Source organism: Schistocerca piceifrons, unplaced genomic scaffold, assembly GCF_021461385.2.
Source record: "Schistocerca piceifrons isolate TAMUIC-IGC-003096 unplaced genomic scaffold, iqSchPice1.1 HiC_scaffold_1872, whole genome shotgun sequence".
Classification (NCBI taxonomy): Eukaryota; Metazoa; Arthropoda; class Insecta; order Orthoptera; family Acrididae; genus Schistocerca; species Schistocerca piceifrons.
This window is the reverse complement of record NW_025727759.1, coordinates 3,154,364-3,226,452: the sequence shown is the minus strand read 5'-3', so window position 1 is coordinate 3,226,452 and position 72,089 is coordinate 3,154,364. Positions and strand designations below refer to the sequence as shown.

Below are 72,089 nucleotides of genomic sequence, written 5' to 3'. Positions count from 1 at the left end.
ATCTGGCAAAATTCATTAATTTTTTCTTTTATTTAAGAATATTAATGAATTTTTGGCTTTGTTTATGTATATCTCTTAGCTACTGCACTGCAGCATCGAAAAAGTGTTTCATTGTCTATTTATACGCCATATTATTACATTAAAACAATGTTCTTAATGATATTCAGATATCTGAAAACTGTATTAGAGTATTTGGCAGTTACAGTGGAAACGAGGTTACACAGTTCATTATCATGTTGTATACGCCAATTACTCATTCGATTATCGATCTACTAATCTCCACATAAAACGAGACGAAGTAAATGCAGCCGGCCGGAGTTGCCGCGCGGTTCTAGGCGCTACAGTCTGGAACCGCGAGATCGCTACGGTCGCAGGTTCGAATCCTGCCTCGGGCATGGATGTGTGTGTTGTCCTTAGGTTATTTAGGTTTAAGTAGTTCTAGGGGACTGATGGCCTCAGAGGTTGAGTCCCATAGTGCTCAGAGCCATTTTTGAAGTAAATGCTTCAAAGTTTTCACCTAACTCAATTTTACTATTTCACAAGGACAAAGATTTTCTCTATACGTGTAGTGACTGACACCTTCAGAATGAGTAGGGCAGACTGTTCTGTGTACATAATTGTAATTATAGTTGATTAATTCAGAAACAGATTATGTGCACTAGGTTTGGCGACTGTTTTGATTTATTATTTGATTTTCCATTGGAATAAGAATAATAGTCAACCTTACTTTCGGCTAATGAATAGTTATGAACCATTATCCCAGGTAACCAATCAAAGGTGAACTTAGTAATTACAGTTATTTTACCTAAGTCTCGACAAAGACAGTACAATAAATTACCATTTTGGCCATTAGTTGCGTACTTTCTGAAATCGTTTTGTTCCAAATAACTTGCAACTGCTGCCATACCGAATTATTATGTGTACATAATAACAGCGAAACTTAAGTAAGCCTAAGTGGTCGGGCTACAGCCAGGCTCCTGTCAGGTCTGTTCACGTGCTGGGGACTCAGCTTCCAGTTCGGCGTGCAGCAGAGCCTCAGCTGGAACGCCCACGCGGCCAGAGCTCTGCTGGAGAGGGAGGCCACGCTGCTGGGCCCCTCCCCCCTCCCCCTGCCCGTATTGTCTTCTGCCGTACGAGGCTTGAAAAACGGGGGCGCAGAAACTGCTTACAAGCAGCACCTGTTAACTTGTGCGGCGACGTGTCTGGCCCGGGGCGTCTTTGTAATAGAGCGCACTTGCTGCTCTGCTCCCATTGGCACTCGAGGATTTACACCTGCCCAAACTCGGCTATTGTGGTTATTTATTGTCTCACCTGTACGTAAACCTCTCCTCATGCGGAAATAAAATGCAAGTTGTGAACTTTCGATCTTCAGTGCACGGTCTTAGCATCGAGTGGGAGAACTCCAATCTAGCACACTGGTCTCATGAGTCGAGAGCTCGCACATGCTGTAAGTGATACGGATCAAGTAGCTCTCTACACAGAACTGACCATCCAAGTGCGTGCATAGCTCCCTCAACAACTCCAGTTATTCACACACATTTTGCAGGACCATCTTCTGGTCGTCGCAACCTTCACCACCCCCACGACCCCCCTCCCCCACTATATGTGACACGTGACCTGTGCGAGGTCTACCACGATCTGTTGTCCTTGCTGCGAGTGATCTAATGTCCCAAAGTCGCCAGAACAACCTGCTCAAAGCTGATGCAATGCGGTGTTAAAAGATGTCGCTCTGCATACGTGACGACTGCCTGTCGGCTAATGCCACAGCACAGCGTCACGTCTGACATTTGCCGGGTGGGATAACAGAATCTAATTTCACTGTTTACACCGATCACACAGCATAGAATCAGCAGTCCTGTCCTGAGGTCAGCACCATCTCAAAACGGTACGTGGGGAACGACTCGTGGACGAGACACTTGTAAGTGTTGTGTCTGAGACGATGGCAGCACAGTGAGAGGGAATAAGCGCACAGGCAAGCAGCAGCAACAGGAGGCGGGCGACGGACGTCTACAGGGAGTCTGCCCGGACTACTGAATACTGCGTCTAAACTATGAGAAGAGGTGGGTAGTATACAGTATGTGTGAGGACCAAGAGGGAGAGAATGAGACCATACACGAAGTGCTCCAATTATAAAGGTGATAAGAAAGATGGATCTGAGCACTATGGGACTCAACACCTTAGGTCACAAGTCCCCTAGAACTTAGAACTACTTAAACCTAACTAACCTAAGGACATCACACACACCCATGCCCGAGGTAGGATTCGAACCTGCGATCGTAGCAGCCCCGCGGTTCCGGACTGCAGCGCCAGAACCGCACGGCCACCGCGGCCGGCAAAGGTGATAGGACAGGGATGTATTGTGTAGTCTTATTGTTCAGGGTACACATAATGGCAGCAGTGAAAGAGAGATTCAGGACTGTGATTAAAATTCAGGATGAAATGATGCCTATAACAAGATTCGCAAATGACATTGCTATCCTCAGCGATAGAAAGAATCGCAAGACATCTCATTCTGGAAACATCCCCCAGGTTGTGGCTAAGCCATGTCTCCGCAGTATCCTTTCTTTCAGGAGTGCTAGTTCTGCAAGGTTCGCAGCAGAGCTTCTGTAAAGTTTGGAAGGTAGGAGACGAGATACTGGCAGAAGTAAAGCTGTGAGTACCGGGCGTGAGTCGTGCTTCGGTAGCTCAGATGGTAGAGCACTTGCTCGCGAAAGGCAAAGGTCCCGAGTTCGAGTCTCGGTCGGGCACACAGTTTTAATCTGCCAGGAAGTCTCAGTTGCAAGACATGTTAAATGGAATGAACGCTCTGCTAACCACACAGTGTGGGTTGAAAGGAAAACAGAAAAAATACGAAAGAAATAAGGTGTATCAGTTGTGAGATTGGCGATAAAGTTAATATGAAAACTGGGAGGAGTGAGATGGGACAGGCAACAAAGTAGACAAAGTAAATCAGTTTCGCTACATTAGAAGCAAACTGACAGACGGCGGAAGCAGACTCACACGAAGAAAGAAGTCTACTGCTATCCAACACTGACCTTCATTTGAAGAGGAGATTTCTGAGGAAGTGAATCATGCAGTGTGGAATAAATCGGAAAAAAGAGAATGTACGCGTTTCTGGTGGGGTGCCGTAAACAAGTTCTGAAAATCGAGTGGACTTGTAAGATAAATGAAGGTTTAGAGTAGGAATGCTGAGAAATGCAACAGGTCGCAAATATTGGCAAAATGTTTGGACAGGATGAGGGGACATTTCTTAAGACATCGACGAATAAAGGCCGTGACACTTGAAGGAGCTGTAGAGGGTAAAAACTGTAGAGGAAGACCGAGATTGGAATATATCCAACGAATAACTGAGGATGTTGATCGCAAGTGCTACTCCGAGATAAAGAAGTTCCCGCAGGAGAGCATTTCGTGGAGACGCACATCGAACCAGCCGCAAGTCTCACGGCCAAAAAAAACGTACAGCTACACGAAAGTAAAGAATTATATTATGGATGTGCCGGCCGGGGTGGCCGAGCGGTTCTAGGCGCAACAGTCCGGAACCGCGCGACCGCTACGGTTCCTGCCTCGGGCGTGGATGTGTGTGATGTCTTTATGTTAGTTGTATGGGACTGATGACCTGAGAAGTTAAGTCTCATAGTGGTCAGAGCCATTTGAACCAACCATATTATGCATGTACTAATTTGCAAGCGTCGGTATTTGGTGCGTCACAGATTCATTTGGGCTTGTTTCAGCTGATGTGCTTTTTTTTTTTTTTTTTGTCATCAGTCTACTGACTGGTTTGATGCGGCCCGCCACGAATTCCTCTCCTGTGCTAACCTCTTCATCTCAGAGTATCACTTGCAACCTACGTCCTCAATTATTTGCTTGACGTATTCCAATCTCTGTCTTCCTCTACAGTTTTTGCCCTCTACAGCTCCCTCTAGTACCATGGAAGTCATTCCCTCATGTCTTAGCAGATGTCCTATCATCCTGTCCCTTCTCCTTATCAGTGTTTTCCACATATTCCTTTCCTCTCCGATTCTGCGTAGAACCTCCTCATTCCTTACCTTATCAGTCCACCTAATTTTCAACATTCGTCTATAGCACCACATCTCAAATGTTTCGATTCTCTTCTGTTCCGGTTTTCCCACAGTCCATGTTTCACTACCATACAATGCTGTACTCCAGACGTACATCCTCAGAAATTTCTTCCTCAAACTAAGGCCGGTATTTGATATTAGTAGATTTCTCTTGGCCAGAAATGTCTTTTTTGCCATAGCGAGTCTGCTTTTGATGTCCTCCTTGCTCCGTTCGTCATTGGTTATGTTACTGCCTAGGTAGCAGAATTCCTTAACTTCATTGACTTCGTGACCATCAATCCTGATGTTAAGTTTCTCGTTGTTCTCATTTCTACTACTTCTCATTACCTTCGTCTTTCTCCGATTTACTCTCGAACCATACTGTGTACTCATTAGACTGTTCATTACTTTCAGCAGATCGTTTAATTCTTCTTCACTTTCACTGAGGATAGCAATGTCATCAGCGAATCGTATCATTGATATCCTTTCCCCTTGTATTTTAATTCCACTCCTGAACCTTTCTTTTATTTCCATCATTGCTTCCTCGATGTACAGATTGGAGAGTAGGGGCGAAAGGCTACAGCCTTGTCTTACACCCTTCTTAATACGAGCACTTCGTTCTTGATCGTCCACTCTTATTATTCCCTCTTGGTTGTTGTACATATTGTATATGACCCGTCTCTCCCTATAGCTTACCCCTACATTTTTCAGAATCTCGAACAGCTTGCACCATTTTATATTGTCGAACGCTTTTTCCAGGTCGACAAATCCTTTGAAAGTGTCTTGATTTTTCTTTAGCCTTGCTTCCATTATTAGCCGTAACGTCAGAATTGCCTCTCTCGTCCCTTTACTTTTCCTAAAGCCAAACTGATCGTCGCCTAGCGCTATCCCGCCGTTAATTTCGTGACTGCTGTGACTTGTTACTGTTATTGTTCGCTACGTTGCAGCACGGTTTATTTCGGTGTGCAGCACGTCCAACACATCCCAGTGCGACGTGGTCCAGAGACGTGTCGTCACCTCGGCGTTCACTGCGTGTGGCAGCGGCCGCCCCTCCCCCCCTCCTCAGGAGCGCAGGCAGGCGTGCGCGCCGCACCCCTGTCAGGACAGGTGTTGTCGCGCGTCCCCTCACAAGGCGTGGTGCGCTAGACTCGAGCGAATGTCAGCCGGGTTCTCAGCCGCGATACTTGTCACTGCTCCAGTCTCGTACACCACGGCATTTGCTGTGAAAAAATTGTAAATTATTCAGGGAAAGGGGTGACCCATTTTCTCTGATTGATATCAGTCTGTACTGTCGCGTTAAAACGCGTTTATCTAGAAATGTGAGTGAGCTGACAACAAGCGATAAGCTAAAATGCGAGGCCACCTCATCGGAATTCCCGACACCTGTGAACGCCAGTCCGGCGACGTGTCGTCGTGCACGTTCTGAGGCGCGTGAAGGTCGCTTCGCACGGCGTGGGGAACTGCCGTCTACGGTAGGGTCGTCAGAGACGGAACACGGGCTACGGTCAGAGGAGTGTGGGGAAGGAAATAACACGTGCTCTTTTAAAAGGAGCTGTAGTGGCATTCCCGATAATTGGTGCCATATTTCCGGATGAGCGTGTCAGAATCCGTGGCAGTATACCAGCAGGAGTCGTCAACTTGACGCGATCTGCGAGAAACCGAGGGAAGCCTGAACATGGGAACCCGACAGGGAGTCGAACCACTGTCCTCCCGAATGTGAGTCCAGAGTGTCTCCCCGCTGCGCCCTTCATATGCGGTCCAATACCTGCACGTCACACACGTTTCTCACTCGGTTATACGGCGCAGGTGCGTAGGAAGATTGCCTCTCCCAAATGCGCTAAAGGTATTCGAGACCATAGCTCGCTGTCGACGATCGCGCTCAGTGTCTTGGGAGATTTGCCACTAGCTCGAGAAACGTTTGAGTGATCTAGTACGTTACACCGCGAAAGCTCAATGTAAACAACAGGCACATTCCGAGCCTGATCTATAAAAGGCAGTACATAAAAGATTTGTAAGATACAAAAAGCGGTTTCCTAGACGAGGAATGTGTCGTTGCTAGAAGACTATATCGAAGTGTGAACAGCAATGGAGCTTTTTTCACTTCGTTTACTGACATGCAGTACCACTTAGATGTAGGCAAATACGGTAACAATACCTGTAAACAACAGCAAAAAGTCGTTTGTTGTGCGATTAGAACGCCAGTCTCCAAAGTTTAAAGCCAACAGCATTGAGTGAATACTTGGAGTGGGGAGGCGAAAAAACCACAAAGCGATATAAAATGGAAACAAGTGTACAATTAACTAACGAGAGGTGGGGAAGGAAGACTTGGGTTGGTCGGGTGGCTTCCAGAAGCCTGCAGTGTACGTGCTGGCCTGCGACCCTGCGCTGACCTCCGGCGCTACGCTCTGTTCAGCACTGCCTCGGCGTCTCCATCCACGTCGAGCGGGCGCGGCAGAAGCCTTCGGACGAATTCTTAGGCACTCTGCTGGCACCGTAACGGTCCGGCAGACGTCTTACGCTGGCGGAATGGAGATGCTAAGTCGGCAGGTTTCGAAAAAAGTGGAGGCCGTGCTCGTGAAACCCACTTGTCTGAATCTAGGAAACCAGTTTACACTGTAGGGTGTGGAACTACTTCACTGACTCCGTCGTTTGCCCCTCATACGACCAGGAGAGTCAAGAGTGATGTCGGAGGTATGGCAGATCTTGCTTTGGTTCAGCCATGACGTACATGTCATCTAATAAGTATCGGAACGTTCTATGGGGCAAAGATACAATATAAACACGCCCACGCCGAAAGGAGATATGTACGAAAAGAAATATGACCGCGCATCCGTATTCTAATATTTCCCCTAAACCCGATATCAATTTTTCACTCTTTTTCAACACTTTCTCTGTTTCCATCTGTGATTCTTGGCTGATGTATGTGCAGAAGTTCCACAATACATCTTCTGCAAAGGGACGCACTGTCATTGATTTCTAAACTGCTCAGCCTGGAAATGATACCTGGGTACACCACAACCTTCAACTTTCGGATAAGACGGCGACATTATTCATGATTGTATTATACAGCATTATTTACCACGGAGTTGGACGCTGCATCTTTTTTTTTAGAAATAAGACGCAAATGTCAGTCTGTTCAAGGGAGAGATTCTCATCTCCTTACGGCGCCAGTACTGAAATACCTTTATAGAGGTCAGGCCGAGGCGTGCAGACAGACATCTGTCCCTCGATAGCCGCGCCACAGGAATAAGACAGGAAGTGGATAAGATTGGTAGAGTGCTCACACCTTGCTCCGCCAAACACCAGTCTCTGCCTTGAGGATTCTATAGGCTGTTTGAAACAGTGTTCTATAATCTTAAAAGGTTCCCTTAGAAACCCATGGAAACGAACTTATAATATAAACTGCTCATTCCTAAATTAATGCTATTCAGCATTCGCATGCAAAACAACACTTCTTAGCGCGAGAGACATTTGAATGATGACCCGCTCGAGTTCTAAGTCAAGACTGACAACACGAAGGAACAAATTATCGACATAACAGCATCAAGGACACACACACTTGAATGTCGTGACGTATTGCTGTACTCCCCCCTGCTTAAAATAACTACAGCAACTTTTTCAGCTGACCAGAAAGAGTTGCAGAGCCGTTGACAGTTGGAAGTACGGGAGTTGGGATTTCAGTGCTGAACCGTAGTGGAGTAGAACAATTTTGAGATTACGATTTTGTAGTCAGAAATACGATTTTAGTTTCCCTTCACTCATAAAATAACAAGTCCTGTCAACATGCGGTATATATCTTTGACCTAAGGGTATCCAACGTTTTTTAAATACTTCCCTTTAAGACAACCATCTGTTACTCTGACAAAAGTCAGTGGCATATGACCAGTCAATTTACGCAGAATATACGTTGTATATTTATTGTTAAAAAGTACCTTTTTAGAAAGTATTGAATTTTAACTGAGCTCATAATTTTAACTAAGTTCATACTCAGTGGCTCAAACAAAGGAAGAAAAAGTAAGCATTGCGAAATTATTTCAAACGCAATCAATCATAAACAGTTTGAGATGGATTAAGAAAAACATTTCCATAGTACAATATTCCTTTCATTATACACTTCATCACTTCGTGCCTTTGACTGTGTAGCCAGTGCAGAATGATATCCCTTCGCCAGCCAAGACTTTACATGACGCCCACGTTCGTATCTAGCTGCAGGTGGTCGCAGAAGTCTGATGCGTGATGAACTACAAACAGTGCTGATGTAGAGTGAAGATCTCAGTGGTGTCATAATTAAGTTCACTGCAGAAAAGCCATGCTAACACTCCGCACTCGACACTGCAATGCTGTTCATTACTGATAATAACGTTTTGAACATTGGTGGCTGTACAAGAATAGTTGGCGTTTCTCCGCTTAGTACTAGTTTCATGCGCTGTTTGTACTCCCTGAAGTCCTTTATTATTTCACGAGGACTATTAATCTTAAATATTTCACACGTTCGCAAAATCTCATTTTCTCCGTAAGTGATCGATATGTTATGAGGCCATAATTTGGAATGAATGACCTTCATGTCATTCATAACAACATCGTAGCTTTCAGATGCATTCACTGTTGATAACAGCCTGTATGACAAATTATTTGCCAAGCTGCGACAAAACTGTTTATCAGAAATCTTAGAAATATTTTTTCTTTCACGAAGTTCGACACATTGAAAGTTCATATTTTCCATTACAATGTTAGCTACATTTGCATGTTATCCCATTGCATCAACCCGACTTTCAAACACTTTTATGAAAAGTGTAATGTCGTAGTGAGCTTGAACAAGGTTTGCACTTGATCTTTGCAGCTGTAGGGATAGATCGGCGAACTCTTCAAAGACATTATACATTACAGCTAGGTTGGAGACTAAAGATGTCGATGACAATGTGTTACAAAGCCCTTTGTAAGTAGGCCGTTGTTTTGAGTCCCGTCGCGTGTCCTCTGATGCTTCTAAAAAATGATTGTACAGAGCCATGGCAATAAACGGGAGGCCACCCAACGAGTCTCAAGCACACGATCGATTTTCAAAATTTCTTGCTGAAAACCTTTAGCAACAACTGCCAGCTCCCTGCTGTTTTTCGGAGAGCAGCTGAACATATTTCTTACTTTATCGATGAATATTTTAAAGTGATTAATTCCCGCCACTTCTTCTATCGTGTCGTCCACGGCGAGTTCTATACGACGATTCAAACAATGCCAGGTGAATAAGTTTGGAAACATTTCCAACACCTGCTTTGCGAAGCCAGACTTTTTTCCTAACATGATACAAGCTCCACTGCAAGTCAAATCGATTATATGGTCTTTCAAAAAGTCATAGCCTAGACCTAGGGATTCCAACTACTTTAAAAGTTCTTTCAAGATACCAGATGCTGTTTTGTCATGTAGCTCAAAAATCGTCAAAAAATTGTCATGGGGTTTCCCATTCCTTTTAACAAGGTTTTAAGGTATACAAAGTGTTCTTGACTTCATCCAAAAGAAGTGAAAATTCGGAGTCACTCTTTATTAATTTATTTATTAGATCTGATGTCATCTGATCAGAAATATGAAGCACTATATTAGAGCAAGCAACATTTTAATGTGGTATTCGTCCCATATCCAAACCATTTTTAATTTGCAGATCAATTTCTGTCTCAAACTCATAAAACGGTCTGTTTAACTCTGCTTGCTTATAAGCTGTGCGAAATACACGCTTAGTAACTACTTGTTGCTCCTGTACCATTGAAGCAACTGGGTTCTGAATGTGACGTTTTTCTGCGTTAGTCTGCATTTTGTTCGCTAAACCGCGAGCCTGAGATGTGGGGTTATCAAATAGTTTTTTCCTAAGAGACGTTAGTCGATCTTTTTTGTTTGTTCCATATGAACTTACAGTTCCTAAAATCCATTGCTCACCCAGTTTTAACCCTTTCGTTTTTTCAGCACCTGGTGCATATACACTTCTACAAACTAGCTTTTTTAATAATTAACCACGGGTTTTTAGCTTTATAATCTGTACATTGTTCGATAGACCAACAATCTGGCTTTTCATCATCATTACAATTTTCATTACTGTCTATAGATGTTTTGCCCATATCCATATCCACCAACTTAGAGAAATTATCATTTAGCTTTGCTGTTTGCATCTTCTTCTCCAGCCGCAGTTGAAGACGTGGCTGCCGTTTTCGTTGCTCTCACTAACTTTTTGTCTTTTAGGTTTGAAGAAGCCACTTATTTTTTGTAGAGGTACACGTAACTATTAAACTCTCGTGTTCACTCACATTCACAATGTGTGAATAAACACTACGAACAGACCGAAACAATGCTGTCGCTTCTGAGCAGATCAGCAACTGAGCTGCAAGCGACTGACGTACATAGAGTGAGTGAGTAATATTGTTGAATGTGAATTCCGAAGGCAGCTGTTGGATTGTTTGCTGGCTTCTCTGTGAGGCAGCGATGACTTACAAGGCAAACTGATTCAAACAGAAAAAGCCGTGGTCACGACCCGTCTGAATCGTGGACTACAAAGACTGAATTCACAAACAGACACACAGATAGGCAATTATAACTCGAGAACCACTTATGCGATTTACATGTTTCTTTATTTAACTGACAGATATATTATTTTACTATGTATTAGTATATATTTAGCTACTTTAGCCAGCACAAGAAATAAGCTGTGGGTATAATTGCAAGTGAAGTCGCAAGAAAGTGGGGTGCCGTAGCGCTCTCTTGCAGTACGCTGCTTGAACTATTAGAGGAAAAGCATTTGATTTAGTAATGAATTGTAGACCTCAGAAAGAAGCACAAAATTCGACGAGAGCATATGTTTGTCTTTCACAGTTGAGTCACAATCACACTTTTTCTGCTTTGTAGGTGCGGAAACAGGCGACTTCAGAAGACAAAAATCATCATTATCGTTCAACCGTAATCTTTTATTTAGGTACATCTTTTTGAGATCTACAACCTGGTACTACATAACGTGGTGCAGTTCTTATGGACTTCGTAAGGTATTTCAAGAGAGCACGCTGGCGGAAAACATTTTTACTTCATGTAGCTGATGAAATTTAAACGGCTGAACAGACTTTCAGAACTATAGGTAAGAACCGTCCAGATTAAACCAGCTTTCAAATAAAAAAATCTGCTTTAAAATTGGAACTTTAATTTGAGAACTATGTAGGGGTAGACAGACAGACAGATAGACTTACGGGTCAGACATATACACCTCCGTTCTGCATTGGGAGTTCAAATTTGCCCACTGTGGGAGCTTAAAGGCCAAGAGTTCTGTGGAAAAATGGACGTATCGGCTGGAAAGGCTGCCAACGTTTAGTCATGCGTGCTCCATACGCACATTTGATTAGTAGCTATGACATAAATTACGTCACGGAATAAAATGATGTCGTGAAAGCACATTGTACAGACGTTGACATTCAAAAACGGCTTACATTATTTATTTGTCATTGACACACATAACATGAGACGTCGCCTTGCTACTACACCGCTGAGGTTGTAGGCAGTCGTAAATAAAAGGCGCTATGTACCGATCACAACAACAAGATACTCAACGTATCTTGGGTGTACTGTACGTGCGTACACACACACACACACACACACACACACACACACACGCAGTACCTCCTGCCCGTCACATCACGTTGGTGTCCCATTGTCACGTTCACTTGTAACTTGTAACTTATCGTTACGTTGTGATTTAATACACGCGTACTATTTCAAATCTCCGGTGCTGAACTGTAAAAGGAAAAAAAAAGGTCTCTGGGAGGTGTCGGAACGCGTTCGGCTGAAATTGAGCCCTGCACCAGTGTGAAGATCCGAAAACACTACGTGTATTATTTGTGGAGAATATGCCTACTGTGTGGATTTCACTTCCGACTATTCATTCGAGTCAAAGAGAACTGACTTGCAACCATCAGAAGTACAACCGCAGCCGTCCTGCAGACAATGCGAAAATAAACTGTTTGAGTGTGTTCAGATACAGACTGTGTGGAAAGTTATCTCTTAGGAAGTCCCAAGTTTCAATCGGACAAAGAACCCGTGTCCAAATTTTCGATTTCCCAGGGTCAGGGGCGTAACTCGGCAACAGGAGGCTGGCTGTACAATATAAGCCCGACGGCTCGGCGCACTTTAGATTAGGGATCGCCTGATACGGGCCATCACCAGCCGTCGGTGACGCGTGCAGCAGCAGGCAGGCAGTGACGTCACCCGCCGCCGGCCATATAAGCGGCGGGCAGACTGTCCGCCCCACACTGCTGCACCAGCGTTCTGCCTGCTGAGCCCACTCCGTGACGTCACTTCTCCCCGAGTCCGAGGTGAGTAGACGCTGTGTTACACGACTTTTCTCTTCGACAATGTCTTTCTCCTTTAAAAATTGCAAAAAACGATTTTGCTGCCGCTGGAAGACGTGACAGTAACAAAGTGCTGCAACCATAGAGTTATCAACATGGACAGATGCTTGAAATAAAGCATAAATCGTATAGCTTTCAATCGAAAGATGTCCTTCACTTAAGTAGCAGACCCATTTGCAGTGTCTGCCCCGAGCAGGATAAGCTCAGAGGACGTTGCTGTCACTGTTACTCAGAGATCAAATAATTGCTTTCTTGTTGTTTACTGCGTTCCGTGTAGATTGCTCAAACTGCATCGCAGGACAGCTCACGCGACACAACTGTGAAAAAACCTAACAGATATTCGGTAATTCAGTTTCTCAGCTTTGCCTATGCTAACCTACCAGCGCTTCAAAAGTAGGAGTAATATATGTTGGTGTTGTTACACTGAAGACCCAGAGAAACTGGTACAGCCGCCTAATATTGTGTGCCGCCTCCACAAGCACGCAGGAGTGCTGCAACACGGTGAGGCATGGACTCGACTAATGTCTGAGGTAGTGCTGGAGAGAACTGGCACCAAGAATCCTGCAGGGCTGTCCTTAAATCTGTAAGAGTACGAGGAAGTGGAGATCTCTTCCGAACAGCACGTTGCAAGGCATCCCGGATAAGCTCTATAATGTTAATGTCTGGGGAGTTTGGAGACCAGTGGAAGTGTCTAAACTCAGAATAGCGTTCCTGGACCCACTCTGTAGCAATTCTGGACGTGTGGGATTCGCACCGCCTTATTGGAATTGCCAAAGTCAGTCGGAATGCGGAATGGACGCGAATGGATGCAGGAGATCAGAGAGGATGGTTACGTACGTGTCATGCCTCGAAAGTCGCATCTAGACGTATAAGGGGTCCCATATCACTCCAACTGCACTCACCCCACAACATTACAGACCTTCCGCCAGCTTGAACAGTATACCGATTGACGAGGTTGTCTTCATACACATACCCGACCAACTGCGCGATACAAATTCAAACGACGCTCGTCCGACCAGACAACGTGTTTCCAGTCATCAACAGTCCACTGTCGGTGCTGACGGGCTCAAGCGAGGCCTGGGGCTCTGTGTCGTGCAGTCACAAAAGTTTTCCGAAAGCCCGTATGGGTGATGTTTCACTGAACGTTTCACACGCTGATACTTGTCAATGCCCCAGCAATGATATCTGCTGCAATTTGCCGAAGGCTTGCACTTCTGTCACATTCAACGATTCTCTTCGGTCGTCGTTCGTCCCGTTCCTGCAGGATCTTTTTCCGGTGCAACGATGTCGGAGATCTGATGTTTTACTGGATTCCTAATATTCGACGTACACTCGTGAAATGGACGTACGGCAATATCCCTACTTCACCGCCACCTCGGAGATGCTGTATGCCATTGCTCGTGCGCCGACTATAACACCACGCTCAAACACACTTAAATGTTCGTAACCTGCCGTTGTAGCATCAGTAACCGATCCAACAACTGCGCCACACACTTGTGTTACATACAAGTTGCCGACCGCAGCGCCGTTTTCTGACTGCGTATCTCTGTATTTCAATACGCAAGTCTATACCAGGTTCTTTGGCGCTTCAGTGTATGATCCTAGATGGAAACATAAACCGTGAAAGATAAACCTGTCCGTCTCGTCAGCGTTCCTAGTTTTCCCCTTTTAAGGGAATAGTACCTGATTACAGCAGCAGCTACTAACGGGGCATTCTATTGTGTGAAATGTTTTTGAGACGAATTTACATGGAAATCTGTACAGCAGTCAATAAAACATTAAAGTTCCGTGGAATAGGAGAGGCATCTGGGTTTCACGTTTAATCAAAAATGGTTCAAATGGCTCTGAGCACTATGGGACTTGACATCGGAGGTCATCAGTCCAATAGAACCTAGAACTACTTAAACCTAACTAACCTAAGGACATCACACACACCCATGCCGGAGGCAGGATTCGAACCTGCGACCGTAGCACGTGCGCAGTTCCGGATTGAAGCGCCTAGAACCACTCGGCCACGGTGGCCGGTCAAGTTTAATCGTGCCTAGCCTGAGACTTTCACCGAGGAAACTGATTTCTGCATTAGATGTACATTGCTTCTGATCAGGTGTCACGGATCTGAGGAACTTGGGATAAGGAGGAAGAAAATTTTTCCTAGTTAGAGGTGCCACCAACTTGGATTTAAATATAAGTCGTGTAACTTTATGGCTGAAACAAGTTTGTTGCTCTGCTAATTTTTTTGCTGAGACATAAATAAACCATCTTTTGACTGAGAACGATAACATTTTTAGAAGGTGAAAGCAGTCTATCACAGCACCGCAGTGGTAGTTACAAACCTTAGGTGATCGCGAAGCAGTACGGGCCCTTGTCATTTTAAGGAAACTGGTGATGTTGCAATTGATTTAGGGTGGACAACACTTTCACAGCTGCTGTTTCATACAGGTATGCATGCGCCTCGTACAAGTGTTGAGGGTGCAGTGTGAGGGCTGCTCAGTGGCACTGTGTTTCAGGACCACCCACCATGTCGGCAGTTACGGAGGTTCAGAACAACACAACCGAGGCCCTGGCCGCCCTGGTAGATGGGGGTGAAGACGCCCTGGTGACGCTGGTGGCGGGCGAGACGAGGGTGGCGGCTCACAGGGCCGTGTTGGCGGCCGCGAGCCCCGTGTTCGCAGCGATGTTCGCGCACGACATGCTGGAGGCCAGCTGCGGCCAGGTGAGCATCGACGACGTGGAGGGCCCGGTGCTGAGGCTCCTGGTGGCCTACACGTATACCCTGCAGGCCCCCCAGCTGCCCGACACGGCCGCCCAGCTGCTCTCGGCGGCCGACAAATACGGCTTGTCGGCCCTGAAGGCTGCCTGCGAGCGGCAGCTGATCTCGCAGTTGGCCGTCGAGACCGCAGCGGCGACGGCCGTCAGGGCAGTGAGGCACTCGTGCCCGGACGCCACCAGGGCTGCCGTCGCCTTCATAAAGGACCACCTGCAGGTGATGGCCACGCGGGGCTGGGCGGACGCTGTGCTCGAGTACCCGCAAGAAGTCATTGAAGTCTGCAGTATGCTCGGTGAGCCACCGGCAGAAGCCAGGTAAGCACGATTCCCTTTTTGGCAGTGCTAGTGTGAATTTGACGTCGTCCTTGCTTTGTTCGTCCTTGCTTTGTTCGTCCTTGCTTTGTTCGTCCTTGCTTTGTTCGTCCCTGCTTTGTTCGTCCCTGCTTTGTTCGTCCCTGCTTTGTTCGTCCCTGCTTTGTTCGTCCCTGCTATGTTCGTCCCTGCTTTGTTCGCCCTGGGTTTCTTTGCTGCCTACATAGCATAAGACCTTAATGTCATCTACTTACTGATCGTCGTTCACGATGCTAAGTCTCTCGCTGTTTTCACTTCTTCTGCTTCTTATCAATTTCGCCTTTCTCTGATTTACTCTGATTCCATATTCCGTACTAATTAGACTGTTCATTCCATTCAGCAAACCCTGTAATTCTTCTTCACTGTCACTGAGGGAATCAGTCATCAGCAAATCTTATATCATTTCACCCTGAATTTTATTAATTCCACTCTACAATCTTTCCATTATTTCCATCATCGCTTCTTCGATGTATAGATTGAACAGTAGGGGCAAAGAATTACATCCCTGTCTGACACCCTTTTTAATCCGAATACTTCATTCTTGGTCTTCCACTCTTATTTTACCTTCTTGCCTCTTGTACATATTGCAAATTACTCGTCTTCTCCTATAGCTTACATGTATTTTTGTCAGAATTTCTAACATTTTGAACCACTTGATATTGCAGAACGCTTTCTCCAGGACCACAAATCCTATGAACGTCACGGAACTTCAATTTTCTTTTCATTCTCCTGTGTATTATCCTTCTTGGCAACTGGGATGCTTGAGCTGTTAAGCTGATTGTGCGATAATTCTCACGCTTCTCTGCTCTTGCAGTCTCCCAAATCGTGATGATTATATTTCTCTCAAAGTCAGATTGTATATTGCCAGACTCATACATTCTACACACCAGTGAGAATAGACCTTTTGCCACCTCTCCCAATGATTTTAGAACTTCTGATTGAATGTTGTCTATACCTTATGCCTTCTTTGATCTTAAATTTTCCAAAGCGCTTTTAAATTCTGATTCTAATCACCACTGTTTTCCATACCGACTCCTGCTTGTTCTTCTGTCACGCCATCCGACAAGTTGTTCCAATCAGAGAGGCCTTCAGTGTACTCCTTCCAACTTTCCGATCTCGCCTCTGTGTTTAACACTGGAATTCCCATTGTGCTCTTAATGTTACCACGCTTGCTTTTAATTCCGTGGAAGATTGCTTTGACTTTTCTATATGCTGCGTCAGTCGTCCCAAGACTCATTTCTTCTTTGATTTCTTCACATTTTTCGTGCAGCCATTTCGCCTTAGCTTCTCTGCACTTCTTATTCATTTAATTCCTAAGTAACATATTTCTCTATTACTGAATTTTCCTGAATATTTTTGAACTTTTTTCTTTGATTGATCAACTGAAGGATTTCTTATATTTTCCATGGTTTCTTCGCAGTTAGCTTCCTTGTACCTACGTTTTTCTTTCCAACTTCTGTTACTGTCGTTGTTAGAGAAATCCATTCCTATTCTACTGAACTACCTATTGAGCTGCTTATTATTGCAGTATCTGTAGCCTCAGAGAACATAAATCTCATCTCTTCTTTCCTTAGTACTACTGTATTCCACCTCTTTGTACATCGATTGCTCCTGACGAGTCTCGTAAAATTCAGCCTACTCTTAATCACTGCTAAATTCTTATGTCTCTATATCTACTCCTGGGTATGCTTTACAGCCCAGTATCTGATTTCAAAATGTCTGCCTGACAATAATATGGTGTGAGTTTAAACCTCCCATATTTTGATTCTTTTCCAAGTATACCCCCTCGTCTAGTGATTTTTGAACAGACTATACCAGCTATTACGAGGATAAATTTACTGTAGAACTTAACTAGCCTTTGTTCTCTCCTATTCCTATTATCAAGTACATATTCTCGTGTAACCCTTTCTTCTACTCCTTCCCCTACAATCGCGTTTCAGTCCCTCCATGACTATTACATAGTACTGAATTACCTGTTCAATATCCTCACTTTTTCTCTCTCTTCACCTTCAACTTGCGACGCCATCATGTATACCTGAACTATGCATGTTGTTGGTTTGCTTTTGATTCTCACGATAACATAACTATACTCACTTTCCTCCCTGCCTTTCTATTGACACTGAATCCTACTGCTGTTGCTACTATCCTATTCTCATGTGACCAGAAATACGTTTCTTATTTTCTGGCTTCCAACCACATTCGAACTCCTCACTTTCCAGCTCCCGAATCATAGAATGTTATCCTTTCGTTGGTTACTCAACCTTTTTCTCGTGGTCACCTCCCTCTTGGGCCACCTCGCCTGGAGGTTTGAATGGGGGACTAGTCTTTTGCTAATGGAGAGACCGTTATGGCTCTTATTGAATCACATGCCACATGTCATGTTGATGCACGTTATGTATCTTTAAGCAGTTGTTTACATTGCCTTCTGTATCCTCACGGTGTTGATCATTGCCAATTTTTCCTCATTTAGGAGCAGTTTCAGACCTCAAAGGAAAGAGAGTGCCCTGAACCTCTGTCGGCCCCTCCGCCCTCTTTGGAAAAGCTGTTGGCTGAAAGAGGGTGACACCTGATGCTGGAAGTCTTCAGACACCAATGCTGATTATTCTTATTCAAAATTCAAGTGATGGTGAGGTTCAAACCTGGGACTCTGGACTTTCCTGATTACTAAAAAAGACGCTACCCCTAGGTGACTGGCCCCAAAGAGTAGGGTATGACTCCCTGAGATATCCAGTAAAGCAGGAGCCATGAGCACTGGGGCTAGTCGTGCACACTGGGGTCAAACAAGAAGAGAATAATGCAGCCAGCACAGTAATATTGTCACACTCAAGGCTGTGCCTTACAATCACATTTCCTTCTCGTCTCTGTTCAACTATCGCCCTGAATATTTTCCGTGCATTCCCTTTCACTAAACAGACAGGCAATCTCTGCCCCCCCCCCCCCCTGTCTTGTTTGAAGTTCCCCATGGCGTTACCAGAGATCGTCCACGGAATCCTATGAGGTTTTCCGCTACTGGGATACAGCAGATTATATTCGCTGTCCACCTACAGGTGTACGACATATCTCCCACAACGTCAGTATTGATGTGACGTTTTCATCCAGCTATCATTTGTTGCCTCTGTCTCTCGGATACATATGCTCCATACAAGTCTATTTTGTTTCCTTTTCAATTTAAAAAAAAATCCATATTCAATAGACTACAGGTTACTTCACAAGTTGTAAACGTTGTCCATCAGATAAAATTGCATACACTGCGTAACCCATTTTTTTCTTTTAATGTTGGCCTCTACTGCAAACTGCTCAATTCGAAAATTGTTGTTTAAGAAGCACATCACCACTGCTGTCTTTTCAATGAATCGAAATGTGGAGACATTACATGCATATATACAGTTCTATTTGCTTTACTCAAATGCAGATTTTGAATATACTCTTGATAACTTTTATAGCATAGCTCTTGTAATTCTTGTCCATCTTCTTCATTCCCTTGGGCTTCACATCAAACAGCGCCTGCATATCCATGACCATATAGTTTCAACAGTAAGTTGATACCCCAACTTATCAGTTTGTTTCTCTATCGCTGGATCTCTCTCTCTCTCTCTCTCTCTCTTCCTCCAGTGATATAATTCAGCATCCATATATCAGTTTTCAAATTACTTCACAACCAAAAGTAGCAGCCAGTTGACTTTAACTGCTTCTAAATTCTGTCTGAAAGTTGTTTTGTCAGGGCAGCAAAATTGTTGGCCCTTATGTTTGGAATTTGGTTTGTGCTTCATTTTGAACAATTTGTTGTTTTGCATCTTAAGCTACGCCAGTGGGGAATATAGCAGAAGTAGTGCAGAAAAAGACCAGTTAATTGGTGGCACAGTCAGGTTAAGTGAGGGGCTGGTGTTGTTGGCACTGAGTGTTCTGTTGCCCCGGTGGACAGTCCCTCAGCTGTACCGCCTGCAATGAGCCCCTGTGTGAACACGCCCGCCCACACAGTGTTTCTCTGTGCAGCTCGCCGACCGCCACAGGGGGCGGGTCCACCCCCAACTCTGACCGTCAACCCCACAGCGGCCACAGCCGGACTCCTGCTGCAGCTGCGCCTCCCACGTCTGCCCAACACACCCCTCCACCTGATGACGCAGCCGTCTCTCGCTTCCGGTGAGTTGTGTTGCCACACGTGCCCAAGTCTTACCCCCACAGTACTGCTTACTTTGGCATTAACCAGCCGATACAGTAAATAAAATAAAATACAGATTCCTTCAGTTTTTGGATAGAGGTTACAGTTGCCATTAAACATTACTCCTTTCTCACTTTTTTGGCTATGATATTTTGAAGATTGAGCACATATGCAGAAGATTTCTCGTTCTCTGTATTTGCCGTGAGAATTACGTTCAGTTCAGAGTCACTCAACTGTAGTTACGTAGGAAGTGTCCCATACAAATCATACCCACTCCCAAAGATTCTTTATATATTGATGCGTTGAATCTAGATTTTGTTTTGAGTGATGATTGTGTGTCTTACAAATTGATTCTGAATTAAATGGGCGTGGAAACGGGATTTTTCACACAATTCCACTCAACAAAACTTATGTGAATGGTTGTAGATATAAGTTATTGAAGACACTCAGGAAGAAATGGAGAAAGAAACGTAAACAGAAATACAAGTAATAATGACAAAAAGTTAATATTTAGTACAGTAATGAGGATACAGCTTGTTTTGGGTATGTCTTAAAATGTAATTCGAATATTCCTTAAATGGTTCCCTGGTCAGTTACATCTGTAGTGACTACTGAAAATCTGTGCCGCACTGGAACAGGAACCCAGATTTGCTGCTTATTGCAGGCAGTCTCCTTGAGCAGTAGGCTTCCTGAGTACACCTCCTCTTCCGACTCAGCTTCTCATCGAAACTTGCACTAGAGTTTATCCCGGAGGACTTCTGGGAAGAGTATCAAAAGGGAAATCTAATCGGTGAATGTTATCCTACTTCAGAGGATGTACATGAGAACCTCTGGTGGTGGTGCTTGCAAACCATGGGTAAAAAACATCATCCACAATGGCATTTCCAGTTACGCCAGCAAACGCACTCAGCTGGTCTAATGGTTGAGGTATCTGCTCTCGAGAAGTAAGAAATGCAGTGGGTGTGGCTGAGTGGAGATGCGTAGAGCACTGTATGGCTCGTCACTCGTAAACAAACTCCTGTATTCGATGGATGATGGAGGTCACCAGGTGTGATGAGTAGTGGATTTGATTCACCGAGGAGAAGTTTTGTATAATTCCATGGTATAGTTAACTTTTATTTTTATATATAACCAACAGCAGAGTTTCCACAATGATGATGGTGCCACTACAGCTGAGTTACTAAATACAGTTTTCCTTAATTCCTTCACGAAAAAAGACAAAGTAACTATTCAAGAATTCGAAACCAGAACAGCTGTTGGCGTGAGTGACATAAAAGTATATACTTTAGGTGTTGCGATACAACTCGAATCACTTAAGAAAGGCAAGTCTTCTGGTCCAGATGGAATACGAATCAGGTTCCTTTCAGAGTATGCAGACACAATAGTGCCTTTCTTAGCAATCATATACAACCGTTCACTTGGCGAAAGGTCTGTTCCTAAAGCCTGGAAAGTAGCACAGGTCACACCAATACTCAAGAAAGGAAATAGGAGTAACCTATTGAATTACAGACACATATTACTGACCTCAATTTGCTGTAGGATTTTGGAGAATACACTGTACTCGAACATTATGACTCACCTCGAAGAAAATGATTTCCAGAAGGGTTTTGATACCATTCCTAACAAGAGACTATTACGTGGTGTATACGGCCCGGAAGATCCGGGAAAGCCCCAGGAATTTTTTCATCTGCAGGAAAACCAGGAAAAACAGGGGAATTTTCTAGAGTCCCGGGAGTTTTCCATTGATTTAGTTTTCATTTAATTTTTTGTCATTTTGACTGGTAATAACCGATACTCTAACAAAGGACATTACTGTATTCCGCTACTGCAGAATAATACTGCAGCAACAAAATATGAACGAGGGAATGAAATATAAATTCCAAAGGAAATGCTTCATATATAAACAAAAAACACACAGCGCTCATACAAGCGTCTGCCAACAGCAAAATGTGTGAAAGGCTGTAAGAAGACAATGCAGTGCTTAGTAACAACAAATTACCTCCGATGAGCGTTAAGTCTCAACTGTTCACATCAGATTCATTTAAGCAGTTACAAGCGGAACCACGCGCATGCGCAGTTGAGTCGCGTCAGAGTAGTACCTTCTCCCGCTTCTGGAAACAGGAATGTCGCTGTTGGTTCTGTACGCAGCAAACCGGAGTATCTGAACCGGGCGGCAATTTCGGTGGCGAGGGGGGCAAATTCGTATTGTTGAGGAAAAATAACCTTGTTTCACAAAGCGCCTAGCATCTAGAGCACATTGGTCTATCGATTATTCAAAAGAGTTTGAAGCTCATCCCTGTTGCTTTTTGAACATTTTTGATCACATTCTAAGTTGAATTCTGAATGAATCATAAGTTGATTTTTGAATGCGTGCATAGTGTACGTGACGTACCTGCCAGGGGAATCCTCGTCGCATCTGGAAATAAACTTTCCTGCAGACAAAAGGGGACGGGGCTACACGAGCTGAGCGGAATAAAGCCGCACGGGTGAATGTAATATGTGTGTGTGACTGACTGGTATGCAGATGATGAGCGAATAGCTACGTCCATAGATTCAGACTACCAGAGTGGAAATGAATGACTAACAGGAATAACAGATACGACATATTAACGTATTATCTTGTCGCTGTATCAAAGAAAATGAAAGTTTGACAGAAAATTTTTGACCAGGTCGCTACACTAGAGAGGGCAAGTTGTACATTTCCTGGTTAGCAGCCGCTTAAATTCCATTCTGGGAGTAGCGCAGAAAACGCATTGTACGAACACGTAATAACGCCTAACCGGAGAATAATCGCTGAATAATTACTAAACCGGTGATCCTGGCAGAGTTAGTAGAGTTAACTGGAGAATTGAGCTTTGACAATGATAGGAATAGTTACAGATTTAGGGATGAGAAGCTTTTGTTAGAACGAGGAAGGAGAAGAAACGGGGCGGTTCCAGATTTATACAAAAATTTCGTACTACTACTTTTCTACTTTTCGATCTCATGCTTAAGAAACTGGAGCTTATGAATGAAACATGAAACTATTTCCTAACACAAAGCCTTTTGCTTGCAGTAGGCCATACAGGCATTTCATATTATTACTTGGCAGAGTTATATTCTGCCGTATTATAAAAATAACCATTATTAGCAAAACAATCTCGCTTGTTTCGTGTGTGTTACAGCTGCTGCAATATTAGAAAGGCCTATTTTCTTTCGTCCTGCAAACAGTGAAAATAGACGTAATGAGATCGAGAAACACCAGTCATTGGTACTATTTGTATTAAAAGCTTTTTGAGTATTAGACAACGACATCTCGATTTTTCACGTAGCAAAACATTTGACGAATTTTGATTAGGTAACAGATTCTTTCGCAGAAAGGAAAGCACGGCAAGTAAAGCTGGAGCAAGATTAGTGAGAAAAGAACGCAAGGATTGAAGAAATATGTACTGTCTTGCTTGTCTCTTGTCTTATCTGGTTTTGTCTATCCTATACTTGATTCTATGTCACACAGAACAGAAAGTTATCAGCTATTAGGCAGTAAAGAATCCAGATTTTCTGAAGAGTTCTTCTTCTTCCGGTTACAAATAATTCCATCCAGTATTAATTGCGAGGTTATTTTGTTTAAAATCAAAGGACATTTTAATTTTCGCTGTCCTGAATGTACTTCGATGGCATCCGTTACAAAATACACATCTGAGTCCCACAGTGCGAAGTGCAGTGATGTGCAGTGCAGTAAGAGAACGCTGTGTGAAGAGGCGTGGCACTGCACTTCAGCACACTTAAGACCAAATAACGCGTCTTAAATTTCTTCGTTCGAAGTTATATGTTTTATGCATAGGACTCTTCAGGAAGAAGTGCTCTACAAAATGAACATTTTTTGAAAAGTTTTTTTTGACGCCCTATCTCAAGCGCTCGAGGAACGGGGGGGGGGGGGGGGTGATCTGTGTTCACATTTAGTGACTTTGCTGTTTCCTCTTTGTTCACTGCTGTCATGTCAAATGAAAGAGAGTGGTTTCTGTGGCTGGGATATATCAAGTGAATTAAAATACGTTCACACAATTATGGAAGATTAAAATATGTCATTAGTTCCAGATTTTAATACAATTTCCACCTCTCTGACAGTCAAGCATTAATTATCTTGCAGAACAATGAAGTAATTTTTGTCGCTTTGCTGAAGTAATTCGGCTTTTATTAACCTTTTCCGCAGAGGCATCCAATGTATTTGAAACGAAATTTTTAATTCCACAGTACTGGCTAGTTTCAACTAGTCGCTGTATTTCAAGTGCAAGTTTTCATCTTCTAGCACGTATGGCATTATGCCATAATAAAGAACCAAACATTAGATAATGCAGCACTGGTACTCCAAGAAAATTTACATGTGAATCTGGACATACGAATGTGCGCTTTAAGTACCAGTTTAAATGTGCACATTTTAGTATGGTTCACGAAGTTCTGATCTCTTGGAGTACCCTGTGACGTCTTACTGCTTTTACAACGTAATGTAAGATCTTTCAATGTTTTACACGTACGTACATACGGGCTTCCTACGTCATGTTAGCTGCGCAAGCGCGGGGCGCCTCTTACCTGGCGCTCTCCGGCAGCTGCTGGAACCAACCTGTTTCCAGCAGGTCGTGGAAAAATATTGCGAATGCTGGTTTGAAAAGCGTTAATTTCAAAGTAAATATCCTTTAACGTAAGTTGGACTATGCGCGAGGATGTACCATGAAATTCTTAAATCACAGTGTGTTTCACTCCATTTAAAAATCAACTCTTTGATGACAAGCCATTTACAAGAATTTCCAACCCTGGAGATCAGACATTTGTCATTATTAAAAATTTTAGTGCCACATTTGTGTGATGTATCTGAAAGTGTAACACGCGCAAAAAATCGACATCATTTCGAAAGATAAGCTTCTCTTGCAGCTTATTAACCTTAGTGACCAATATTATATGTGGAAGCTTTGCTTTTCTTGTAGCAACACTATGTATATTAATGTAAGCCATTAACTTGTGTGTTACCGCTGCTTAACAGGGATGTTGCTATTGGCTGACTACATCACGCATCCTATGCCCTGAGTACTCGCTGTCATGAGCTGGCGAGATCACGTGACATGGGCTGTGACTGGCTTACAAAAGCGCATCGCAATCTCGATTTCAGTGATTCGGAAAGTAACATGTGGTGTTTGGTGGAATTTCAATGTGTGCTGTCGTAATACGAAAATACGCAACGTACATGTTGCTGCACGTCAAAGATATTTCCAAAACGTGTCTTTTTCCCTGAGTTTCGTTTTCTAAAGTGCCAGGAAATTCTACGCCCATGTCCATAACCATTCAAAGAATTGATAAGTTTTGCACTTCCGAGGGATAATATACCGTCACTTAAGACGGAAAAAGTGTTTTCATGTGGGAGAGTGTATTTTTAAGCGGGAAATCTGGGAATTTTTCCTTGTCCACGTATACATCCAGTATTAATCAAATTTGATACGTATGAAGTATCGTCTCTGTTGTGTGACTGGATTCTTGATTTCCTCGCAGAGATGTCACAGTTCATACTGATAGACGGCAAATCATCGAGTAGAATAGAAGTCATATACGGCGTTCCGCAAGGTAGTGTCATAGGCCCTCTGCCGTTCCTGATTTACATAAAGGGTCTAGGTGATAATCTGAGCTGCCCCTTAGACTGTTTGCAGAAGATGCTGTAATTTCCAGTAAAATCATCAGACGATCAATTCCAATTACAAAATGATCTAGAGAGAATTTCTGTATGATGCGGGAAGTGTCAGTTGGCACCAAACAAAGAAAAGTGCGAGGTCATCGACATGGGTACTAAGAGGAATCTGCTTAATTTTGGATATACGATAAATTGCAGAAATTTAAGGGCTGTCAATTCGACTAAATACCTAGGAATTACAATTATGAGCAACTTAAATTGGAATGACCACATCGATAATATTGTGGGAAAGACGAAACAAAGACTGCGCTTTGTTGGCAGAAACTTGGAAGATGCGACAAACCTACCAAAGAGAGACTACATTACACTTGTACGTCCTCTGCTGGAATATTGCTGGGCGGTGTGGGATCCTTACCAGGTACGATTGGCGGAGGACAGCGAAAAAGTGCAAAGAAGGGCAGTTCATTTCGTGTTATGGCGCAATATGGGTGAGTGTCACTGACATGATTCGCGAGTTGGTGTGGCAGTCACTGAAACAAAGGCGGTTTTCTTTGCGACGAGATCTGTTTACGAAATTTCAATTGCCAGGCAACAAACATAAATTTTTCAATTTTCGTGCATACAAATCATGTGGGTAATAATGCGTAATTTGGCACAGGAAGTACATAGCTACAAGTAAAAAAAATTTAAAAACGCTAAATATAAGATGACACACACCTACATGTATTACATGCACACTGAAAACATCATTGATAGTGTCGAATTGTATACTTAGTGTCCAGGATGATAGTAATAATTATGCGGCACATGCTGATATCAAAATCAGTATGCTCCGTAGAGAATGTGAAACAAAGCAGAAAAAAATTGAACACCAGGATGAGATGCAAGACTTGGAAAGGTAAGAAGTGGGGAAATGTTTAGGATGCAAACACAACAGGTTATGTTACAATGAAAAAAGTGAGAAACTTAATGTTAGAGAAGGAAGCAATGGACTTACAGCACACACAATAACAAACTAGGACAATGAAAAACAAAGAATAAAGTTGTTGGGGATGAATTGGTAGCTTTCAGAGAAGGTAGAAAAAGATCAAATAGGTAAATAACAGGGCCAAATAGAAATCCTTGGTTAATGCAGGAGATACTGAGTTCAACTGTAAAAAGAAGAAACTATAAAAATTCAGCAAATAAAGTAGGCAAAAGGAAATATGAATGTTTAACAAATTATTGACGAGAAGTGGAAAATGGCTAAGGAGGACTGTGTAGAAATTGTGTGTGTGTGTGTGTGTGTGTGTGTGTGTGTGTGTGTGTGTGTGTGTGGTGTTCTCAGAGCTACTGACAGTTTTGGGAGAGTAAGGCATGGCAAAACTCTCCCATATGGTATGACACAAATCTCCCATCTAGTGTGCAAGATGTATGAGGGAGGCGAAATACCCTCACATTTCAAAAATAATATGAGATTTCAGTTCCAAAGAAAGCAGTTGGTGACAGGTGTGAGCACTAATGAGATACCAGTTAAGTCATTGGGTTGCAAAGTATGAACATCAGCTCCTTGCAGAATAATGGAAAAACTCGTAGAAGCTGATGTCGGGGAATATCAGTTTGGGTTTTGTTGATGTCTAGGAATATGAGGCAATACTGACCCTACGATTTCCGTTGGAAGATACACTACTGACCATTAAAATTGCTACACCAAGAAGAAAAGCAGATAATAAATGGGTATTGATTGGACAAATATATTATACTAGAACTGACATGTGATTACATTTTCACTCAATTTGGGTGCATAGTTCCTGAGAAATCAGTACCCAGAACAACCACCTCTGGCCGTAATAACGGCCGTGATACGCTTGGGCATTGAGTCAGAGCTTGGATGGCGTGTACAGGTACAGCTGCTCGTGCAGCTTCAACACGATGCCACAGTTCATCAAGAGTAGTGACTGGTGTATTGTGAAGACCCAGTTGCTCGGCCACCATTGACCAGACGTTTTCAATTGGTGAGAGATCTGGAGAATGTGCTGGCCAGGGCAGCAGTCAAACATTTTCTGTATCCAGAAAGGCCCGTACAAGACCTGCAACATGCGGTCGTGCATTATCCTGCTGAAATGTAGGGATCAGCAGGGATCGAATAAAGGGTTGAGCCACGGGTCGCAACACATCTGAAATGTAACGTCCACTGTTCAAAGTGCCGTCAGTGCGAAAAAGAGGTGACCGAGGCGTGTAACCGATGGGACCCCATACCATCACGCCAGGTGATAGGCTAGTATGGCGATGACGAATACACGCTTCCAATGTGCGTTCACCGCGATGTCGCCAAACACGGATGCGACCATCATGATGCTGTAAACAGAACCTGGATTCATCCGAAAACATAACGTTTTGCCATTCGTGCACCCAGTTTCGTCGTAGAGTACACCATCGCAGGCGCTCCTCTCTGTGATTCAGCGTCAACGGTAACCGCACCCACGGTCTCCGAGCTGATAGTCCGTGCTGCTGGAAACGTCGTCGAACTGTTCGTGCAGATGGTTGTTGTCTTGCAAACGTCCCCATCTGCTGACGCAGGGATCGAGACGTGGCTGCACGATCCCTTACAGCCATGCGGATAAGATGGCTGTCACCTTGACTGCTAGTGATAAGAGGCCGTTGGGATCCAGCACGGCGTTCCGTATTACCCTCCTGAACCCACCGATTCCATATTCTGCTAACAGTCAATGGATCTCGACCAACGCAAGCAGCAATGTCGCGATACGATAAACCGCAATCGCGATAGGCTGCAATCCGACCTTTATCAAAGTCGGAAACGTGATGGTACGCATTTCTCCTCCTTAGACGAGGCATCACAACAACGTTTCACCAGGCAACGCCAGTCTACTGCTGTTTGTGTATGAGGAATCGGTTGGAAACTTTCCTGATGTCAGCACGTTGTAGGTGTCGCCACCGGCGTCAACCTTATGTCAATGCTCTGAAAAGCTAATCATTTGCATGTCACAGCATCTTCTTCCTGTCGGTTAAATGTCGCGTCTGTAGCACTTCATCTTCGTGGTTTAGCAATTTTAATGGCCAGTGGTGTATTATTTAGACAACATTCTGCATCACTAGAAATAAGTCTTCTCGCCACGGCAACTAAAGACAGTCTCTCTAATTTAGATTTTTTTCACAGTTTCCGGAAAATATTGACGTTGCTTTTTTGAATTTGTACTGAGGCACAATTTTACTTTCACTGTGTAAAGGAGTGTTGTCGCTTTTTGAACTTTCATCAGGTCCAGTGTGTAATTTTGATTATGTGAGGCAAGTATATGTGACACCCATTGCCCCGGGGGGAGGGGCGGTTTGAATGGAATAAGACGATTTCAAATGTGAAGAAACAGGACACCAGTTGCGTTACACAATTTTTATCGGAACTAGTGTGCTCTTTCTTCACATCGACATTCTTCAAAAACAGACGTTGAAAATGAACAAAAATTTAAACGACAAAACTGGTCGCTGCAGTGGACTCGGGGAACTGCTGGCGTAATCGGCACCCAGCGCTACCAACAGAAACGGCAAACTTTCAGATTCACCTCACAGTTTTGGCGCTACAGCTGCAGGGTCGCTGGCGTTTGCAGAAATGAAAAAGCAGGGAAGTCGACTTGAAGTGTTGCGGACAAATCCGATACGTGACGAAACCGAACGATGGACCCACGAGACACCTTTCAGCGTGCCACTTACATGCAGTTACCGCAGCTTGCACGGTGGTTGTCGGGAGGCGTGAACATCCGTCGTTTTCCTTTCAGTTCTTGCTCTGAGGGGGATAGCTTGTTGATGTACAGAGTATCCAATAATAAATCAATACTCCAACGGACAGCTCTAAAACCGGGAGTGTACTTACAACGTGCAGCCCATATTTTTATAGGCAGGCACGTTGATGATTTGGCGCTGATATATCCATACTTTCCTCGATACATGGGGAGCAGATAACGGTATTTTACTAAATATCGATACATTGGATACTGTACATTTTAAAAATATCAAGTCATAGGCAAGCTCTATCATTCCGCAATCGACGTCTGTTAAAACCCGTCGTGCGGCCATCAAGACGTCGGTAAGCCTTTCCCAGGAGCCACCTCAGTAGAGGTGACAGCGCGGCCAACTCGCCGCCCTTTTATACCTTGTATACGCGATACTGCTGCCATCTGTATGTGTAGATATCGCTATCCCATGACCTTCTGTCAGCTCAGCCTGTCTCTGCCTGGAAGCACCCGGGTGGTTCTACAGCGCAAAAGGCCTGCTGTCAATTAGAAATCAGAAACTACTCGAAATTGTACGTAGACGGAATAGATTTTAAATAAGCTAAACATTTATTCAAAACAACTGATGCCTTGTCATCCACAAACTAAATACTTTCCTTAGTGAAGTGTGGTTTCACATTTTAATGAACAATATGATGAAATAGCACACCATCGACTGCTAGACACATTTGGAATCGCTGTTTGAGCGAGAGAGATGTACTGGACAAGCTACATTGGATGATACGTTGTCGTGTGGTCTGGCTCGTATCATCTGACATACCTGGGGTTCATGACAGACTCTATCTTTCAGTGCTCCCCGTAGAAAGAAATCCATTTGAGTCATATCAGGGCACCTGGCTGGCCTTTGTACTGCAGCATTCCGTCCCATACAACGGCCAGGAAACTTTCCATTCATTGGTCGCTTTGGAGCAGGCGAAGAGTCTGGGCAGTGGTCGTGTTCGATCCACATACACTGTCGGTTGTCCACGGAACTACCTCCAGAAGAATAGGCTCGATGTTAGTAAGAATATGTGCATACGTATTTCCATCTAAGCGCCCCGTGGAAGAAGTAAGGTCCCACAGTATAATTTCATATCGTGCCAAATCATACATTGGTAATTCAATACCGCTAGTATTCTACCTGATGAAGCGAGCGCACATTTTCAGAATCGTTTGCCATGCACTGCAGCGCAGAAAGACAAAATTTTGAGCCACGTTCAAAATCACGTCCTCAGGAGTTCCCAGTGGAGTGTCAGATGGTAAGGGTGGCATCAATGTAAATGCGGGGTGCGAGAGACACTCGTCTGCCTGACCCCTCATTCAATGAACACAGGATATCTTAAAGAATACCCGCTCTGCATTTAAATTCCTTCGTCCGTTTCTGAAGGGTTGCACTGCAAGGCAAAGGAATTTCTCGCTTTCGCAAATAAGTGTATGCTTTAGGTGACAGAGCTCTTAAAGTTAATGGATGGGCAAGTCCTCCGAATTCCACTTTGCCCTTTTATTTTCACTTAATAGACATCTTATTTGTGCCGGTGTAAAACACTTTGACAATACACTATTTACACTTTTGTGCAATACGACTTTTGCTTTCACGCCAGATGACTCTTCTGCCCGCTTCGACGAAAGAACACGTCGGAGATCTTTCGTTTTACTTCGTAAGGCTGCATCACATTTTTTAGTGCCGCTTCTTTCTGTGCATTCAATCTCGGCCCTCAGTTCCTTAATTTCCAAATTCTTATTCAATAGTTCAGTGGGTGCATGAACGCAATCTGTACGTGTGGTTCGGTCGACTTTCTTTTTTTTTTTTCGGTGACACAGTTTCTAAAGCCGTCAAAGCTCGCTTTTGCAAACTTGTTGCTCCACAGCGTTGTGGACGACTTCCGGATCCCTAAGGAATGAATCTAATTTTAATTTTATTATTCCTCAAATTATTTACCGAGTAGGCCTACTATTCCTAAAATTTTTGACCAAGTACTATGCAACTGCATTAATTTCTCACTAAAAATCAGATCAATTGACAAAAGCGATTAAATATCACCGGCATAAGCGGCTGCAATAGACTAGTTTGATAAAATGTAAAAATACAGTGTAAGAGGTAATACAGGTATACGAACCCATAACCTCGAACATGGGAGTCAGAAACCATACCACTACGCTGCAAAGTCAACTGGTCAGCATCAGCTATTGTTACAGAAGTAAATGTAAACAAATTACGCGAAATATGATTTTGTCATTTTAACTATATACTAGCTTTAAAATACTCAACATATCGAGAATACTTAAAGAAACGGCTATTTCTAAGACAAATGTAGCTATTATATCCAGGAGGAAAAGCAAATACACTTGAGCAACATTATTTATTGCCTGTACAATATAGCGAGTCATTCACTCCCGTAAAGCAATATAGTAATGCGTCAAAAGGCATCGCATTTATGTGAATTCGTTTGTATTACGGTAATTTTTCAGTTTCAATTATTGAAAGTGTTATGTATGTGCAGACGTCTTACCCTTTCGTTTGCATCACCGCTTTCCACAATTTCTTGTCCACGCCAGTTCGGAATGTTTATGCAGGGGATTGCTGCTGGTAATAACTTCTTTCTTGAAGATAACCCTAGAAGCTCATTTCTCAGATCCCGTTCACAATCTTCTGGCCGATAGTGACCTGACCACACACGTGCAGTTTCCGCATTCACTTTGTCCTTGCATTTGCATCGAACCATCCATTGACGTCGCAAGTGCTCATCCTTGGGAAAAACGTGATACGTAACGTCCGTCGTCGTCCGAGCACTGTTAATGCAATGTGCCACGGCACACTTACAGCGAGCCTTGCTCGTGGCTGTCTCAAAGCTGAATGCTCGGCGCTGCAGCCTCCTCTCCTCTCCGTGATGTCAAGGCGCGCGAGGGCGTCTGCGAGTTTTTTTACTCGCTTGGGGCTGGTATGGCCTGCCTGCTTTTCCTATATGCCTCGGTTCCGAAATGCCGTGCCGGCGATTCCGCGGCGCGCGCTTTAAATCGATGGCGACGCACTGTGCAGACCCATCCGGACAGCGTTCATTTTTAGGTAAATGAGTTGGCACCACTGCGAGACAGCAGACGATAGCCACCTCCCGAAACACAACATTGTGGAGTAAATTACATCAACACAGGAACAGAAATCAAAAGCCAAGGTTGCTACATAAATTACGAATGTACATCAGTACCGAATAGCTGTTCATCTAAAGGCATTTTCATCTACAATTCCCTCCTAAATGGATGGATATATTCCAAAGCGATTATAAACGAAATGTGGTGCAATTATACCGGACAATTAAAGACTTGGTCTTCCATTGTGTTTCCTCTAAGAGGTAAAAGTTCCCCTTGATTGGGTGGATTGAAGCGCAACCATTCTTGTGATACGAGTAATTTTTTTTTTGTTTTTACGGCAACAACTAATTTGTGTAATGTCGGCACTAGTTTTTAGCCATACAAAAGTCTCTATGGTTGATCAAATTACCTATTTTGATAAACTGCTTGCAATGATGGATTTATACTCCAAATTTCGTAGTGCACTTTCTTGGCGGCTCTGGCAAACCGCGTGGTTTATTTTCGGTCGCCTTTCTGATGCGTCCAATAGCGGCAAGGCTGACTTGTGTGTAAACTACAATCCTTTCTTTTTGAGACTGGCAACATTAGCCCCCAGTTCTCTCTGTGCCGACTCTTTAATACAATCCGTGATTGCAACAGAGGTGACTGAGCCATTTTTACCCCAAAGATCGCAATTCTTTGCATTGTGCAGATTTTCCTGTGATGTGGTGCGCTTGTCGATCATCTCTGAATAACATATTCGTACATGTCCACAGAGCATTTCACACGGTGGATTACTGTCGACTGTTGAAGAAGATGGAAACGTGTGGAATAGGTTCCCATGTATGTGAGTGGACCTCAGCTCTTAAGTGACAGAACCCAGTATGTTGTCCTCAGTGGCGAGTGTTCGCCAGAGGCAGGAGTGCTCCAGAAAAGGGTGGTGGGACCGCTGTTGCTGTCTGTATACATAAATGGTCTGGTGGTCAGGTATCTGCAGCTGTTTGCTGATTGTCCCCTAGTGTACAGTAAGATGTCGTCGTGAGTGAGTGTAGGAGGACACAAGGCGAGTTGGTCAAAATTTCTAGTTTGTGTGACGAATGGCAGCCATCTGTAAGTTGATGCAGGTGAGTAAGAAAAACAGACACGTAGTGTTGAGGTGTTCCGCTAGACACAGAGGCTTCGCTTAAATGTCTGAGCGAGAGTTCGCAAAGTGATACGAAATGGAACGAGGTTGAGAGGACTGCGGTAGGGAAGGCGGGAGGTAGACTTTAGTTTGTTGGGAGAATTTCAACAAAGAGTCGTTGGCCTGTAGATGAGGCTGCATGTAGGCCGCTGGTGCGACCTATTCTCGAGTACTGCTCGAGTGTTTGGTATTGGCAACAGGTAGAATTAAAGGAAGACAGCTATAGGATTGACAGCTGAGCTGCTAGATTTGCTACTGGTAGTTTAGAGTGACGCAGAGGTATTGCGCAGAATCTTCAGGAACTCAAATCGGAATCACTGGAGGGGAGCCGACGTTCTTTTCGAGGAACTCTGTTGAGAAAATTTAGAGAACCGTCTTTCGAGGCTGACTGCAGAACAGTTCTAGTTCCGGCAGTGTACACTTGAGACAAGGCGTGTGAAGATAGGGTGAGAGGCATTGTCGCTCGTACAGAGGCATACAGGCAGTCGTTTCTCTCTCGCTCTACTTGGGAGCGGAACGGAAAAAGCAGTTGAGAACTTTTTATATGTACCAGTTACTACTATTGTTTCATATGGTTGCTGCTCCACCTACATTGATTATTTTGCACTGAATGCAGCAGTTTTATTAGGTCTGTAGTTTCTAGTTGGTATTTCAATTGTCTTTGGAGCTTCTTACTGGCTCTCTCGCTTGGGATTAGCCTTCAACTGTGGGGAGAGGTTCCCGCGACATTGGTTAAAGTTCAGCAATGCCAGATCTATACAAGTATTTTGATATTTGTAAGTGAACATGCGATAATGAATCAACACTCTGTTTGTATTTCTTACAGGCACCTGATTTCTTTCTGGCATGATCTAATTTATGCATTGCATTAGATACAGGAAATACAGTACTTTTTTGAGACTGGTCTAAAGTTACGGCTTAAGTGTTTGTACTACTACTGAAAGAGAAATTTTACTCGGAAGCAGCGTAGCTGGTGTACACGTCAAGTTTACTTCGACCTTTTTAAGTATAAATGTAAAGTTTTACGCCTTCTGTAGTGGTGTGTAACTTATTTTGTGTCCAGAATTTTCAGAAAATGCAAAAAGTTGCACAAAGTTAACATGACTGAATATAGTAGTTGTGCAGGATGCCGCCTGCCACAGACCATATGGTGGGTTGCAAAGTGTGTAAGCAGATGGAAATGAATGTTCCAGTGGATGTATCTCTTGTTGCATGCATGATTATATGAGCACATGTGACGGTTATTATGCAGCGGGTAGTGTGTGTGTGTGTGTGTGTGTGTGTGTGTGTGTGTGTGTGTGTCTCAGGGAGAGCCGATCCGGTGCCCTTGTTGTATTTGAAATATGTCGACCGACTTATTGTGTACGAAGCAGTGACTTTTATATTTTTTGTCGGTACGTCAGGAAATTTCCATGTTACTGGTCTGAATCACTTAGCTGTCTGGTGAGGAAATTGTATTTCAGTACTTACAGATACGTTTAGTTTCTAGTGTTTTCTTCCTAAGTGACTGAAGGAATTGGTACCCAGAGAAGGTAGTTTTAGGGGTCTATTTGAATGTAGATGAAGGATTGGGTAGCAACTGCATGCCGAGGTGAAAGGAGGCGGATCTGTGGAGTGAACTATGAGGGAATGTGCCAAATGTATTTGTTACGGGATGGAGTGCACCTATTTTTAATGGGAGATGGCTGAAGTTTTTGATTATGGGCTAGTGCTGTGGATCTGTCTGTAATACGCTGGTTAACCCGTATCGCAGAAGCGAGGTTTCTAGATTTGTGACTTGTCGCTCGGAAGAAGTGTATTCAGAATTGTTGGCAGTTTTGCGGCTGTGACAGTTTCTTTCATTTGGTGTGTGTGTCTCGACAGTAGACAGTAAGTGTTTCGATGTTTTGTGCAGGAGCCTTTCTGAGGAGGAGCGAGGCAGGAGGCTGAGAGAGGCGGCTGTGGAGGGGGCGGTGGAGGAGGTGCGGGCGTTGCTCGCGGGTGGGGCGGACGTGGGGGCGATGGACGGGGTGTTCGGGCGGACCGCCCTGCACTACGCTGCAGGGAGAGGCCACGCGGCTGTGGTGCGGCTGCTGCTCTCTGCGGCGTCCGACCCCAACGCCAGGGATCACTGCGGGCAGACGCCGCTGCACGTGGCGGCATGGAATGGCCACGCAGAAGCGGCGGCTGCGTTGCTGCAGGCCGGAGCCGACAGGGGGGTGAGGGCTACTGACGGGGACACCCCCCTGGACTACGCCAGGCAGCGCAACCATCACGAGATCGTCAGGATGCTAACACAGAGTTAATACACGCCACTAGAGGAAATGGCATCCTGCACTTCATTCTACATGATATTAAAATAAAAAATTGAAAAAAAAAAAAGATCGCTTTCTCTATTCATTTCTACCTTTTGAAGTCCACACAATTTCTCCAGTAACACCACAACTACTGCAACAACACGAGACATCTGTAAACCAACGTGACAAACCTTCCTTTTCAGAATTCACTCTGTAAAACATTTCACAAGCAATTTCTGCAAAAGCTCGGCAACAATTGCAAAATACTCCATCATTCATAAACTCCACTTCTCTCTCCCTCTCTCTTGTGTTTCTCGTCCCATATACAGTATTCAAACAGCTTACAAGAATATAGCCGACGTCTCTCACAACCGCCTGTATTTCGAAATGTAAACACCCAATCTCTTCCAAGACACAAATGCGAGAATACCGGTTGTTGTGCGTTAATGTTAGTTCTTTTCACCAGTCTCCTACATTACCTAATTACTGCAAACTATTTGCTAGCAGTGTCTTATGTTGCTACATTACATCACTGCGAACTGCACCATTCTCATATTACTGCCATATAAGCTGTTCACTTAGAATGTATCTTCACTTGCGACCTCACACTGAATTCACTTACGTGCGTGCATTGCACAAGTACTTTTCGTGTTTAATTGTAATGTCACATTGGTAGCAGTGCTCACACCACATCATGCTCACACCATCTGCAGCCTTCTTGCCAGCTCACCTTCAAATAAAGAGAATTGAAGAACCACCTAAAATCATTCGACTCCCAAACACCTCCCTTGCTGCTCTTACAGAACAACCTACCATCTCTCAAGGAATTACACTCAATCACGTGGGACATGCAGCCATCACTGGAAGTATACGGCAGTTTCCCCAAATTACACTTTTGCGTCTCTGTAGACGCTTTGGAAGCAGACCACACTTCGAACACTCATTCCCCTGTCTGCTGTGACACAATTAGACTTGGCATCCCCGTGCGTGCATGTGTGACCAAAGCGGCAGACTGCATTCTGAACAAGAGCTTCTGTGGCCGTCATGTGGCGGCGTTACACACGGAAGCTCCTCAACATTCTCTGTGAGGAAGCAGCGACGCCAGAAGACAGTATTGACTTGGTGAGTGACCTCCACGGCACTGATGAATACTTCAGGCTCTGCCAGTTGATCCTCAACATAAATAAATGTAATACACTCTGCATACACAGGAAAAGAAATCCACTACTCTACAATTACACTGCTGATCACAAATTGCTGGAAACAGTAAGTCACCTACCGTAAAATATCTAGCAGTAACTATCCAGAGCCACCTTGCGTGCAATGACCAAAAATACCAATTGCTAAGAAACTGCGGCAGATCTTTCCTCAGCGATTCCATAATCACATGTTTTGGGCTCCTAAATCCAAATTTCGTGCTTCCTGCCCTGTAGTATGTCGACTTCACAACGAAAGCCTCAAAATTTTCCGACTTTTCTCAGATTTTCATTTATTTCACAAAGACTACGTGTTTCTCAAAGTTGAAAACCCAACACAAAATTAAATTGGACAAACTCTTCTACAACATGCAGCAATCAGCAGTGATTTTCTGACGGCGAGTGGTGACCGCGCTAGAGCGTCCTAAAAAAACGGTGACTCCCCAAAATTCGGATCGCGCCTAACGCCATTCACCTGTTGCACTCTGCTATTACGGCACTTTCGAACGGTATGGCACGCGTCAGCAGACGGAAAACAGCCCAGAACTCCATCTGTGTTCTTCGCATCGTCAAACACAATAGCACTCACGGCAGACATCTGCTGTCCAAACAGACGTCATATATTTTGAAACGTGTTAGCATTTATTTAAACTAGTGCTTGTAAGTGTGTGGTTGGTATCTGAGAAATGGCTAAAATTTCTTTTGATATCGAAATACGTAAATCTCAGTCCAGTGCGACAGAAATGTGTAAAAATTAAATTTTGAACGGAAGTATGCGAAGCACATGCTACACGATGCGAAATCCAGGCTAGCCCGTACAGTGACCAATTCGCCTGCGAGAGCGCAGGTGGTTTTCAATGTAATTTATACATACCATTTGTAAGCAAAACAGATAACTGAAATTAAAATATTGGTCCTGAATACTGTGAATCCTTATCTTTAAACTTGTAAACAATAACTGCACCAGATCTGAAGTCGTGTCTATTGTGCAAATGAAGATAAAATGTAACGCATCCCGCATTGTGTCAAAACTGCTCCAAAATTCACAAGATAACGCCTTTCTGAGATAATTTACCGATTTGGAAAGTCTGAAATGATAATTTCACAGATACATTCTGGTGTGAGGCGGAGGACAGTTTGAGTACCACAGCTGTTCCGGCCTTTTCCTGTTGCAGCCGCGATGCTAGAAATATCTTTGAACTACTCGTCTATTAAGAGCTCTGAATGGAAAGTAAGAAACCCGGAGAACATCTGGCGTGCATTTCCTCGCCATGTTACAGTTTTAGGTGGAACCTTTAACCTGCCACCTCTGCAGTGGGCGACATAGGTGGCTGAGACTGAAGGCAGGGCCAGGGAATCGTGAGAAACTGATCCAAGTGCTTCACTCAAAAACTACCTCGGGCCATTAATCTGAGAAACGAGTCGTGAAGACAGCATCTTAGACTTGCAAGTGACAAATAGAACCGAACTTTTCGAATCTGTTAGGGTAGAACGGGGAATCAGCTATGCCAAGACCGTTACAGTGTTACCGAATACGACCGTAACCATAAATAGAAAATAAGTTGGGAATATTATTGTCCTTAGCAAGAGCGACGAGAAACAGGCTTCAGGTTACCTTTCCTTTACTCTGCAGCACCAACAGCGCGGGTATCAGTGGAAGAAGTTGAAGAGCATTGTGAAATACGCTTCAGACAGGTGTGTACCGACCAAATGCGTTTCAAGCCCGGTTTCACAGCGATGAGTTTACAGCACTTTGTTTCATTTAAGTATGCGTCTGCGCACGCCAGATGACGAGATAACAAAGAAATTTCCGAGATCCGAATTTCATCGATAAAAATGACGCCAAAGAAACAGTTATTTCCGGAAAGAGCAACATATCTGTAACATGTTGCATTACTCTCTACGTAACGAAAGCCTGTGTAAACATTCGGTCTTGTCTGTAAGGCAGAAACGCTTACGACACTGTTATTCACGTGCAAACAGCAACAGGTGGCGTCAGACAGCCCGCGCAAACGGCCGGCGCAGTCGCCGAGGGGAAACTCGCAGGTGGGGGAGCGACGCAGAATGCGGGCAGCGAATCCGGCAGAGGGCCGCGCATGCGCAGAAGCAGCGGCGGGGCGGGAGCAGGCGGTAGGGGCGGTCCGACCACGGCGGCGGAGAAAAGACCGGCCACACGACAGGGGGGGCCGAAACTAAATCAGGACGATCACTTCCGACATAAAATCTGTAATACTGTTTAGCGATTACTGCTCCAGTTGTACTCAACAATTTCAAAGTCGGTGATGATCGCAGACACCGGTGTCCGGCTGCCATTTAGTGTCCCAGTATTACAAAGATATTTTCTCTCGCCCTCCCAGCAGTTTCGCAGTTACGTCACAGCACGCTACATCTGTCTAATGGCAATCCACTATGTACTAACACTAAACATTATTTCGATAACAACCTCTGTTAAAATTAGTGCTCTGGATGATTTAATACATGTAATGTTTTATTTTTGCAGCAAGTCTCAATGACAGGTATAGGTACATCAGCTGACTTTCAAGTTGTCATTACTATCCATGCAGAAGTAAACAACGCTACGGCAGTTCTTTTAAGGGATGGGTTTACACCTGAAAACGTCCAACTTTATCCCAGCAGACGTGCAATTGCATGTTCTGTCGCTGAGACATTCCGCTTAAATATTTACGCGCCATCCGGGACTGAAGTTACATATGCACGATCGGACTATTTTTTTTTTTAATCGGGATTTCCCACATCTTTTGGTAAATATGTATAGGGGAAGCACACGCTACATGATGCGAATTAGAGGCTAGTCAGTACGTCAAACAATTCGCCTGCGAGAGAGCAGGCCGATTTCAATCTAATTTGTATATGTCATTTGTCTCCAAAACAAATGACTCTGATTAAAATGTTGGCCCTGAATATTGTTCATCTTCATGTTTAGACTTCATTTACGTATTTGGAACCTCTGAAATGATATATTTTCACAGATACATTGTGACAGTCACTGTACCATGCGGTGGACATGAACATTGATGGTAATTAAATTTGTGGGCCTAGCTGTGTGAACGGAACGCTCCTCTGTTCTGGAACCAGTTACTATTAAGAGAGTGACGGAACTGTCAAAAACGTACGGTACAGGTCCAGCGCGACAGCCGTCTGGAGGCAGAAAGGGTGCCAGCATCACAGATTCAGCAGAGGGATTCGATACGCCCGCGCATGCGCAGAAGTACGCCTTCTGCTTCTCGCTCGGGTGGCCACCGGCCAAGTGGAGAGTTTCGTAATGCAGATTTTGCGCCTTTTGCGGTGAGTAACTCTTCACGAACACAGTAACTAAAGGATGTAGAAAAAGAGCCGGGAGGACGCATTGTGACAGGAGTTGCGAATGTGGTCACCTCTCTAAACCTCTGCACTCCCTCCGCATCAAACAAGAGAGCTCCAAGGGTGAGATTTTTCAGCGATCGAGTCCCGTATTTTCTGAGACAGGCAAAAGGCGACTTCATCAGCGCAGGACATTTTAATTGTATTTTAAGGGAGACTGACTCAGAAGGCGCGACACCCTTCTGTGGCGCCCTGCAAAATCTGACTGCAGGTCTGGACACGGAAGCCGCAACTGAGCGGCGCGCCGCCACACGTACTCACTGCACGCACGCCTCGCCAGTGTCGGCTTCGAGGCCTGACAGACTCCACACCACAGCGGGCTGTGAGCAACTGTGCAGGATTACGAAGCAGCCCCTGTCAGCTTCTCTGACCGTGACACTGTAATTGAGAAAGTAAAAGGTCTACCTCGTCCCAAAATAATTCGCAGAGGATAATGGAAATTAAATTGTAACCTCCTCCACATAACATCGGTGAACATACATTTCATTGCTCGGTACAAACGCTTCTTCCGTAACGCGAGTGAGTCGCGGCTGAATCTTGCAAAATCCGGTGATCGGAAATTAGTTACAAATGTCGCCTACAGGATTGAAGTAAAGCGTGAATTTCATTTTGAATTATTTGAAACTTGTAAGAATAATTAGTAATTCTCACTACATCATCCAAAAACATAATTCGTTCACGTGACATATCAGACTGTAAATAATACAAAACGTGTTGGCAAGTCCTAGATACGACTTACTTATCTACAGAATTTTCATTTGGGGAATAGTAAACAGTTATGTATAAAATGCTACACAGGCAACCACGTCCTCCAGATAAACTCATGTGTGTTAACTGGAGAAACACTGGCCACGGTGGCTGGAAAGGAACAAGTAGTGGCGAAGCCTTCGACTGCAGGCGACAGACTAATTGGGCGACATTTTGGAAGAAATTTTGCTCCAACTGTCAGCAAAGCGAGGCCGTGGAGATGGTGTAAAGCGTGTGGTGACAAAGTTAAAAAAGAAACTGGAGAGTCGAAACGGAAAGAAACAACATACTGATGTTCAGTGTGTGATGTTGCGCTGTGCAAGGCAGAATGCTTTGAATCGTTTCACGCTCTAACAATATACCAGCACTTGCAAAGTAAGTTAGAAATCAGATTAATAATGTTGCTCACGCAGCATATGTTATCTTTATCGGGCAACATCAAAGTTATTCACTTTGGATGGTATCGTCAGAATGGAAATAATGAGGTCACTGCAAAAAGAGTCATTAATTTGGCACTTACGTTGAATGGATTCCCACGTAGATTTCGTCCAAGTCGTTATGGCTCATCTTGTTGATTCTAGGGTGATTCCACTTTGACTGCTAGAAGGTCCAGATCTGTGTTTTAGCAATATTTGAAGACGTAACAAATGCGTTTTTGCGGAAATTCTTAATGACCAAACAATCCCAGATCAGAATAATGGTACGGTAGAAGTAATTTTTGACTTGGTGTTCACGATCCACATTCTTATTAAACTTCTTGTAAATTCACATATACTTCTTCTTAATTGTCAAATCAAGAAAACGGTTTTGTATCAATCTTCGTATACTTGATTTCCACTTTAACGAAATACAAGACTTGACTGTTCTTTTATAAAGCGAAATAACAACTTCTGCCAAAGCGAAACAAAGACTGCTCTGTGCGCATTCGCGCCAAAGTGGTTACAATTAAGTCAAAGATTATGACAGTCTCACAGAAAAGAATACACACAAGAACCATATCACTGTAATATATCGATACATCAGAGTAGCTATACATTAATAAAAAAAATGTGAATATTGTCACAAAAATATGTCTGTTACTTGGCAGAAAAGTAGTAAGATATTACTGGTATCGACAAGTGGAGTTGGAGTGCCGTAATGGTCAGTTAAATAAAGAACCATTACAACACGAAAGCCATTTACGTATACAAATTATTTATAAAAAATTGTAATTAGTTGTGTATTGCGATATTTTTTAATAAACGCGTTTCAGTTTGTTTTTATAAAACATAATCAAGTCCAATATTCATTCTACCTATAATAAACCCTACTGTAAAAACTTTATTTTCTTTGTTTCAGCTATAAACTTGCGATAACAGTGTAAATTTAAGAGGAGTTTTTTACTATAACGCGTTACTTCATTTTAAAGTTTAATGTACAGGGGTGAAACGGACAAAGTGCAACGATTTATCTGTAACCGTTCGTAAATTGTGATTTTTTTTTAAAAAACAACAGAAGACCCCAGTCTGGCGTGCTAGTGTGTCATACTGAGTCCCAGACTTCAAAGTGTTCACTTGTTGTTCCGGTGAGAGGCAACAAGGCCAGGCTCACTCGATTACGGGGCCAGCGTGTGTGGGCGGTGGTGTTGTGACGTCACCACAGTGTGTCGGCAAGAGGCGCCTGCCGCGGCCTTCAGTTGATGACAGACTGAAGCAGAGAAACTGCAGGGACACTCACTAAGGTCTTGGTGACGCGACACAAAATTACAACGTTTTTCTTTTCCATTATCGTTACGACAATTGTAACATTTTCAATATGTGGAACGTAATATTGAAAGTCTAAACCAGATGTAGTCACTTACCAAATGAAAGGAGGAGGTACTGGTGTCTGTACGTTTCAAAGTGTGCTTTTGGGCAGGGCGTCTTCACTTAGCAAATAAAACACAGTTGTTGGCAGAGGAAATGGTGGCAGCCAAAAGACATTCATAACGTGCTGGAAAAGGACAGTGCTATTACTACAATTCATGTGGGGCTCTGTAGAAAACATTTGAGGCAGCAGAATGTAATGTTTAAAACGTTAATCAGATGTAATTTGTTATAAAATGAAAGTAACGAGTACTCATGATCCCTACTTCTCAAAAAGATTGTTCGAGTAGGGCATCTTCCATTTGCAGATAAAATGCAGTCATCGCCAGAGTAGACTAAAAGACGTCCGTTAAATGCTGATAAAGAACAGCAGAATACCCCCCGTTACTTCAAAATAGGAAACTGTAGACAATAGCCTTTGACGTTGCAGAGAGTAATATTAAAAAATGTTAACCACATGTAATTACTTACCCAGTGCTGGAAGGAAGTACTTATTTCTCTTCATTTAAAAGCCTCCTTCCGAGCAGGGCAGGGGATCTTTCCTTGGCAAAAAATAAATAAAAAAATGCAGTCTATATCAGAATAAATGGTGGCAGCGACGTGGCGCTCATTAACCTGCTGGTAAGGAACAGGAGACAGCATTTGAGGCAGCAGGGTCCCATATGAACAGTCTAACCAGGTGTGTTTACCTACCAAGCGGAAGAAGGGAGGAGCAGCTGCGTCGCTGGAGGGTGTCCACGTGTTTGTCATCGCTGCCGGGGAGAGAGAGGGGCGCTGGAGTTCCAGCGCCAGGAGGGTAGTTGTGAGTTGAGACGCCGAGCAGGGGACTCTGGGCAGTGCAGGCGTAAAGTTAAGAGCACCTGCGTTTAAGTAAAGTGCTCTGTGTTTGAATGCTGTGAAACAGAGGAGAGAGATACGATTAACGGTTCAGAATGAAATGAGGTGTAAGGACTTCAGAAAAGAGTAATTAAGGTAACATTTTTTTATTTAGTGGCACTGCAGTCGCGCTAGTTACATTAGTTTCATTGTTGAATTAGACAGCAACATCAAGGAAATTGAGATTTTTCATTAAAGATTGTTTAATTTTCACTGTGAGGGTTTTTTCATGTCTGTCAATTATTTCACTGACGTTTGTGAGAGTAAGATTTTGGTATCGGTGTCTTCCTTTGACAGTGTTAATGTTGTAATATGAAGTGCATACAGGTATTAATATATCTGATAATGTAAAAACATTTTGCTAAAGGCATATTTCACCACATCCTCGGTCCAAGCCATTTTTATTCAAAGTAGTGTCTCTCTCAGTGGTGTGTATAAAACTGTTTGCTCGCTGTCTGGAGCATTCCATTAGGCTCTCAGCAACTGGAGTCAGAAATTTGCAACTGGAGCGCAGACAGCAGCCAAGCACTGTGTTTTCACGAATTTACATTACGAGGTGAGATATTTTCATTTCAGGATCTGTTTGCTACGAAAATTATCAACGGACAGGGAACATTTCACGAACAGCATTACTTGCAGACCATTAACACACGGGGACCACTTTGCTTTTATTAATGAGATTAATAGTAAAGTTCAGGATTTAATCAGTTTACAGTTTTTACGGTATCAATACAGTAAGACAACACATCATCACGTTGGAACACATAAGAGACATGTTATTGCAGGGAAAAGGACAGCCACAAAAGAATGTGAATCATGCGATTAGAAGCATACCAACTGACTTACATAATTTCACCGCACTGACTGACTATGGATCTCCAGTTACATCGATTAGTGATGCAGCAGGCAATAAACACAATGCGAATAATTCTTGCTGTACAATCCCATTACAAAAGACTAAAGTTGGAGTAGCAGTTACACGAAAAAGAGTAGATGTAAAAACCACACACACACACACACACGCACACACTTAAAGTTTCTTGTTCACAGCCACACAATTTATGCAGATTTTTGGATCGTCCCACTTTTAACAACTGAAGTTAAGCTGCGTATGGATTTGTTAATAGAACGTGATGCGATTTCGGACTATGAAGGTGCATTACACTTTTAGCAGAGCATTTCAATACACGAATAGGAAATTAACGGATTAGACCTTTTTTCATACACAAAAAATAACCAATGGTATACGTCATTGTTTACTGACACGTCTTTTGCCACCGACAATGCAGATGAAGAATTAAATTTCGACGTTTCGCAGTCAATCAAAGCCAAGGAAGACAGTCGTGAAGCAGCAACAGATGAACCAAACAACACACTCCATTGGACAGATTTTTCAGATCACCACTAATTGTGCCCCTACTGATGCAACTTCGCTCTCGCAACATTTAATTTTGAAGGATAAAAATCAGCCAGACAAAGTAAAAGAACTTGTTTCTTTCCCCAAGTCACAGCGTCTATGTCATCGTAAACTGACAGACACTGCAAAGTTAATACAAAAGAGGCAGCTGAGAAGAGGAAAACCCTACAACAGAAGGTAAGTCACATTAGAAAATTCGAATTTGACAAAAACTTTTATTTCAAACATGCCCATTGTCTTGTAAAGCAAAGAACAGGTGTCAGAAATTTGCATTGCTTTATAACGGACCATTCCGGAATCGACGAATCTCACTTCGGAACGTAGAACATCTTGAAACACTCACAAGGGAACCTCGCCATCGCACCCCCCTCAGATTTAGTTACAATTTGGCACAGTGGATAGGCCTTGAAAAACTGAACACAGATCAATCGAGAAAACAGGAAGAAGTTGTGTGGAACTATGAAAAAATAAGCAAAATATACAAACTGAGTAGTCCATGGGCCACATAGGGAACATAAAGGACAATGTTAGCTGATGAGCGCCGTGGTCTCGTGGTTAGAGTGAGCAACTGCGAAAGGTCCTTGGTTCGAGTCCTCCCTCCAGTAAAAATTTTACTTTCTACATCTACATCTACATCTATACTCCGCGAGCCACCTTACGGTGTGTGGCGGAGGGTACTTATTGTACCACTATCTGATCCCCCCTTCCCTGTTCCATTCACGAATTGTGCGTGGAAAGAACGACTGCTTGTAAGTCTCCGTATTTGCTCTAATTTCTCGGATCTTTTCGTTGTGATCATTACGCGAGATATATGTGGGCGGTAGTAATATGTTGCCCATCTCTTCCCGGAATGTGCTCTCTCGTAATTTCGATAATAAACCTCTCCGTATTGCGTAACGCCTTTCTTGAAGTGTCCGCCACTGGAGCTTGTTCAGCATCTCCGTAACGCTCTCGCGCTGACTAAATGTCCCTATGACGAATCGCGCTGCTTTTCGCTGGATCATGTCTATCTCTTCTATTAATCCAACCTGGTAAGGGTCCCATACTGATGAGCAATACTCAAGAATCGGACGAACAAGCGTTTTGTAAGCTACTTCTTTCGTCGATGAGTCACATTTTCTTAGAATTCTTCCTATGAATCTCAACCTGGCGCCTGCTTTTCCCACTATTTGTTTTATGTGATCATTCCACTTCAGATCGCTCCGGATAGTAACTCCTAAGTATTTTACGGTCGTTACCGCTTCCAATGATTTACCACCTATGGCATAATCGTACTGGAATGGATTTCTGCCCCTATGTATGCGCATTATATTACATTTATCTACGTTTAGGGAAAGCTGCCAGCTGTCGCACCATGCATTAATCCTCTGCAGGTCCTCCTGGAGTACGTACGAGTCTTCTGATGTTGCTACTTTCTTGTAGACAACCGTGTCATCTGCAAATAGCCTCACGGAGCTACCGATGTTGTCAACTAAGTCATTTATGTATATTGTAAACAATAAAGGTCCTATCACGCTTCCCTGCGGTACTCCCGAAATTACCTCTACATCTGCAGATTTTGAACCGTTAAGAATGACATGTTGTGTTCTTTCTTCTAGGAAATCCTGAATCCAGTCACAAACCTGGTCCGATATTCCGTAGGCTCGTATTTTTTTCACTAAACGTAAGTGCGGAACCGTATCAAATGCCTTCCTGAAGTCCAGGAATACGGCATCAATCTGCTCGCCAGTGTCTACGGCACTGTGAATTTCTTGGGCAAATAGGGCGAGCTGAGTTTCACATGATCTCTGTTTGCGGAATCCATGTTGGTTATGATGAAGGAGATTTGTATTATCTAAGAACGTCATAATACGAGAACACAAAACATGTTCCATTATTCTACAACAGATTGACGTAAGCGAAATAGGCCTATAATTATTCGCATCTGATTTATGACCTTTCTTGAAAATGGGAACGACCTGCGCTTTCTTCCAGTCGCTAGGTACTTTACGTTCTTCCAGCGATCTACGATAAATTGCTGATAGAAAGGGGGCAAGTTCTTTAGCATAATCACTGTAGAATCTTAAGGGTATCTCGCCTGGTCCGGATGCTTTTCCGCTACTAAGTGATAGCAGTTGTTTTTCAATTCCGATATCGTTTATTTCAATATTTTCCATTTTGGCGTCCGTGCGACGGCTGAAGTCAGGGACCGTGTTACGATTTTCCGCAGTGAAACAGTTTCGGAACACTGAATTCAGTATTTCTGCCTTTCTTCGGTCGTCCTCTGTTTCGGTGCCATCGTGGTCAACGAGTGACTGAATAGGGGATTTAGATCCGCTTACCGATTTTACATATGACCAAAACTTTTTAGGGTTCTTGTTTAGATTGTTTGCCAATGTTTTATGTTCGAATTCGTTGAATGCTTCTCTCATTGCTTTCTTTACGCTCTTTTTCGCTTCGTTCAGCTTTTCCTTATCAGCTATGATTCGACTACTCTTAAACCTATGATGAAGCTTTCTTTGTTTCCGTAGTACCTTTCGTACATGATTGTTATACCACGGTGGATCTTTCCCCTCGCTTTGGACCTTAGTCGGTACGAACTTATCTAAGGCGTACTGGACGATGTTTCTGAATTTTTTCCATTTTTGTTCCACATCCTCTTCCTCAGAAATGAACGTTTGATGGTGGTCACTCAGATATTCTGCGATTTGTGCCCTATCACTCTTGTTAAGCAAATATATTTTCCTTCCTTTCTTGGCATTTCTTATTACACTTGTAGTCATTGATGCAACCACTGACTTATGATCACTGATACCCTCTTCTACATTCACGGAGTCGAAAAGTTCCGGTCTATTTGTTGCTATGAGGTCTAAAACGTTAGCTTCACGAGTTGGTTCTCTATCTGCTCGAAGTAATTCTCGGACAAGGCAGTCAGGATAATGTCACAAGAGTCTCTGTCCCTGGCTCCAGTTCTGATTGTGTGACTATCCCATTCTATACCTGGTAGATTGAAGTCTCCCCCTATTACAATAGTATGATCACGAAACTTCTTCACGACGTTCTGCAGGTTCTCTCTGAGGCGCTCAACTACTACGGTTGCTGATGCAGGTGGTCTATAGAAGCATCCGACTATCATATCTGACCCACCTTTGATACTTAACTTAACCCAGATTATTTCACATTCGCATTCGCTAATAACTTCACTGGATATTATTGAATTCTTTACTGCTATAAATACTCCTCCACCATTGGCGTTTATCCTATCCTTGCGGTATATATTCCATTCTGTGTCTAGGATTTCGTTACTGTTCACTTCCGGTTTTAACCAACTTTCCGTTCCTAATACTATATGCGCACTATTTCCTTCAATAAGAGATACTAATTCAGGAACCTTGCCCTGGATACTCCTGCAGTTTACCAATATTACGTTAACTTTTCCTGTTTTTGGTCTCCGAGGACGGACATTCTTTATAAACGATGATAATGTCCTCTCTGGTAAGCCGTCAGGTATTTTATCGTTTCGCCCAAGGGGGGGTCCCTCTAACCTAAAAAACCCCCGTGTGCACGCCACACGTACTCTGCTACCCTAGTAGCTGCTTCCGGTGTGTAGTGCACGCCTGACCTGTCTAGGGGGGCCCTACAGTTCTCCACCCAATAACGGAGGTCGATGAATTTGCAACCATTATAGTCGCAGAGTCGTCTGAGCCTCTGGTTTAGACCCTCCACACGGCTCCAAACCAGAGGACCGCGATCGACTCTGGGCACTATGCTGCAGATATTAAGCTCAGCTTGCACTCCGCGTGCGATGCTGGTTGTCTTCACCAAATCAGCCAGCCGCCGGAAGGAACCAAGGATGGCCTCAGAACCCAAGCGGCAGGCGTCATTCGTTCCGACATGTGCTACTATCTGCAGCCGGTCACACCCAGTGCGTTCAATAGCTGCCGGAAGGGCCTCCTCCACATTACGGACGAGACCCCCCGGCAAGCACACCGAGTGCACACTGGCATTCTTCCCCGACCTACCCGCTATTTTCCTGAGGGGCTCCATAACCCGCCTAACGTTGGAGCTCCCTATAACTAATAGGCCCGCCCTCTGTGACTGTCGGGACCTTGCCGGAGAATCGGCCACTGGCCCAACAGGCGAGGCACCCTGTGGTGGCTCGGAAACGATGTCATCACCACTAGGAAGCACCCCGTACCTGTTGGAAAGGGGTAAGGCAGCTGCCACGCGGCCAGATCCCACCTTCGCCTTTCGGCCAGGCACGCGCGAGCCCACCACTGTCCGCCATTCACCCTGGAGTGATGGCTGACCGGTAAGATGCTCACTGCCGGAAGACGCAGCGACATCAGGGGTTCCATGTGATTCCAAGGCCACCGAAGTAGGCATAGGTCTCACCACAGTTGCCCCAACGCCACTACGAGCCGACGCCTGCGCCTCGAGCTCGATGAGCCCAACAGACAAAGCCTCCACCTGCCCCCGAAGAGTGGCCAATTCTCCTTGCGTCCGCTCACAACAACCACAGTCCCTACACATGACTATGTTTACCCTACTCTATAAGGTGACAAATTCCCAAGATAATCTTCTGATGAGCTACTCTGATAATCAAGAAACACTCACTGAAATACGAGACGCGAAAACTACGCTAGGTTTTCCCAGAAAAACTATTTAAAAGCTAAGCGCAGCAAATAAGTACAAAAACGCTTTATACAAACAGTACTCGCTGCTGCTGGTGCTGTCGCTCTGGCTGTCACAAGACAACTGCTGATTCAAGTGACTAGTGGCTAACGGCCGCGAAACAAACAAAAGACGGTTTTAGGGCGCTTTCTGTTCTAAACGATCAAGAAAACACTAAGAAATCTAACACGAAAACTACGTAAAGTTTTATCAAGAACTGTTAGTTACTATGCAGAGCAGATAAACACAAATAGAATCCCTTCCTTAGTGGAAGGTCGTAAACAAAATGCAAAATAAACGCTTTATACAAACAGTACTCGCTGCTGCTGGTGCTGTCGCTCTGGCTGTCACAAGACAACTGCTGATTCAAGTGACTAGTGGCTAACGGCCGCGAAACAAACAAAAGACGGTTTTAGGGCGCTTTCTGTTCTAAACGATCAAGAAAACACTAAGAAATCTAACACGAAAACTACGTAAAGTTTTATCAAGAACTGTTAGTTACTATGCAGAGCAGATAAACACAAATAGAATCCCTTCCTTAGTGGAAGGTCGTAAACAAAATGCAAAATAAACGCTTTATACAAACAGTACTCGCTGCTGCTGGTGCTGTCGCTCTGGCTGTCACAAGACACACATTTTCACAAAGTTACGATCTGTCCGTTCGTTCAATGACGTCTGTGTTCACTGTAATAAGTTTAGTGTCTGTATTTGGCGACCACACTGCAAAACTGTGCGATTAGTTGACGAAAGGACGTGCCTCTCCAAAAGGAACGGAAAACATTTGATCGCAAGGTCATAGGTCAACCGATTCCTCCACAGGAAAACACGTCTGATATATTCTATACGACACTGGTGACGGCATGTGCGTCACATGACAGGAATATGTTGTCGACTCATCTAACTTGCACACTTGGCGAATGGGTGAAAAGATTCTTCTACCTTGCCCGATTTAGGTTTCCTTGTGGATGTGATAATCACTCCAAAAAAAGTGATGAAAACATAAGAGTTTGTCACATAAACTGCATCAAATGAATGCAACAGTTTCAGAGTCGCACAGTTTTCCCTGTGCTGTGTCAAAACATATGTTTTTTTTACGTTTTCAAATGTTTCCGTGCGAAGACCGTCAAATTCTGTATATGTCCAAGCAAATCTGAACATGTTCTGGAATTTTGGAGAGCGAAGTTGATTATCTGTGAGTGCCTGAACTTTGATAATTATCTGAAAATAAAAAATTAAAATTTTCACCCGTGAGAAGATTTGAACCAAGGACCTGTCGTTCTACAACTGCTCACGCTAACCACGGCGCTCGTGAGCTTACACTCTGCTTGATGTTGCCTAACTTGTGTATGGTTGATCTGTGTTCAGTTTTTCAAGGCCTATCCACTGTGCCAACTTATAACTAAATCTAAGGCGGGTGCGATGGGGAGGTTCCCTTGTCAGAACGAAAGCTCCGAGAGGTCTTCATCACATCACCAATACAAAACCGTTCACTGTGTAATTGTTTGACTTTGTACTCCTCATGAAGACAAAACCATACCGATACACAACACTTCGTTTCCTTATGACGTCAACCGTTAGTAGGTAGAAATTAAACTTTTTCTATAGGTTTTCTTTCATTGACATGTATGTGTACATGACAATAACATTTTTATCTCATACAGCACAAGCCATTTCGGATGTTTATTTTCACTGTGTCATGATTGTTACAGAGTATATACCATTCCGTGTTCTAACATAACTGACCCCGATTTTTACAATACATCATTTTAAAAGCAAAAGTTACGTAAAAGAAGACAGTAACGACTCCTTCGCCAAAGACAAACGCATCACAAAAGATAAAAGCAACATGTGAAACAATAACATAGAATTTCGCCCGAGCTAATACATTTTCTCTTACAGGTTAAGGTACAGAAGTATGCAATAACGGATTCCAGATAGTACTGATAAAACAGGTAGACAATGTATATTTGCACAGGTATGACACGTACTGTCAACTATCGGAGAAGATATTTAATTTCTTCGTCTTCCACTGGGACACTCTAATCCTGAGCTATAACCAGGGTTTCTTCATTGACTGTAAGAATTTTACTCTGCGTCGTATGTGAAGACTTAAGGATTAATTTTAGATGGAGCATGTGTAGCAATGATTTATGGATTTTTGCAACAAAGATATTGTGAGATAATAGGAAGTGAGGATAGCGAACTTTTCATGATTATTATGCAGACGTTTATGATTTATAATATGAAGTGTGGCACACTGATGTTTGGGAGTGTTAGGTATTACGAGATGATTTAACCTTTGTAGCATGTTTTGATGATTGTGTTTTGGTGTGTTTCTCTGATGAATAGAATTTCTAATGAAACTTGCGAGCAGATAAAAACTGTGTGCCTGACCGAGACTCGAACTCAGGACCTTTGCCTTTCGAAGGAGAGCGTCTGTGAAGTTTGGAAGGTAGGAGACGAGGTACTGACGGAAGTAAAGCTGTGAGGACGGGGCGTGAGTCGTGCTTGGGCAGCTCAGATGGTAGAGCACTTGCACGCGAAAGGCAAAGGTCCCGAGTTGGAGTCTCGGTCCGGCACATAGTTTTAATCTGCCAGGAAGTTTGATATCAGCGCACACTCCGCTGCAGAGTGAAACTCTCATTCTAGAATTTCTAATGGTTTGCGATAAGGTGTTACAAAGCGGCAAGACAAAACTATGAATTTACGGGAAGATAAACACTTTCTTTCAAACATTTACATGTTTTTCTTTGGGAATAACAACCTGAAGGATTGAAGACACTTATTACGATTTACTTGCTTTGATGAAAGTTGTGACTTTGCTCCCACTAATCGATTTTCTTCTCATTCACAGAGTAATATCATTTATCATTACTTTTCACCCACATTTAATCGACTTCATCGGAAAAAGAATTTCTTAATTATTTTCATTCTGCACGTTGACTTTAGTTGTTCATAGATATTAAGTACTCTTCTTGATAACACTTAAATTTTGCATTTGGGGTAATTATAAGTAACTGGCACGTGCATAGGTTAAGGTTTTGTGGACACATTTTCATTTGCTTTATCTTTTTTTTGTGACTGTCAGACAGCAGAGAAATGCAAAATATTGTTCACATTCCATTCCTTTCCTTTAGCCTGTATACTTATGCGCATTTACTCGAGTACATAGAAACACACACTCTGCAGAAATCACTATTGTACTCTTGCATAACAACACAATGTTTACCTATTGATATTTTCATAATGCATTATACATGTAATGATTACTGTATTTTAATGTTTCTTTTCTAGCACAGTGAAAACAAATGTCGAATATGATTTTTCTGTTTGACGTGTTACTACGGACACATCTGTCTAAATTGTAATGTCGATATTCGTGAGAAATGTTTGTTAGTCTTTGTGATTTAATCCGAGAATCTACCATACGTAGTTTTAGATAAACGTCTTAGCTTTATTTTCTTTCACTGTATTGTAACAGAATATACGTACTTTGTGAAAGCAGCACATTCGTGGACTCCAGTATAGTTATTCTCTGGACTGTGAGAAAGTTGGAGGTATTATTAACGTTTTCTTTACCAGGACATGCCGCATCGATTATCGTGATTTTTGGCGACTTCATAGATATTTTGTTAAAAGTAACATGGAGGTACCTTCTGTGAGCGGTCTGGCTCTGAGTTGTCACTGGGTTTGTTGCTGACACGTACGGAGTGCACCAAGTCTGCTCTCAGCCGCCTCCCACACAGTCACGATACGACGCTTTCACTTGGAGAGCTGTTACAACGTCATGAGTGCTGGAAGACACTCCAACATGTGCTACATAGCGTGCTGCGTACTCTCAGGGCAACAGCTGCGTGTGTGAAAACCACGAAAAGACATTGCTTCGATACACATTCGCTACGACTAAAAGACAATATAATCACAATTAGTCTCACGAGATTTTGTGCAGAATAACGACAAAAAATAATGCCATGAATGTAATTTTTTGCCTCAATTGATGACTTTATAGCTAGTGCACAATACTAGTGTGGACCATTTTCTTAACTTGTGCACACTTCTTTCAAACGAAATGTAACGTATTCTGAGTACACCTGAGCACATATGTAAACAACATTTGTAACTTGACTTGGCGTTCACCTGAGCACGAAATGGACGAAGCTTTCTGCAAAATAATTTATGAGCGACTAGGCGCCACTACTTAAAAAACAATTACATTACGAGGTGAGATATTTTCATTTCAGTATCTGTTTGCTACGAAAATCGTCAACGGACGGGGACCATTTCACGAACAGCATTTTTTCCAGAGCATTAACCCACGGGGACCACTTTGTTTTTATTAAAGAGATTAATACTAAACAGGATTTAATCAGTTTGCACATTTTTACAATATGAACACAGTAACAGAACGTATTATCACACTGGAAGATATAATAGACACGTTATTGCAGGCAAAAGAACAGCCACAAAAGAATGTGTATCGTGCGATTATCAACATATCAATTGACTCACATAATTTCACCGCAGTAATTGACTATGGATCTCCAGTTACATTGATTACTTATGCAGCATGTAATAAATGCAGTCCGAATAATTCTTGCCCTACAGTCCCATTAGAAAAGAATAAAGATAGAGGAGCAGTTTCAGGAAAAGGAATAGATGTAACCCTAAAGACAGACTTAATATTTGCTGTTCAAGGCCACATATTTTATGCACAAGTGTTGCAACACGACGAGGTATGGACTCGCCTAATATCTGAAGTAGTGCTGGAGGGAACTGACACCATGAATCCTGCAGGGCTGTCCGTAAATCCGTAAGAGAACGAGGGGCTGGAGATCTCCTCTGAACAGTATGCTGCAACTTTGACAGCCGACGGAAGTGTTTAAAATCAGAAGAGTGTTCCTGGAGCCACTCTGTAGCATCTCTGGACGAGCAGGATGTCGCACTGTCCTGCTGGAATTGCCCAAGTCCGTCGTTGTGCACAACGGACGTGAATGGACGCAGGTGATCAGACAGTATGGTTACGTACTTGTCACCTGTCAGGGTCGTATCTAGACGTGTCACAGGTCCCATATCACTCCAGCTGCACCATTACAGCGCCTCCACCAGCTGGAACAGTCCCCTGCTGAAATGCAGGGTCCACAGACTCATGAGGTTGTATCCACACCCGTACACGTCCATCCACTGGATACAATGTGAAACGAGATTCGTCCGACCAGCCAACGTGTTTCCAATCATCAACAGTCCACTGATGGTGTTGACGGTCGTAAAGATTTGTGTCGTGCAGTCATCAAGGGTAGACGAGTGGGCCTTCGCATCCGAAACCCCTTTTCGATGATTTTTCGATGAGTGGTTGGCATGCCGACACTTGTCGATGGCCCAGCACTGCAATCTGCAGAAATTTGCGGAAGGGTTGCACTTCTGTCACGTCGAACGATTCTCTTCAGTCGTCGATGCTCCTGTTCTTGCAGGATGTTTTTCAGACCGCAGCGACGTCGGAGATTTGATGTTTTCCTGTATCCTGATATTGTAGGTACGCCACTGAAATGGTCGTCCAGTAAAATGCCCACTTCGTCGCTACCTCGGAGTTGCTGTGTCCCATCGCTGGTGCGCCGACTATAACACCACGTTCAGACTCACTTAAATGTTGATAAGCTGCCATCGTAGCAGCAGTAACCCATCTGTGTAGATGTACTACATTTCGTATAGGAATTTGTAGATATCATTTTTATCAAATTAAAGAAAGAAAGACACATCCCTACATCTCAAAGGCAGCTTTCGAGCAGGGCATGTTCTGTTTTCAGATGAAAGGCAGTCGACTGTAGAGTTAATGGTGGCAGGCAGGCGGTACTTGTTATGCTGCTGATGAAGAACAGGAGAATAAGCGTATTACTACATGACGTGTATGAATCTGTAAAAAGTTAATCAGATATAATTACTTACCAAGTAACAGAAAGTGGTTTTCAGTTATCCACATGTTAAAGACAACGTAGGTGTAGTTTATCTTCTCTTCGCAGAATAGTAGTAGCGAGGTCTCTAGAGTTGTGGTACCCGTTGTGGATGTCCTGCAATGTAAGTCGGTGGGTGAACACACGGCATGGGTTATCGACCATCTGAGTGCAGACCTAAGTGAACGAGACACGATGAGTGTGGAATCACTTGTAGAAGCACAGGCTGCTCCTGCAGGGGGACCGGAGGTAGAAATTAAATTTTGACTTTTGGCTCGTAAGTAAAAATTCGAAAGAAAATGTTTGACATAAATTGAGACGAAGTGCTGATGACGTTCGGTCGTATTACCGTATATCGAATCACTCCCGTCTGCGTTAAGTATTCAGTTTCCCCTGAAAGTGTTCCAGCGCTTGCTCTGAACAAGCTACATCCCCTGAATATGTGCAAAAGTAGCGCACTGAACTTCCATAAAAACACCGAGTTGTTTTAAAAGCTTCACGGTTTTCAGGCCATTGCCATTCAGCTGCACCCGCAGTACAACTGATCGAGGAGAAAGTGTGTCTCTGACTCTAAATTAAGTGGTTTATAGGTCGCAGCTCTGTTTCACTAGGGCAAGAATCTTTTCTCTAGCATTATAGAAGCACAAAATATTTTGAGTACTATTCCACGGAAACGGTGGCTATGGAACGATGCTTCAATACCCTACGACCAGCACTTTCTGATTCGTCTATATTCCGAACTTAACGAAGTGTAAGATTTACGGTGTGAGAAGACACGAATATCCGGAAACGTCAGCGGCATAGGTGCTGTGTGTATACCAAAGTCTTCTCGTACATCAGTATGAAAACTTGAGTCTACTAAATAGCAACAAAAACATTTTAATTTTCACTTCTTTTGAAAGGTCGCTCATCTCTTCTTTCATGATTTTTTGGAAGGAAATTCGCCACGCAAATAATGTTTTTATTGTAAGGCTCGTAGAAGTTTCTACGGTTTCTCTCTTCTGTATTTCTTCGGGTACCTATACCTTCTTGCCTTACAGGCAATATAAACTTTGCCTTTACTACCAAAAAGTCTGTAAAAGCTAACGTCAACAGAACTTACTCAGCTCGATGTTATGCTACAGAGCACACTTCACGAAACGGAGAATGTTCTCGGCTCGTGATTCGCCCCTCTAGTTTTATTCATACGAAATCGGAGGATGATGTTTGCTTTTACCGACTCCCCCACTCATTTACTCAAGCTGAGAAATTTCTCGGGTGAAGCATATTCTCCGACTCGCTTTATTCGTGCGAACCTGGGAATGTTCTATACAATTTCGAGTAAAAAGTACATTCTCCGTTTTATTCATACGACCGAAGGTCGCGATTATGTAAGTTGCACGAAACCATGATGACGCACACTTAGAGAGGTAATTCGGCTCAGAAAGTTTTCACTCTGGTAGGCGGCAAGTACTGGGCGTCCAGCAGGCTGTTTCAGAAACTGTTACATTATTCAATCTGAAGCTGCAAATCGAAATGTACAATTCTGTCCCAAACACAGCAATACTAGTTGTGACGAACGTTTGCCGCACAGGAGGCAATGTACTGTTTTTCTACGACGTTAATACCACATACCTGTCAATTTCTGCGGGCTTTCGGCAGAATCGGGTCGGGCCAAGAGTTATTTTGGTCCTTTCCAATTAATGGCGTCCAACACTGGGTTGACAATCGCCAGAAACGTTGTATTAGATAGTGTTTCCGTGTTTATTTCTGTTTCCTTTCTCTTTAATCTTCACTCCTTCCACTTTGGGATTCCGAGATGAACCCCTTTTCCTCTTCCATTTTCCTCATTAGCGACGTCCCTGCAACAGTGCCGCTCTCACTCCAGCCTAGCGACTGGAGAACTGAAGTCGGTGTCTGAACGAGATCTCTGTCACGGCTGGAGTTTAGCGTGGAATACGACTGAGTAAGTGCTGCCAAGCTTAGCCCGAATTATGCACAACTTTTCTCCCGTTTTTTTTTTTTTTTTTTTTTTAATTTACGATTTCCCAAGACCATTTGAAATTTATTTTTCAAGGTTACTGCGACCCCATGTGGTGATTAAAGTACTTTAAAGAGAAAGCGTGTAATCCATTTGGAGTTGTGGATGATAACAAATCGAACACCACATTGCATTCCAGCATTGCTGATGGGGGGCGCCACGAACTTGTAAGTCATTTTCAGCCAGGTGTCCCGATACTTTTGACCACATAGTGTGTGTGAAGGCATCGTCAAGATCTAAAATGGATGTTTGAGCATCAAGAAAGTGCTTAATGGTCTAAGTCAACGACAGACAGGTAGCAAATATGGTTTCCAGTCATTAAACAGTCGAGCCACAGAATGAACATCAGTACAGTAGTTACATGTGTAATGAATCTGATCTGAAATTATACTATGGAAGATACTGGTTGACATGGCCAAAGATGAATAACATGTCTATGTTGGACAATCCAAGTCCACAGGAAGATCATAGGTACATAAAATCAAACATCTTTGGAAGAACTATGGTATCTGTGAATACATTTATAAATACATCTGTGGAAGGGCAGTGTTATCTGTGAGCACAAGGTGTAAAAAGTATGTTTGTAGCACAAAAATATGACATCATGCCGAAAGAAATACCCACGTCTTTACTGGTTTAAATGAGAAAAATGTCCATGGTTCATACATACCATGGTACAGAAAATTGCGAAAGTTTGCCATAAAAATAGTTTGCGTTGTAATCAATATGTGGCAGATCATTACAGTGTAAAGCCTATGGCCTGAATGCCAAAGTTGACAGCGACATGAGTCAACATACCGGCAGCTCAAATTCGCGCAGTGTGTATAATTCAGTTCTAGGGAGATGAGGAGCCAAGATAACATGGGAGTACTGCACTGGTGTTAAGGATGCGAATTACATTGGCACAAGGATGATAAGGACGCCTCATTTAATGATACATAAACGGAAAAAAACAATAAACATATTCTAGTGCCCGATTCCACCCTCCGCTTTGACCATAGCGTGAGGATTCACATGCACAGAATTTATTTTCTGTTGTCGACACACATTGCCACAGTGGTTGTGTATCCTTGGGTTGGCATAGGTTTGTGCGTAAGATAGATTCCAATCGTATGTGCTGTGTATTAGGGACAGGCGTTTTGCAGACACCATAACAACTTGCATTTTATACTTGGAATAAATTGTTCTCTCAGCACTGACGAGCAAAATGAGCAGACATCACGTCGCAGCACCGCCACGTCAGCGTGTACTCACACCGTCTGTCACGTCATGTAACGTCAATTCGCTTAGTCTGTGTCAGAGTACAGTATTTCAATTGAGGAACTAAGGTTACTAATGGCCAAAGCAGACCTCATAACTTGTGTTCTTGATCAGTCTTGTTTGCTGAAGTGCTGAGGCGTGAAACAACACCTCAAAACATCGACATTTCTATGTTATGGGTGAGTGGGCGTCTCTTCTGTTATTGCCAAACCTAAATAATTTTTCGCTTTCAGATATCTCACATTGCTTGTGTGAGAACATCCAGTGCAAAAAACCTCGAAGTCGGCATCGAACATTTACAATTTGCCACGAAATCAAAGCACAACAAGAAAATGGATATTAAAAAGTTACAAAAGCACAATATCCACTACTATACAACGAGTTAACTTACGCTGATAGCAGATGATGATACCGTCGACACTTCATTCCCTGGGAACCGTGACCTGCCGTGACGTGAGGTGACGTGACGGTCTGTTGACGACTTGTCTGAATGCCGCCATTTGAAATGCATCGTGGAATGTTTTCACATGACGAGACTTGACGGCATCCCGAGATCATGCGACAATTTCAGCTTAATGTTGACAACATGCACACCACGCAATGCTCACACCAGAGATTTTTCTACTCTATGGCTTTGATCGACGTCATATCTGACTCACAGATGCTACTTAGAGGCGACATCTAAAGGCAATGAGGTTCAATCCTAAACCAAAGAATGTATCACGGAAAAGACAGATAATATACATACATACAATAAAATTTGATTGCAGCTCATGCGATTAATTACATAATTATAAGCTATATTGCAAATAAATTGAGCTAACAAAAAAGAAAGTAACAACATAAAAAATCATACATGCATGAAACAAATTATCACAGTTCACGTGTGCAAGTGAAAGAACCATGCATGTCCTTTAAAGTCCACTACAATATCACTCGTAGTAAACTCGTAATTTACATCTACATGGACAGTTTGCAAATCGCACTTACGTGCTTGGCAAAGTGTTCATCGAACCATTTTTCACAATAATCCTCTATTATTCCAGTCTGAAACAGAATGCGGAAGAAACGAACAGATGTACCTTTCCGAGCGAGACCTGATTTCCTTATTTTATGATGATGATCGTTTCTCCCTGTGGACGTCGGCGAAAAAAAAAATGTTTTCGCATTCAGAGGAGAAAGTTAGTAATTGAAACTTCGTGGTAAGGTTCTGCCGCAACGAAACATGCCTTTATTTTAAATATGGCCGCCCCAAATTCTGTATCATCTCAGTGACACTCCCTCCCCTATTTCTCGACAATACAAAATGTGCTGCTTTTCCCTGTACATTCTCGATGAAGTCCGTTAATTCTACCTGGTAATGATCCCACACTGCACAGCAGTATTGTAGAAGAGGACGGACAACCGTAGTGTAGGCAGTCTCTCTAGTAGATCTGTTGCACCTTCAGCCAATAAAACGCAGTCTTTGGTTCTCCTCCCCCACAATATTTCCTATGTGTTCTTTCCAATTTATGTTGTTCGTAACGGTGATTCCTAGGTATTTAGTTCGATTTCCGGCCTTTAGATTCGACTGATTTATCGTCTAACCGAAGTCTAACCGATTCCGTTTAGCACTCATGTGGATGACCTCACACTTTTCATTATTTAGGATCAATTGCCAATTAATACGAATTGTGAACTCTGTGACAGGAAATCACGAATCAAGTCACTGGCCAGCCTGTGACGATATTCCATAACCACGCAATTTGACTACAAGCCGCTTGTGACATACAGTGTCAGCTGTCTTCTGGAACTCCACAAAGACGAAATCAATCGGAAATCCCTTGTCAATACCACTCAATACTTCGTGTGAATAAAAGCTAGTTGTGTTGACTGTGTGTTAATAGACCGTTCTCTCCGAGATAATTCATAATGTTCGAACACAATATATGTTCCAAAATCCTGGTGCAAATAGACGTTGGTAATATGGCCCTGTAAACTGATGGATTACTCCTACTGCGTTTCTTAAGTATTGGTGTGACCTGTGCAAGTTTCCAGTCTTTGGGTTACGAATCTTTCGTCAGGGAGTTTCAACACTCAGTTTCGCTACGACAATCCTGTGTTCACTGATCTCAGTATATGTTTTGGTGCTCGTTATGGGAAAGTGGGTGTTTCTGGCAGGGACAATTTAAAATCAAACACAACAATGGCAAAATGACATAATTAGGAACATATGGGAAACGTATACATACAGACTCCAGACAGAACAACACAAGGCATTCTAAAAAGTTTTAAAAGCAGTAATAACAGGGTACAAGCAGTTGTACTTCAAAGATTCAAAAGGCAAAATGACTACCAACAACAAACACAACTCTGTATTACTAGCAAAATGCTTCAACAACCTTCTAAACTGCGAGGAACCAACACAAAGACAATCTTTCAGACAGTCTCAAAAGGAAATCCTGCCTTGAGAGCCATAGAACTGCATTACTCTAACAATACAGTGGCCAGCCGAAAAACAACAGGGCGCCAGGAGAAGACGGAGTATTGGCTGAGATGTGAAAACTAGGAGGGAGCGGGCAGCTAAAACCTTTTACGAGGTTACGAAATACTGCTGGGAGAAAGGAGGAGTACCGGACGACTGGAAGCAAGCCACAATCCATCCGCCACGTAAGAAGGGAGACAGGACAGGCACACACATATGTTGTTCAAATGTGTGTGAAATCTTATGGGACTTAACTGCTAAGGTCATCAGTCCCTAAGTTTACATACTACTTAACCTAAATTATCCTAAGGACAAACACACACAGACACTTGTGCCCGAGGGAGGACTCGAACCTCCGCCGCGACCAGCCGCACAGTCCATGACTGTAGCGCCTGAGACCGCTCGGCTAATCCCGCGCGGCACCCACATCTACCGAGCTCCCTACTGAGTAAGACAGAAAACCAAGGAGAACGCACAACTGGCGAGTACCAAGCGGGGTTGAGGAAAAATAGTTTTTCCCCAGTGCAAATTCTTAACTTGAAAACAATTATCAGGATCAGAACAATGAAGAACCTCAATACAGTCGTTAGATTCACTGATTTCAAAAAATCTTACAGTTCTGTAAGCAGAGCAGAGTGTCCTTAACACTGCAAGAAGCAGGTGCTGACAAAATCAGCAGACAGTCAGTCAGACAGACAGACACTTACAGACACAACTTCATAAGTTAAATTCCTAAGGAAATTTCTGAAGCCTTCAGAAGTAGCACAGGAGTTCGGCAGGGCGACGGCGTCTCACAGATCCTCTTCAGTATGATCTCAGACAAGGTCACGAGAGAGAGGAATAAAGAACTACAAGAGAAAAACATCGACCGAATCCATCTAGTAGAAAGGGCAAGAACTGACGTGGAATGTCTTGTTTTTTTCTGACTATATTGCTATGATTTCTAAGGATAAAACAGATGCAAACGTAATGATAGGAACACTGTACAAAATTGCATCTCCAACCTGACTACAAATACCGAAAACGAAAACAGAATGCATTGAACATAAACACAATAGAGAAAAATATATACAAACACAAGATGGAAACGTCCAAATAGTTGATAAGTTTAAGTATCGAAGAGAATGGATACAATCAAATGGGTTAGATAACACTACAAGCAAAGAAAGATCGAGGAAAATTGAATTAGCAAACAAACTCACCCAAAACCGATATAATAAAAAATCAGTATCGTTCCAGGCAAAAATTTAACAAAAAAATTGCTCTGAGCACTATGGGACTCAACTTCTCAGGTCATCAGTCCCCTAGAACTTAGAACTAGTTAAACCTAACTAACCTAAGGACATCACACACATCCATGCCCGAGGCAGGATTCGAACCCGCGACCAAAATTTAACACCACGCAATAGTAATTACACCTAATGCACCATGCAGATCTAAATGCCTAACACCGAGTACAAGAGGTGAAGGAGAAGAACTGGAAATGCAGAAATACTTCAGGGCCACAAAAGAACTAAACTAATAAATAGCTTGACGAAGAGGAGAAATGAAGAGCTATGGAGAAATATAGGAACAATCGCAGACTCAATAAGAGAGAGGAGATGAAAGTTTTACGGTCATTGTACGAATGACTACTGGCTATTGGATAAAAATTTTAATCTCGTATTTCCAAATTAAAAAACATCACGAGGTGGCTGGAACAGCCAAGAAAGGATACAACAAAACCGGACGTCACAGAAGACACCAGACAAGACAGGGAAAATTTCAGGCTACATGTCAGTAGTGCAAAATTTCTTGTCCGACAACAAAACTATCAACCTAGGAGGCTGATGTCAAATGAGCAGAGCCAGGCCGCCAGCCAATGCATAAAGAGATTCTGGGAAGAAGAGAAACGACGTACCATTGTCTTAGGTTCTAAGCTATCTATAGTTGATCAAATTCAATTATAAAAAAATAGAAAACTTAAAGAGGTCATAAGCAGGAAATAAGGAGAAATAAACACAGAATTCCAAAAAGAAGCACTGCAGAGGTAAGGAAAATTCACAAAAAGTGACAAATGTTCGAACTGGTCACGAGAATTGAGTTACATATTTCAGTTCAACATATCGAGTCCAAGTTTCATTATTTTCAGCGTTTCTGCAACTGGTTAGTGCTGTTCTGTGTCAGTGTATTTCTGTTGCTACTGTCGCATTCTGTAGTAATCCGACAAATAAGAAATTCTGGAATCCATAACTAAACTTGATCTAGACAACTCAAGTACAAAGACAAAAACCAAAAAAAAAAATCCTAAAATGTAATAACAGTAGATACTTAATGAAATGTCAGGGAAAATAACGCACCGTGCAGTAGAGACCTACAATTTACCTATATGGGCCTAGCTGTCCTCTTAGTCTCCTGCCTAACCTCGCCCTCATAAATCGTGCAGTTTGCGGAAAAATACAGCCGAATATTCGTGGGAATCAAGATTATAAATATGCGAGCTAACCGTTCCATTCGCACCAATTATGCTGTTCTTTCGATTCCTGCCCGACCTCACATTCGCAAATCATATCTTATTGGGAAACAAATAGCTAAATATTTTATGAGAACCAAGTATGAAAAATACGATTGCTGCTTGATTCACTGGCATCAGTTTAAGCCGCGCGCTGAGGTTGCGGTGCTGCCTAACCGTACTCTCGGAAATCGCGACATATTTACAACAATCGGCACAGTTTACTTCAGGCACTGAGACAACCACAGATAACATTTAATGGCGGGACACTTTCATCTTTCGCATCGAAGACCGATGATGTCACACACGACGTCGCTGGTCAAAGTTGACGGGTGGGATAGGACACTAGAATTGAACCAAAGTAGTACTTAATGCCTGAAATTCATATCTAGGCTGGTGGAAAATCTTGTAAAAATAAATTATGCCTTACGATAGGTCCATGGAGGACGCGTGTTTCAAGAAACCACGGCGATGTGCTAACGTTGTCGAGCATTATCCAAAAGATGGAATGAAGAAAGCACTTGGCATGGTAGCTTTGTAGGAATATTTATAATCTGCAGACGCCCGATCTTCCTGTAATTAAAAGATACATAAAATTAATCTTTCTCCTACACAGACTGCCTTAGACAGATTCGTATGAATTATCCGCTCGACTGATTTGTAAAATTATATTATTCTTAATATAAGTGCTGTGTCTAAGATCTCCATATTTATTAGACATGCACGAATCGAGAATTCATGTTACGCATGCGCAGGAAGGTGCAGTCATTTCGGTGGCCGTGCTTTGGCAGCGACCACACTCTGCTCGGTGACTTTTCATAGACCGCTGCCGCTGCTCCGTGCTGTTGCCGCATTTCTCTGTCTCTGCAGACTCTGCTGGCCACGGGGACAGCAACAGCCGCCTTGCTCGCCTTTAGACTCAAACCGTTGCTGGGATACGGCGTGGGCCGATGACGAGAGCCGTGTATTGTTGACAACTGCGTCACGTCACGGTTTGTCTTGTTTACTGTAAGGGGGTACAGTTGATTGAAGAATCATTTTTGAGACGATCTTAGTGCAAATTTTGACAAAATGAGTTAAGAGCGGTAACGGATCCTACACACATAGATACATTTTTTTTTTTTTTTTTTTGTATGAGAAGAGCTTTATTCCAGATATTGTAAATGTGTTACTGTGACTCGTTATAGCGGCATCATTTATGAAAGGGCTTTACTCCTGGAACAGCGCCCTTTCAATGGTGATCATAGTAGCATGCCATCTACCGAATTCTTAATGCACTATATCTTTACCTTTCTCTTTCCGTAGTTGAACCGTTGCTATTTCTGAAGAAGCGCTGTGAAATGTAAAATGACTTCAAGTATTGTGTTGGAGAGTAGTGACAGTACCAAGAAAGAAATAAAGAAAGAAAGAAAAACGTATTGTTGGAAAACATGAGCAGAACGCTGTAAGAACAGCCACAGTAATTTGTCATGAGTACACTAACCCTTTAAGCCATCTTCCTTTATACATTTTGAACACAGTAGTTACATTCAGATGTGGCATCTAAACACACACATTCACGTCCGATTCCAAAGTTGAGGAATTTTTGAAGGCTGTCGCCCTGTTTCCTGTATCTTTTTGTTTTTCGTGTTCTGTGCTGTACTCTACGATAATTCATCATTACTTGGGCACGAATCAGGGTTGCACAGTCTCCTCAGACATGTAGATAGCGGTTGCACAGAATATATTGTTACAGTAGTAGAGCAATGCATGGCCGATGGGAGTCGACTACTCAAGTCGCATACGTGACGGAGCAGTAATAAATGCGCCGTGAGTGGCAGCGTTAGGCTAGGCGCAAATTGAGACGCGTATGGCGCGTGTGCCGCGACGCAGCGCAGTGCGCGTTTTTGTAGCTCCACAGGTTCAAATGGGACCGCGGAAACTGCGACGCGACGCGACTGGGACGCGACGCGCGCCTGCGCCAGGTCGCGCGGCGTTGTGGTTGCGGCTCAGTTTCTCGCGCAGCGCGTCGCGCGTGCCAAGCTAGCAGCGTGGGAAATTCGAGGAGGGGAGCTCAAAAGTAGCCCGGCCATGTGCTCACATCGGAGCGGCTCATATGAGCAGTGGTAGCACTGCCCATACGATAAATTTTGTCTTACTGTGTACTAAATTTTATTGCCGTTGGGTAGTCTTTCGTTTTTCGCCATTTAAACGATCCAGCTTCCTTCGTTAGTACATCATAATTTTCTGTTATTTATATCTGTATAGTTCTGTTTTGTTTTGCTTTTCTTCTGTCAAGAAAAATGCAGACTTCAGTAACTGATGAGCCATTGGCCGCTGGAATTGAATCATATGCCTCCGCGATGTTTTCAGATCGCAAGAAGGGGCAGTGGGTAGTCAATAAGGAGGCAAGGAATATTATAAAGTCATGTGATTAAGAATCAAGGCAGGAAAGTAAAACAAGGTTATCTTCCCGCTGCCTAGTATGCTGGCATATCTGTAGGATCTGTTACAAAATTTTAGAAAGGGATAATCTCCACTGTTGTGAACTCATTTGTGCTTCTGGTAGAAAAGTGTCCAAGATCTGAAGTATAGAAGTCTCACTGTGATTACTTAGGTATGGATGTAATAATGTAATACGACACACTACACTGTACTACATCATGTGAACATCACATTTCCACTGCACGCTAGAAACACTCGAAACGCAGTCACAAATAACAATGTTTTAATTGGTTCGCCGTGATGAGAAAAAGCATTTCAATTGTTGCATGCGCATTATCAGCATTAATAAACTAATTATACAACAGACTACACAAAAGAAGAAAATGTTCGGTATTATTACGAAAGTAGGAATATCCTAAAAGAGTGTTATGATTAGATATATTTAATTTGTTGAAATGTCCTGCTGACAAAGGCAGATATACTTTCATGACAATGTTTTTCGAACTCCATCTCACAAGGCACACATGGCTAGCTAGTGCATTCCTGTCGGGCACATTATCCTTCGCTGCTGACAATACACTGACCATTGTGTTGTGCGACAGACCAATTGTTTATTTTTCTCAATAACAACTAGTTTATTCGCCATCACACACTGTCAGTTTGGCAAGCTGTAGGTGAGTAACCAGCATCTGGCATGTGACTATCATTCCGCCTGAAGAAACGCTCGTCATTATCTTAATACTGCTCAGATCAGGAGAAGGAATAAAATCCTTTGGTAAGTTTCCATTCCAGTCGCTCAGTGTTAAAAAAACGATACGTTGCGGGAATTCCACCAAAATTCCGACGGAATTTGCAATCTAATTTTGTGTGACTTGTTAATCTTTTCTCATTCGAAGAAGCATCACCGTTTCTGAGTTGTTGTTGTTGTGATCTTCAGTCCTGAGACTGGTTTGATGCAGCCCTCGATGCTACTTTATCCTGTGCAAGCTTCTTCATCTCCCAGTACCAACTGCAGCCTACATCCTTCTGAATCTGGTCACTGTATTCATCTCTTGGTCTCCCTCTACGATTTTTGCCCTCCACGCTGCCCTCCAGTACTAAACTGGTGATCCCTTGATGCCTCAGAACATGCCCTACCAACCGATCCCTTCTTCTAGTCAATTTGTGCCACAAACTCCTCTTCTCCCCAGTTCTATTCAGTACCTCCTCATTAGTTATGTGATCCACCCATCTAATCTTCAGCATTCTTCTGTAGCACAACATTTCGAAAGCTTCTATTCTCTTCTTGTCTAAATTATTTATCGTCCATGTTTCACTTCCATACATGGCCACACTCCATACAAATACTTTCGAAAACGACTTCCTGACACTTAAATCTATACTCGATGTTAACACATTTCTCTTCTTCAGAAACGCTTTCCTTGCCATTGCTAGTCTACATTTTATATCCTCTATACTTCGACCATCATCAGCTATTTTGCTCCCCAAATAGCAAAACTCCGTTACTACTTTAGGTGTCTCATTTCCTAATCTGATTCCCTCAGCATCACCCGACTTAATTCGACTGCGTTCCACTATACTCGTTTCGCTTTTGTTGATGTTCATCTTATACCCTCCTTTCAACACATTGTCCATTCCGTTCAACTGCTCTTCCAAGTCCTTTGCTGTCTCTGACAGAATTACAATGTCATCGGCAAACCTTACTGTTTTTATTTCTTCTCCATGGATTTTAATGCCTACTCCGAATTATTCTTTTGTTTCCTTTACTGCTTGCTCAATATACAGATTGAATAACATCGGGGAGAGGCTACAACCCTGTCTCACTCCCTTCCCAACTACTGCTTTCCTTTCATGTCCCTCGACTCTTATAACTGCCATCTGGTTTCTGTACAAATTGTAAATAGCCTTTCGCTCCCTGTATTTTACCCCTGCCACCTTTAGAATTTGAAAGAGAGTATTCCAGTCAACATTGTCAAAAGCTTTCTCTAAGTCTACAAATGCTAGGAATGTAGGTCTGCCTTTCCTTAATCTTTCTTCTAAGATACGTCGTAGCGTCAGTATTGCCTCACGTGTTCCAACATTTCTACGGAATCCAAACTGATCTTCCCCGAGGTCGGCATCTATCAGTTTTTCCATTCGTCTGTAACTCGCGTTAGTATTTTGCCGCTGTGGCTTATTAAACTGATAGTTCGGTAATTTTCACATCTGTCTACACCTGCTTTCTTTGGGATTGGAATTATCATATTCTTCTTGAAGTCTAAGGGTATTTCGCCTGTCTCATACATCTTGCTCACCAGATGATAGAGTTTTGTCAGGACTGGCTCTGCCAAGTCAGTAGTTCCAATGGAATGTTGTCTACTCCCGGAGCCTTGTTTCGACTCACGTGTTTCAGTCCTCTGTCAAACTCTTCACGCAATATCGTATCTCCCATTTCATCTTCATCTTCATCTACATGCTCTTCCATTTCCATAATATTGTCCTCCAGAACATCCCCCCTGTATTGACCCTCTATATACTCCTTCCACTTTTCTGCTTTCCCTTCTTTGCTAAGAACTGGGTTTCCATCTGAGCTCTTGGTATTCATACAAGTGGCTCTCTTTTCTCCAAAGGTCACTTTAATTTTCCTGTAGGCTGTATCTATCTTACCCCTAGTGAGATAAGCCTCCACATCTTGACATTTGTCCTCTAGCCATCCCTGCTTAGCTATTTTGCACATCCTGTCGATCTCATTTTTGAGACGTTTGTATTCCTTTTCGCCTGCTTCATTTACTGCATTTTTATATTTTCTCCTTTCATCAATTAAATTCAATATTTCTTCTGTTACGCAAGCGTTTCTACTAGCACTCGTCTTTTTACCTATTTGATGTATTTTAGCTGAAAGTGTGAGTTCCTACTATGACTGGACAAAGGACTAAACGCGTCACTGAAACACTGAGTGTGAAATTCGAGTTCCCAGAGAGCCGCCTCGGGACAGTAGCGGATGGGGCCCTGTCTTCCGCATGCCGAGCCCTGTGTGACTCGCCCACCCGTCAACAACTCGAGTGAAATGTTGCCGTTTGTGCTGACACATTTCCCAGGCTTCAATGATCTGGGAACGGGGGCGCTGAAGACGAGGATAACTTGTACTGAATTTTCAGAAGAGACGGACGCGTGTCTGTGGTGATATTCGGTAGTTTGTTGTCCACTGGAAGCCGCGAGCCGCCCGGAGTGGCCTCGCCGCTAGAGGAGCCACGTCGCGGGCTGCGCGGCCCCTCCCGCCCCAGGTTCGAGTCCTCCCTCGGGCGTGGGTGTGAGTGTTGTTCTCAGCATGAGTTAGTTTAAGTAGTGTGTGAGTCAAGGGACCGGTGACCTCAGCAGTTTGGTCCCTTAGGAATTTGGACATTCGAACATTGGAAGCCGCAGTGCTCGGTAAAATAAACAGGCGAATATTTGTTTTGTAAAAAAAAAAAACTGCATGCCCTTGCTCCCAGACGCGTTTCGCCCTTTTTTTAGTTTAAGGCATCATCAGGATCAATAATGATGCCGTTATGCTACACTTCTGATTTGATATGTATCATTCTTAAACAAGAAAATTAAAAGTAAAAGGAAAGCAGAAAGCATGAAACCAATCACAACAGAAGCAAACAGAATCACTACATTGAGTACCATAACAACTACACAGAATAATCAGGAAAATACACGAGAAAACACAGGTTGGCGCACAGTGGTGATATACAAACACAAACTCAGACATAAAATCAACATTTTGAAAAGTCAGAAAATTAACATTGCAAACATAACAGATAATTCTACCAAAAAATACACCTCGAAGCTGACAAAAAACAGATATATATATATATATATATATATATATACCAGAAAGCAGGTATGTATCAATTACAGTGTAACACTTTTGCTGGCAGATACATAGGATAAACAGGCAGAACAGCTGATGTCAGGTACAAAGAAGGCATGAGAGCTGCGAAGCATGGGACAAATCACTCCACATTTCCACAATACCTGAGAGAACACAATCTCAAACCAACCACTAGAGAAGAAGACATGAAAATGATTAGAATCAACAATAGAAGCAGATATCCTAACCCTGGAAGAAAATTACCACACACAGAAAATGAAAGCAGAAAAGAGAGCCCTGTTGATTGATCAACCACATATGCCAAAGAACTGATTCTTTACACTAACAGATAAAATAATAGAGTAACACTGCAACAGAGGACTATAATAGCAATAATAACAATAATAATAATAATACAAAACATTGACCAAAAACTCAGCTCAACTGAACACAAAAACCTTAAACTATTCTTTGACAGCTATTACATTCATATTCCAAATTCTACAGAAGAAAATAATTGCATGTGTACTTTCTCTCTCTCTCTCTCTCTCTCTCTCTCTCTCTCTCTCTCTCACACACACACACACACACACACACACACACACACACACATCAGAAATGGATACACAATAGTTTTCAGTATAAACATCGTTATGTTGGCAACATGCATGTAAAAAAACAAACTCCGAGATACACAGTGAACTCAAAGTAGTTGCGTCTTGAAGTCACAGTTTCCCATCAAATATCTGTATTAGTGACAGAGGACTGACACTACATCACAACAACAAGGGCAAACAAAATGAAAAGTTTGGAGAAAAATGTCCGAAACATAAAAACGTGCCCATGTTTCGTGAATAGAGCGGCAGTGCGGCCCCCAGCATGTGACCAGATGAGAGGAGACGTAGATTCCAACCGAAAACACGCAGGACTGCAATTATATAAAACCAGAAGTAAATCTGTTTTATGATCTACGAATAGAACAGAGCAAAACAAACATGTATGATAACTGCATCATTACATATCCTAATGATGATACCTTACAGAGGAAAAAGACGAAACGCGTCTGGGAGAATAAAAGCGAGTACAGTAAGAGAAGTCATTTTTTACGTGCAAATAAAATATATCTGTGCATGCTGCGAAGGATGGCGTTGCAAACCAACTTGTTGAACAGGCAGTATTTCGACGTGATTTATATAACCGTTCAGACAAAACGTAAATGCAATTTATGCTGCCCCTCAACTGAAACTGGAACAATGACATAGATAATGTTGGGGGAAAAGCAAACAAAAGACTGCGTTGTATGGGCACAACACGTGCAAGATGCAACAGGTGTCTACCAGACAGGCTGCCCGTCTGCACTCTGCCCGAGTGTCGGTGTCCGGTGTGTTATGCTCACCAGGTGGCACTGACGGAGGACTCTGGGAAGTTCCAGAGAGGGGCGGGAAACAAGGCAGAGGGCGCCACAGGGGTGGTGGTGAGACCTGCGTCTCGCGACCCGCTGGTCGCGATGCTGATTGGCTGACAGTTAAATTCATGACGTCATATACAGTAGCCAATCAGAAGCATAGGTGACATCTGAGCGAATGCAACATCTTTCTACACACATTCTCGTATTCACAGTTGATGAGCGAATATCCTTACACCTTGTGAGAGTGAGTTATTTCGTTGGAATGGCTGGTACTGTTGCTTGTTATGTATGTCATAGAGAATATTCAGCAAGGAAGCATTTGAATGCTCATTTGAGAAATGTGCATAAAATTCAGCAAGGTGAAGAAGGTACGATAAAGTGCTCAAAAAGTGACTGTAGCTTTAAAGGCAATTTCTTGGCTAAGTTGCGCCTACATGTGGAGCAGGAGCACATGGTTGAGATGGTAAAAGAAATTAGTGAATT

At 43.1% G+C, this 72,089-nt stretch overlaps 1 protein-coding gene across 1 annotated transcript; it reads left to right on the top strand.

Moving 5' to 3' along the window:
• Positions 1 to 14,827: 14,827 nt before the first annotated feature.
• LOC124741140 (cortactin-binding protein 2-like) lies at positions 14,828 to 35,654 on the top strand. The gene is made up of 3 exons (XM_047248667.1): positions 14,828 to 15,508; positions 19,538 to 19,684; positions 35,264 to 35,654. The coding sequence occupies exons 1-3, from the start codon at positions 14,946 to 14,948 to the stop codon at positions 35,652 to 35,654; spliced, it is 1,101 nt and encodes a 366-aa protein (XP_047104623.1). The 5' UTR covers positions 14,828 to 14,945.
• The last annotated feature ends 36,435 nt before the right edge of the window (positions 35,655 to 72,089 follow it).

Bases quoted from the DNA above. Each gene is read 5' to 3' on its own strand.
- LOC124741140 (XM_047248667.1), top strand. From the start codon at position 14,946: ATGTCGGCAGTTACGGAGGTTCAGAACAACACAACCGAGGCCCTGGCC. The intron at 15,509-19,537 runs GTAAGCACGATT...TTCTCTGTGCAG, and splicing joins GAGCCACCGGCAGAAGCCAG to CTCGCCGACCGCCACAGGGG. The intron at 19,685-35,263 runs GTGAGTTGTGTT...TGTTTTGTGCAG, and splicing joins GCAGCCGTCTCTCGCTTCCG to GAGCCTTTCTGAGGAGGAGC.